This window comes from Durio zibethinus, chromosome 28 (assembly GCF_047325235.1).
Source record: "Durio zibethinus cultivar Kanyao isolate XHJ-2024 chromosome 28, ASM4732523v1, whole genome shotgun sequence".
NCBI lineage: Eukaryota > Viridiplantae > Streptophyta > Magnoliopsida > Malvales > Malvaceae > Durio > Durio zibethinus.
The window spans coordinates 14,624,250-14,685,197 of record NC_143189.1 but is presented as its reverse complement, the minus strand read 5'-3'; the positions used below and the strand labels follow the sequence as shown (position 1 = coordinate 14,685,197).

The following is a 60,948-nucleotide window of genomic DNA, read 5'->3' as shown; positions in this document are numbered from 1 at the left end:
GATGATTAGGTAAGTTTGACTTGTAAGAGAAGAATTCTAAAAGAAAATAGATTCTTAATAGGCAAGTTTGACTTACAAGAGAAGAATTCTAAGAGGAGAGGGATTCTTAATGGGCAAGTTTGTATGGTTATAAATAGGTGAAGTCTCTACAGGGTTAGGTATGAAAAAAAGATGTAAGAGAGTTGTAGGGTTTTTTGGGATAGACATCCCATAGGAGTATTGGGGCTCTACGTCTTATGAGTGTGTATGTTTATTTGTGAGTGGACTAGAGGAGACTGAGAGGGTCCACATAGGTATGATGTATGAGAGCATATGGGTATGTGTTTGGTTATGTTGAAAGAGTGCACAAGGGTTTGGGTTTGTGTTTGTTTTGGTTGAAAATACTTTATAGGACTAGAAGAAATTGAGAGTGTCTTATGAGTATTGATTGTTGAGTGAGGTTGATGATTTGATATATGTTTATAATTTTCTACAACTAGTGGATCTTGTTTCTCATCCGTGGATGTAGGTCAGTTGTATCGAACCACGTTAAATCGTTGTCTCTTGTGTGTTTGATTTATTGTTTGATTTTACTTCTACTGTGTGTGATTAGATTGAAGGCTTTTAGCCCAACATTTTCAAACTCTTCAGCTAGAGTAATCACATACACAAAATTTAATATTTTGCCATCGTACTTACCACCACTTGCCATCACCACTTGTCGCTCGTTGGCATTGATTTACTACCAAATACTACCAAATGTTCCTATCTTTTTCCTCTTTCTTTTTATTTGATTATATTTTCCAAAATCTCTCTAAAAGAACACTTGATTGGTAGTCTACCACCGTTTAAATTCAAGGCTTCCTACCACCATTCTCATCATATTTTGCCACCAATAGATTATCTTTCTTTTGTTAGTCCTTCATTGGCTTAAGAACTCCAAGAACAAACTTAAAGCTTCCAAATTTGAAAACCCTAAGATGATCTCAATGCCAATTTTTCCTTTTTGTTTTCTTTAAATTTTGCTATAAACTTTTATCTTTTTGTGTATTGCATTGAATCTTGCTAAATGATTGCTTTTGAATTTTTTTGTTGCTTATTGTTGATTGTGTATGATGTTGGTTGTGAAATTGTGGTTTTTTTTTATGATTATTGTTCTTTGATTTTCCATTATGGCTAAGATTGAGGTTGTTTTTATGGGCCTTAGTTCTTGTTGTTCTATAGACATCTCATTTTATTAGAGATATTTCGATTATTTTCATTTTTTGAGTCTTGAAAGTTCATTAGTAAATTTGAGTTTTAATTGGGTTTTGTACTAGCCCATTTAAACCTGAACTTGCTATTTTAGTTTTGGATTTGGTTTGGGTATTAAACAAGTTAAGTGTTTTATTCATTTTTTAAAAAATTAGGAAAAAAATCAAAAAAAAAAAAGTTTAGGTAGACTGAATTTGTTTAGGATTGGAGTTCTTTCCGATTAAAAAGTTTTTGGTTGAAATTAAAGTCAAAGTTTGAACTAAAATATATTTGAAACTTTTTTGATCAAGAATTTGTTTTGAGTTGGGATTGATTCTTTATAAAAAAAAAAAAACTAGAAACACAATAATCAAAGAGGAGAGAAAAATAATCCATTCAATTTGGCAGTCGTACAATACCAGGCAAAAAATCCCTACATGCCCAATTTCTAACAACAAGATTCCACGATTGCATAAACACCCAATTTCAACCATACATAGCCATTGTCCAAAAAACCACAACCAAGCCCGAACTCAGCAATACAGATAAACCATAATCAATAAACCTAGAAAAAAAAGTCAATCAAAAAGATATATTTCAAAAAAGGCTTTTTGGTAATAGTTTGAGGTTTTTTAAGTTTCCTTTTTGGAGATTCTTGGTCAAGTAGAAAAGGTGTATAACTTTGTTGGTGGTTCTAAAGTTTTAAGCAATGGCTAAAGATTTCTTTGAGAAATTGTTTTTAGTGGAGCAATTCTTGGGTTTAGTTTAAATCTAGGCTTGACAATATAATTTTAGAGAACTTAGATTCAAAAAGGGAATAAGAGGTGTCAAGAAATTTTTTTGAAGTTTTTGGGCAAAAATTGACACTAGAGACCATTGGCAAGTGGCTATGACGTGACAAAGCATCGCTAGGTTTTGAAAATTTCAAAAAACATAGTGGTTGGTGTTCTTAGTTCTTGAGTTTTTTAGGTTTTAGTAAGAAAATCTAAAAAAAGATAAAAGTAAAGTTTTAGTTAAAGTGAGAAAGAGATTGAAAAAAATGAAGAGAAGAGAAAATTTTGGCTTTTATAGGAAACAAAATACGCATATCATTGAAGCCAGGAAGACCTATGTATTTTACCTGTCCCGATCTAGTATCCATGTTATTAACCAAAAGCCAAGCAATTTGTTGAGTTGAATAGCTAAATCATCAAGCTGTATTATGATTTTTGAGTTTGGAGTTGAGTCGTCTTGTTGAGCCAAGTTGAGATATTTTTTTATTTTTTTGTATTTTATTTATTTATTTATTTAAATTAAGTATTTTTAATTAAAAATTTTAAAATTAAATTATTGAAATCCTACCAAATATTAGAGTATATGGGTTTAAATTTTTTTTTGAAATTATGAATCTTACCAAATTATTAGAGGATTTAAATCTTAAAATTAATTTTACCAAACTATTGAAGATTTTATTAATTTTAAAAATAATAAATTTTTGGAAATTTTAACTAATAAAAAAGATAGAGCCTCTTCAGAAAGTGACAGTAGTCTCCTTATTATTCTTGAAGTGAAGAAACATTCTTAAATTGCTACCAAAATATTGGAATAATTTTAAGAATAATTTTCAAAATTAAATTATTTGGTAAAAATTTTTAAGATGTTTTAAGCTTTTGGATAATATGAAAACTAGTTGAAATTGTATTTTTTATGGGTGTTGCAGGGTTACTATAACCTTTCCACACTAATCATCCTTTCAAACTTTGTTCCATTTCATGGATTAGAATTTATTCTTTTTAAAGAACTTGCATCAAGTTTAGGACCTTATTAAGAAGAATAGATTTAATTAGGTGGCTACATCTAAATAAAAAAGATTGGTGGTGACTCCTAAAGTTTTGTTTAATGATTAACTTCATAGACTTGAATGTTGTGATAGGTTACATTTAGATTTTGGTCTTAAAAGGGATTTAATCCCAAAAAGAATTATGATTTTGAAAGAATTTCAACCTTAAGGAATTTTGTTCTTTCCACCATTTTTATTTTTTATTTTTCTTTGATTTTTAAAGTAACAATAAAATAAATAAAGAGGTAAAATAAAAAAATGAAAAATAAAAATGGACCAAACATTTGGATTAGGTCCAAAATCAAGTCGTAGGTCTAATTAACCTAGAAAAACCCAAAACAAATTTTAAAAGCCCAAATTGAAAAATATAAAAGTAAACTTCTGAACTCGAAGATATTCTAAAATACTTCAGACAAAATAAAGTGCCTCTATGAGGTGTTTATTAAGAATGAGATATTAGTAAATAATCTTTGGTCGGAGGAACTGTTACGTAGTACCAACTCTTATTAAATGGATGAAACTTTATTGCAAAAAATTCTCTAAACAAGCCTATGGTCAAAATAAGGCTTAACTATTCACACACTATTATGAAACCTAGAATGTCAGGCATTAGGGGTGAGCTGAAAATATTCAAATTGTAAGAAAGAAGTAACTCTACAATGAAAAAAATAAAAGGGAAGCTTAGCCAAACTGGTACGGAATCTTAATAAACCTAAAGTTTATTTTCATCGTTTAGGTCTATTAGTCTATCATCAACACTAGGGTCGTATACTTTCAATGTATCAAAGATGTCATACCAGGTATGGATGGCGATTACATAAAAAGATGTACAGAGGATGGGATATCTTTTAAGGAGTTACCTTCCCTTTAAGAGTTTTCATAACCTCTTCAGGGGTAAAACCAAGCTTGCATCGAATATATAATTGGATGGGAGTATGTATAAAAACTGAAGGAACTACCTACTCGACTTTAGTTTTGGCATCAACTTGTTCAACTTTAGCCTATTTTATAGCACATTTTTCTTTAGCTTGCTCAATCTTAAAAAAAAAAGATTCAAAGTTAGAACTAATATTAGACTTAGTGTCTAAATAAGAATGATGGTGTAACAAGATGTACAAGGTTAAAAGAAACAGAGCTAGAATGTGAAGTAAGGCCAAAAGAGGGGATAAAGTTAGATGATGGAATAGAAAAGACAAAAAAAATCTATCTTAAAAAGGGAAGAGGCATTAAAGTTGGCATATAATTTAGCCAAAAGCTCATCTATACCATGGGTAGCCCTTTTCCTCCCGACCTTGTACATTCTCGATAACTTACTCTTGGCCTTTTTGAGATAGTGGGTTCAACCAAAATGTAGCTCGAAACTAATCTTTGCATGCAATCACGAAAGAAACTTTGTCATTCATGAATAGGTCTATCTTATTCAATGGATTGAACTTAGTGTTGCTCTTAAATTCTATCTTAAAGGGAGCCAAAAGTGAATACGAACTATTTGAAGTAGATAACTTAAAAATGGACAAGTATAACATATCAAAAAGGTTGAAGAAAGAAGTTAAGTAAGATCAACGAAGTAGCTCGAATGGACAATAAATGAAATTACTTGGATTAAGAACAAAAATGAAGGGAATATTTGAAGAATGGATGGAAAAGTGACTAAATGAAAACATGGTTTGAGGTATAACATATCAAAAAGGTTGAAGAAAGAAGTTAAGTAAGATCAACGAAGTAACTCGAATGGACAATAAATGAAATTACTTGGATCGAGAACAAAAATGAAGGGCATATTTGAAGAATGGATGGAAAAGTGACTAAATGAAAACATGGTTTGAGGTATTTATAGGCAAAGAATAGATCTAATAAATAGCCTAGATTGGTATTTCTATAATTTTAGTATAAGTGGATTATAGTAAATGTTATAAGAAGAGAAATATTTTTCTATAATTATGATATGAAAGTATAATAATAAATTTAGACATGTATTAAATTCTTAACAAATATGAAGAAAGGTATTATAGTAATTTACTTGGAGATTTTTTTCATATAATGTATAGATGTGAGATATAAAAATTTATATTTAAAGAAAAGAAAATGAAGTGCATATTTGTGTTTGACTAAGTGCTTATTGAAATAACTTATATGCATAAAAATTAAAATCAATTTTAACATTTAAATTATAATTAATTAATATAATTATATAGTTTATTTTTTATTTTCATAAAATAAAATATTTAATTGATATTTTATTTTATTTGATTAAATAGATATTTGTATCAACATTTCTATTTTAGTTTTTATCTCATAATAATAATTTATTTTGTTAATGTGGATTTTTAGTATTTTTTTTATTTGAGATTTTGTGAATTTTTAATTGTTTTTTTTAAATTCAAACAAGCCTTAAAGAAAATAACAAAAAATTCCATCTTTTGATTTTTTTTTAATTCAAAGAGGCCTTAAGGAAAATCACATAAAACTCAATATATTGTTATAGATTGTGTTTTTGATGGTTTACTTTAAAAAATAAAATTTTTTGTTCTGATGAGAAAATATAAATTAAAGTAAATAGCTTAATTTTTTTTTTCTGTTAAAGAGAATTATTTATTTATTTATTTTTAAATAATTCAACAATTGACTATAGATGAACTACGTGTTTCTCAAACTTGCCCAACATTCTGGCCCAATGACCCAACATTCTGGCCCAATGTAGTCGAACCACGTAAGTAAACATTTAATCATGTGGGTCCCATTCAGTGTGGTCCAATCTAAGCATGCCACACCATTTACGATAGACATGCAGGCATCTGATCATTCACACTCCAACAAAGATCCTGAGTGCGAGCCCACACTGATGAAAACAAATAAATAAACAAATAAATAATTTATTTATTTTGGTATTCATCATTCGTCATCATCAATCTCATCATTCACGCTTCTTCCTCTGTCTCTCTCTCTCGCATTCCTTCTCTCTGAGAGAGTTTCTTTGCATCATTGCATATTTTCTCGATTGAAACCCTAGGGTTTTGATCGATACTTTAATTTATTTTCCCTACTAAAATCGAATCGATATTACTTTATTGATCAGATCTTGACATTCCCAAGTTAAACCCTTTCACTCGATCAAATTTTGATTGGCTTTGTCTAATTTCATTGAAGAAAGAAGGAAAAATGCCGGCAGTTTACGGAGCCAGATTGACGACATTCGAGGATTCAGAGAAAGAGAGTGAATACGGTTATGTTCGTAAGGTGAATTCTCCTCATTTTATCCTTTCTTACCTTTCCTATCTCAATTTGATTTGTTTTTAACGTTGGATTGAGATTAACTGGATATATTTCGATAATTTTTATTGGATGATCTGCATTTTTAGAGTTCAACTTAGTGTAATTACTTTGATTTTTGACGTTTTAATAAGTTTTATGATTTCTTGATCTGTTTTCTTTTGAAGTAGAAGTTGAACTGATTGAGGTTTTTTTTTTTTGTTTATTCTTGATCTTCATTTTCTTTTGTTAATAGTAATTATAGTGATTTGAAATTTTTGATTAATTTTTCTAAGGATTTTATTTCTTTTTTTGAATGTAAGATGTCAATTTACTATGAGTGTTCCGATGCTTTATTTAGATGTTTCTATTTTTATTCAAATTGCTAGTCAGCCTAATAATTTTGTTGGGCTTCGCTTTCTTTTTTTCTTTCCCTTTATTTTTTGTCGTTATCTCATGCTTTGATTGCTTTGTAGTCTATGAGTGCTTAAAATACTTGATTTTCATTACTATTCATTTTGGTTTCCTGTGTAATTTGTTCTCTTTTTTTTTTTCTTCTTTTCTTATTGTTAGAGATTTGGTAATACCGAAAATTGGCTTATTTTTTCGGATTTCCAATGACTTTTTTTTGTCAAACTTTTGTTGATTCTGTTAAACCAGCGGTTTCAGTTGAATTTCTTTCATTGGTCAATGTGAGCTACAATGATTTACTTGATTTGCATGCTAAGGCTGGCTCAGAATCAACTTTTCTGTCACAATTTATCACTCAGAGTTTGTTTGAAGGAACTTGTTATTATGAATTCCTTGACTACACAAGATGAGAAGTGTCTTCTTTTTTCTTTTGTATTTATCATGTGGATATATAACTAATTGAGTAGTTGAAGAAATTGCTAGATATTCATCTTTGCTTTTGCCAGAACCAAAAAAAAAAGGAAAACAGATTATGATGCATAATTGTAATGTTTATATTTCTATTCACATCAACTTGATTTGCTTTGTCTGATTGACTACCAACCTACCAAATTAGCTAGGTTAATGCAGTCTATCTTACTTCTTTTTTCTTGTTTCTTTTTTCTTCACTTCAACTATCACATGGCAGGTGTCAGGACCAGTTGTTGTTGCAGATGGAATGGCTGGTGCTGCCATGTATGAATTAGTCCGTGTTGGACATGATAATCTTATCGGTGAAATTATTCGGTTGGAAGGAGACTCTGCTACAATCCAAGGTGTTTTATTAATGTTGACATTAATTTTTTCAGTTAAAGTTCCCTTTTATTTATGCACTTTGTTTTTTTGGAGAGAAAGTATGTAAAAAAAAAAGTACGTGTGGCTATGGTGTGGATCCTTAGCAGAAATAAGTTTCAAAATTGATAAGAATCTTCCTCTATGTTCTTATTTCAGTTTATGAAGAAACGGCTGGCTTGATGGTGAATGATCCAGTTCTGCGGACACACAAGGTGTATTATTATTATTTTTTTAAATTTAAAACTTGACTAAAACCAACACTTAAATTTCTTGACCGTTAGTTGATTGTATTTTCAAACTTATAATCATATGTTGATGTTGCAGCCTCTGTCAGTTGAGTTAGGACCAGGAATATTGGGAAATATTTTTGATGGCATTCAGGTTACCATACTTTACATGCAATTTAAATTCCTGTATTCTTATATCTCTTTCCACTGTTTATTTTATTATGAAAACTAGCTTACCACTTACCAGCTATGCCATTAATAATATTGTTGTGTACCTGTTGTTAATTGATATCCGCTCCTTTCTTTCAATGTTTTATCAATAAAGAGGCCTTTGAAAACTATTGCTAAAAGATCGGGTGATGTGTATATCCCTCGTGGAGTTTCTGTCCCCGCTCTTGACAAAGATATCCTTTGGGATTTTCAGCCTAAGAAAATAGGTACGCAGCTATTAAGATGCAACTTAAATATGTATTGGCTTGTGAGGTTGGTGTCAATACAATGTTTATTTCCTGCAGGTGAGGGGGACCTTCTAACTGGTGGAGACCTATATGCTGTAAGTTTAATGGCCTTGTGCTGTCTTTTATAGTAGTAGTTCCTTAAGTAAGCAGAAACAGAAGCAGAAGGCACTGTCAGGGTAATAGGCACCTGGATAACCTTAGGGGTGAGATACAAATGGTGCTCAGTTGAATAAGGTGCTAATCCCAGTTTTAGAGACTAGTAATGGGTTTCTAAATATGCAAAATAATCAGATTATGATTATGGTTAGAGATGAGATGAGAACATTTTAATCAGCTGTGGATTTTAAACACAAAGAAAATGAATAGGTTTTGGGTTTTGGTTTCAAAAGAAAATGAATGGAGAGGGGGAGGGGGAGGGGGAGGGAGAGGGTGGGTGATAGATTGGCTAATTGCAATTTGCTTTGATTTTGGTCTGCAAAGGTCAGCATATGGCCAATTTGTCATTCAATAAATTTGATAGAGACAAATGAAAAGGAGGCCATCATTTTATAGTTTTTATTTTTATTTTTTTGTTGAGGGCTAGGGAGCCTAAAACATGAATAATTAGAAATAATAAAAGATATATGATTTCAGTGCATTGCATCTTTTAAGGCGAAAATGCATAGACCATTTCCTTTAGAGAAGTAGGATGAAACGTAGATCACTTAATTTTATTGCTTTTAACTCTTCTGACGTCTTTAAATTGATACTTTGAAATTCAAATGTATAATTTTATTGCTTTTAACTCTTCTAAGGTCTTTAAATTGATACTTTGAAATTCAAATGCAGACTGTCTTTGAAAACAGTTTGATGCAACATCATGTTGCCCTTCCTCCTGATGCAATGGGAAAAATCACTTACATTGCCCCTCCTGGTCAATATTCATTAAAGGTTTGGCTCTTTGACTTTTATATCATGCCATTTTATATGCCTTAATGTGGTACAAAATTTTCTTTTTGCTATAATTGACCCTTTTATGTCATGACAGGATACGGTGCTGGAGCTTGAGTTTCAAGGTGTCAAAAAACAATTCACCATGCTTCAGGTTTCTTTTTTTTTTTTTTCAAGTCAATACTTTTTTCCATGATTATAGGTGACAATAGGTGGGTTGGGTTAGGGTTCAGTTTGTTGATTTTTTCTGAGTTAAATTTTTGGTTACATGTCTTGTCTGATCATCCCTTGTACCAAAAGTTGGTACTTGGCCAGGTTGAGTTGTGTTATTCAGCTTTGGATAGCTGCCTTTTTGGGCAGGTCACTTAAGTTGCGCCAATATTTTATCCAGCCATACTGTTTAATTGCTATTCACTCTTTTTAACAATTGCAATTTTTTAACTTGAAATGTGTTACACCTGTTTGCAGACATGGCCTGTACGTACACCAAGACCTGTCGCAACAAAGCTTGCTGCAGATACCCCTCTGCTTACCGGACAGGTAAGTCTTGTTGTGAGTTGTCTTCGTGGACTCTTCTTTCAAAGGATTTGATTTGCCAATGACTTTTCTATCAGCGTGTTCTTGACGCCCTATTCCCCTCAGTTCTTGGTGGAACTTGTGCTATTCCTGGTGCATTTGGCTGTGGTAAAACCGTGATTAGTCAAGCTCTTTCCAAGGTAAAGTTTGTATATATTTCTATCGAGCTTTAACTTCTTCCAATGATAGATGTTCATTGTGTTTATTTTTCTCATCATGTGCAGTACTCTAATTCTGATGCTGTTGTCTATGTCGGTTGTGGAGAGCGAGGAAACGAAATGGCTGAGGTGTTTTTTCATCTTTTATTTTGGATAGTTAATCCCTCTTGGAGGTTTTAAAGTCCTGATTGTGTATTTATTTATTTTAGGTTCTTATGGATTTCCCTCAATTGACAATGACATTGCCTGATGGTCGTGAAGAATCTGTCATGAAGCGCACAACACTTGTGGCTAACACTTCTAACATGCCCGTGGCTGCCCGTGAAGCCTCGATTTATACTGGTAAAACTATGATCTGCTAATTGTAGTAATTGCATATTGATCATTGCTTGAAGAGATTAACCTTTGGGACTGAGGTCCAATTGTTGTTTTTGGCTATTTTCTATTCCCATAATTATAATAATGAGTTTGGGGGATCTTGTTATTTTTGTTGCTTCTTTTTTAGTCTGAAAAAGATATGGGCTGCCAGTAACATTCTTTGGGTTTTCTTTTGTGGATTTGCAGGGATCACTATAGCCGAATACTTCAGAGATATGGGCTACAATGTTAGTATGATGGCAGATTCAACATCTCGTTGGGCAGAAGCATTGCGTGAAATTTCTGGACGGCTGGTAAAACTCTTCCCCAACACTAATGAAACAAACTGTCTTCTTTTCCTAATGCTTATAATTCAGGCATATTGACCAGGTCAATTGAGAATGCTTCAATTTAATCTTTTTTCCAATCTGATCATAGCTCATGGTTTAATAGTAAATTAATGATGATTCAGTGTAATTTGGGTATTTCTATATTTTTCCAGTTGTTATCTTGGTCCTCCAGCTTATAAATACTCTCAAATAAGATTTGGTGGGGAAGCGGTTTTGATTTTTTTTTTTTTTGGGATAATTTTTCATTGGCATTTTCATTCCACACTCATTTCATCATTGTTTTCAGAGCATATCTGATGATAATAGAAACCACAAGTTTTCTGCTTATCCTTTTTCCTTATTGACAGCCTTGTGATTTCCTCTTGACATTTCTTTGCTGATGGCTAATGATGTTCCTCTATATCTGAGTGCTTTTTTTGGTAAATTTATCTACTTGAAACTTTTGAAATTAGCACAAACTTTCATAAACTTTAGTACTTTGGTGCCATTATTTTTATAATTTAACATTTTATTCAATTATTTTTATTCACTTATTTTAGTAGGTAAATACTTTTTATGTTCTAATTTCACTTCATAAATGAATATTATGTGTTGTTTCAATGTCTGGTTTACTTTGGTATTCACTCTACTGGCTTCACAGCTTTCTTTCTATTAAGCTCATTTTGGCATCTGTTTTAATTTCTTGCAGGCAGAAATGCCTGCTGATAGTGGATATCCTGCTTATCTGGCAGCAAGATTAGCCTCTTTCTATGAACGTGCTGGTAAAGTTAAATGCCTTGGTGGGCCAGAACGTACTGGTAGTGTCACAATTGTTGGTGCTGTCTCTCCTCCTGGAGGAGATTTCTCCGACCCTGTGACATCTGCAACCCTCAGTATTGTCCAGGTATAAATCAAGGTCTTATACATTCCCTAGGTGCTCACCCTTTCCCAAATGCAACAGGGGAGAAGAGGGGAGAGAAAGGAAGTACCAAAAATGATAATGGAAGCAGTTCAATATTATACATTTCTTTGTAAAGATGCCAGCTGTCTTAGTTTTGCTGCTTTTTAGCTGTGTATGACTGTTAATACTTAACTATAGGAAAAAAAACTTAGTATCTTCTCATTCCTTGTTGGTTTGAATTTTAGGTTTTCTGGGGTCTTGACAAGAAACTTGCTCAGAGGAAGCATTTCCCTTCTGTCAACTGGCTTATTTCATACTCAAAATACTCAGGGGTATGTTCATAATCTGATCCCTTATAGTTTGTAATTATCCCAAAATACATTTTTCCTTTATTCTTTTCCCGAGCTGGCCTCTTCCCAAGTGATACCAGTCTTCCATATTAATTGGTAGTTTCTCTTGTGTTCCTAGGCATTGGAATCGTTCTATGAGAAGTTTGATCCAGATTTTATTAACATTAGGACAAAGGCCCGAGAGGTGCTTCAGAGGGAAGATGATCTGAATGAAATTGTTCAGGTTTGTTTCCTTATCTTGCTCAGGGTTTTTGATGAATTAGAATCTAGCTATTTTACTGTTTAAAGACAGAAGAGGGAGAACATGCGAGCTGTAAATTTTATAGGTAATTTTTTACCAAGCACTGAATCATTAGACACAGCATACTGTTGCTTTAGCTTACATGTTCCCTTTGTAATGTTATTGTTACTCTATGTAGCCTGCTGCTGCAAATTTTTTGCTTCATTTTTTTATCTCATCTCATCTCATTCAGTACTCACTGAAATTTGTATTGTTACAGCTTGTTGGGAAGGATGCTCTAGCTGAAACAGATAAGATCACTCTAGAAACCGCTAAACTTTTAAGGGAAGATTATCTTGCTCAGAATGCATTTACTCCGTAAGCTTCGGCTCTTACTATTTGATATCAGAAAATTTTCTTAGTAGCTATCTTAGTTTCATTGTCTTTGTCTTCATACGGTAATCCTTCTATGCACTTGCATTTGGGTATGTTGTGACAGATATGACAAGTTCTGCCCATTCTACAAGTCTGTTTGGATGATGCGCAACATTATTCATTTCAATAGTTTGGCCAACCAGGTAATGCGTCAGACACTCTCTGGCCCTATTTCAACTGCTGATCAATGCTACCTTATTTTCCTATAATTTCTATTATGGCCATTTTTAGCTATTTGGAAAAGCTAGGGGAAAGAGAATGGCAACTATTTTAAGTGGGTTATTACTATTCTATTTGGCTTAGAGAGAAATTATTGATGGAAATTACTTTTTTAAATTCTAAAAATCTATGTAGCTGTGGGGTAATGCTTGATTTTATGCAGAGAGGAAAACTACAATAGCAGGTTCTAGAGAAAGCGATCTACATATAGCCTTGCCTTGGCTTGCCTCTAGCTTTTTGCCCCTCTTTTGTCCTAGGCTAGGATTCTAGAAAATTAGGTCAAGCAAATGTTTTCATTGACTGATGTATGTCAAGCATGTGCCATCTTTCCTTTAGTTTTGTATATCTTAACTAGTTCGGTGTCTACACAACTTCAGTGCTGTACTTTGTTCTCCTTGTTTGTTTTTTGAGGTATGCTGTACTTTGTATCTGATTATTTTTATGTCTACCAATTGGAGAGATTGTGGATCTAATGAGTACTGCAATTTCTGTTTGCAGGCGGTAGAGAAAGCGGCTGGGATGGATGGTCAGAAGATAACATACAGTCTTATCAAGCATCGTCTGGGAGATCTCTTTTATCGATTAGTGTAAGTTAAAGCTTTCTGTTGGAAAAAGGTTCGCCGAAGAAAAAAAAAAGAATAATGCTCAAATATCTAAAAAAAACTTTCTTTTTAAGGATGCTGTGCTTTTGGCAAAAAACGAAAAAAAATAAGCTGTGCTTAATTGATCAATTTGTTGACATCACAGGTCACAAAAATTCGAAGATCCAGCAGAAGGAGAAGAAGCTCTCGTGGCAAAATTCAAAAAACTTAACGAGGACCTGGCGGCTGGTTTCCGTGCATTAGAGGATGAGACTAGGTGAACGGAAGTTTAAAAGATTGGACGCTTTCCCCGACCTAGTCCAGGTTTGAATTGTTGGGGATAAAATCACTAGGGCTTTCTCTCTGAGTGTACCAAAATTATATCTTGGTAGATGGATGTTGTGCCGGCGCTGTAGCTTTTGTTGGCCTGAATTCTAGACTGCTACATAGCTTTGAATTCATTATGTATTATTGTCTGCCCTTCCGTTTTTTATTTATGTATCATGCAATAAGATGTATATTTTTCCTTTCATTTTGGGTGGGAAAATAATACTAATATAATAAGCTCTGTATTCAGTATTAATGTATCATGCGCTTATTGCCTTTATTAATAAGAAGTTAATATGCCATTTTTCCTTCTCCGGTTCTTTAGGCTTTAGGTTTTCTTCGTGCCTTTGGAATAAACTTTTGGTCAAAATATAAAATTGAAAAATAACAGGAACGAAACTGTCAACATTGAAAACTCGGAGTCCTAAAAATATTAAAGATATATATATATATATATATTTATATATTACAAAGAAAGTAATAGTTTAAAGATGAAAAAAGATGTTGAGATTTAAAATTTTAATTTATTAAATCTTACGTTTTAAATAATTGTATAAATTAATTAAATTAATTTTTCGTTTCATAAATTATTTTGTAAATCTGCTTGTGTTCTTGAAACAACAATCGGAAAAATGTCTTCTACAAGGCAAGTAATTCAAAAAAATATGAATGCCAACTAATTTCAGTCAGCAAATCTAGACTGTTATCTCATTATGCTAGTTACTCTTTTCAATCAGGGGTAATAATCTCATGCTAAAAGTTTATAAAACCCCCTTCATTCATCTTGATTTTCAACTAACGATGAGTTCTTCATTCTTTTATTAGTTTTTTTGTTTGGGCAAGTCGTTCACTAATCTTTTCATGTAGGAATTTGAGTAAGCCTTGAAATGCAGCCTCTACATTGGAGCTCTTAATCAACTCCCCTGCAACTTCTGCAGGACTGACATTCACCTCCTCCAACAGCCTTCCAATCTGTTGGAAAGCACCATGATCCCTAATCCCCAAATAGTTAAAGGCAAGTTGCTTGAATACAGAAGAGTTGCAGTATGACATGTGAATATGCATGTCCATACGACCAGGTCTCAGCGCAGCTGGGTTTAATCGTTCTTTATGATTGGTTGTGAAGATTATGATGCGTTCTTCTCCACAACTTGACCAAAGGCCATCTATGAAATTCAGGAGCCCTTAAACTGTCACCTGTTGAAAATAAAACATGATCGATATTTACTGAACATGAAGAACATGGTTTGTTTCAGTCAACTGATCGCATCTTTTATATTTGTACTAACCTGATTGTCACCTTGATTTCTCCGATGTTCATTCTCCGATTCTCGATTTTCTAGCTTGATAAAGCAATCGATATCCTCAACGACTAGTATGATTGGCTAGGCATTGCGAGCAACAAAAATCGAAGATCTGAGCTGGTTTGGACATCAGTCAGATCCAAGTCATCGATGTCAAATTTTAGGTGATTAGCCATTACCGCTATCAAACTTGACTTGCCTGTCCCTGGAGGACCTGCAGTAAGTATCCACGTTTCCAAGCTTTTCCCACTCTTTGGTAGTATTCTTCTCCATTGATAAAGTTTTCAAGATCCTCCATCACTGCCTTTTTCAGCTCCAAATCCATAGCAGTGTCTTGAATGTCATTGGGTGTTTAAATTTGACCTCATTCACATCCCCCCGCCTTCTATAATAAACTGTGTGGAGATTTATTGCTTTATTCTCTTCTCTGATCGACTTTGCTCTTTGCAAAATGTATGGCAAGTATGAATTCAGCACTCTTTATCTTTATTTTTCTTGTGAAAACGTAGCTCATATCGTCTAACTTCGGACCTTAGAGATGCATTAAGATCACCCTGGCTTGGTTTCAGAAAATGCACGGATTGAACCTGTGTACAGACCAATTTCCACTTCATCTCCACATTTTCATAAACATCAACCAGTATTCCATCTCTATCTATGGATAGAGACAAATTATTTTCCTTCTCACTTTTGCCTACCTTGAGTCTTTGAATCGAGGGGGTTGTTTTGCTGCCCAAGTATAAATCAGCAGCTTCAAACACTTGGTTTAAGGCTAGCCCTTTGAATTCTTCTATAACAATTGTCAGTTGAGACGAGAAATGGTGGGATAGATTCTGTAAGCTGAAGGAGAAGTAGTTCCGGATTTCTGCTGGAATAAAATCATTGGCAATGGTTCGAATGACCATTGCTGTGACTGCTATAGAGGCTGCTGTGGATAGAAGGCTCGTAGCTTTGATCTGTTTCCTGTGAGACAACATATTTGAGAAATGTGAAGTTGAAAAATGTATAGTTTGTTAAAAGTCTTTGTGTTGGTAAAAGGTTTTCAGGATATGATTGTAATGATGCCTTCCATCTGAGAGGCCTCATGAGATTTATAGGTGTTTTACGGGACATTTCAGAGGAGGCCATAACATACTTAATTTGGACCTTGACATTTTCAATCCTTCTTTCCCAAGGTCCTGAAATTTGCAGACTTGTCTGTCAAATTTACTTTTGGAGAGACTATAGAAAAAGAAATTTCTTTGTCATACAGGTCTTAATAGAAGTTTCAAAGAGGTTTTTCTTTTTTTTTTTTTTTTTTTTTCATATTTTCATATTAATTGAAGATATTAAGAACATAAAAATCCATCCTAGTCAGGCAGTCGACTAGCAACGCATGCCCTATATATTTTCATATTTTCATATTCGTCAGTTAAATTTTCGGATGACACACAAAGATGATGTTTTGAAACCTTTGGAAACAACAATTTCTACAAATGGCTGATGTCTTGCTTTCAATTTTGTAAGAGTTAATTGCATCAGTTCATCCTAGATAACACTGTAACTGTCATATAGACTACAGAAACTGTGATAGCAACTACAAATTAAATGCATAATCTGCTACATACCTTCAGCAACCTCCATCAAAACAAAGCAGTTCTCTGTTGTTGAGTACATAACACATACAAGTTCCAACTGAATCTCCTTGATGTTGCGTGAATTAACCAGGGCCAACTTTAGGAATGTCATAATGCTCACTCATGTTTGCCAGATATTGGTCGAAGTCCTGAATTCTATCAAGGTGAGATTTATTAGCTTGGTTATTCAATCTATGGACATCAAGTTGCTCCCTCTGCTAAAATGTATCGTCTCCCTGCAGGATTGAGATGATCATCATAATGAGCATCCTTCCTCTCCCCACTTGATTTGTCAGTTTCATTATTATCTTCTTCATTGGGATCAATAGAAACTTCTGCACTTCCACCTACATCAAGTATTGGCTAAAATTATGAAGTCTAGAAACAATTATGATACACTAAAACTAATAATGGTGACACAGAAGCAGGTTTAACCAAATAAATTAACAGTAAATAACAAGATAGAAACAGGTTGATTCCAAACTGAACTCTGTCTTTTTTCTTTTATAATAAAAATGCTAGTCCAACCTAAATCCAATCAAGAGCAACAAAATACGGATGCAGCCATACGGATTTGGATGTCTAAGTTAATGTAATCCTGACACAAAGTCATTAAACTATCACCTACTTTCTAAACAGTCATTAAATTTTAATTTATTACTACTAAGTCACTAAAATTTATTAAGTGTACCAAATTTGATCATTTTAATAAATTTCATTCAAAATAAAAGTTAAATAAATTTTAAATATATAACAAAAAATCCTCTCATATCCAACAGAAAATAAAAAAAGTAAACCCACATCACCTTTAATACATATTTATTTTTTTTGAAGTATTATTGTTTTTATTTAAATTAAAGAGCATAAATATTTAAATAAATATTAATGCTTTGAATTTACCTTTTTTTTTTAAATTTTTTGTGGGATATGAGAGGATTTTTCATTTTTAGTTACATAGAAAATTTGCATATTGTTTGGTTGAGTTCAATATTTAGCTTTTATCTAACTTTTATTTTGGATGAAATTTATTAGAATGAAAAAATTTGATACGCTTAAAAAATTTTAATAACTTTGTAATAACAAATTAAAATTCAATGACCTATATAAAAATTAGATAAAAGTTTAATGACTTTTAATGTAATTATATGGATTTAATTAGCCAATATAGCTGATTATATGACAGCTATATTATTTTTTCTTAAAATTTAAATAGAATCTATTAGGCTGATCAGTTTTGATATATTTAATAAACTTTAGTGATTTGGATTGAAAAAAATTAAAATTCAGTTACTCAAACGAGATTTAAGTACAAGTTGAGTGACTTATTATGAAATTTACCCTCATTCACTTTAATTTCACTTGCAATATTAAAAAATTTCATCCTTCCAATATAAAATAATAAATCAAAGGGGGACAAAAAGTATCCAAATACAATTAAACTTCATTTTCGATTGAAGATTGGCCATTTGAGCAGCACAACAATAATAAAAGATAAAATCATTCTCATCTCTCATCCACTTAAACCTTAAAATCATATAAATATTTACCTTAACAATGAGATTTAAAAGGTTTATATGTGCATCAAACATGGAACATGTTAGTTCATTCCTTCTTTCCCAAGACTTATGAGGTATCATAGGATTCATTGTAGCACCATTTACCATGCTGAAGCAAACAGCATCTTCCCTAGCTTATGGCTGACAGGAGAAAGCTGGACAGCATAAACATGAAGCAACCAAAGCGTCTAATCCTGCATTTTGCAAAACTTACAAGAAACCCCAAGCTGTCTAGAAAGTGCTGGCATTTGTAAGATAATGTTTACATTGCATTTTCAAGTTCAACCAAATGGTATACAAATGCCGAGTAAATTCAGAGTGAGTTGCAGCTTCATTTGCGAAACACCTCTTAGTGAATTCCAGGAATGATCTTGTAGGGAACCTTGCTGCAGTATAGTTTCCAGTATTTACCATATCTGAAAAGTAGGATCTTGTCAGAACCTTATTCAACTTCACTTTTCAGACAATAGATTACGATCGTCTTTTTTTTTTTTTTCTTGACCTCTTACTTTCCTACATGAGTGTGTACATGCTCGTGCATGTGTTTTTCCAACAAATATGGACATGCATGAATGACCTATTACTTCCAAAACCCCCTGAAATCACACCCATTTTACAAGATCCAAAACCAATTAGCTAAATTTGATATGTTCGAATGGTTCCCAAGCTACATTATCCCTTAGTTTGGTTTCACGCATTATCCCTGACTGGGATAACAATTTCAGAAGATAAAAGTGAATGTTTCTCGTTAAAATGGGTCATGCCCTGTATGAAGCATCCAAAATCTAAAACCAATTGCTCCACATCTCACTCCAGATTTGAAGTATGTGGGATACAGTCACTTGACAATCTAGACAAGAGACAAGGTATTGTATTGGGAAAAAAGAAGTAATAAAAACATCGAAAAGATATTTGCTCAAACTGATAACAGTCTAGGTAAAACACAGTTAATATTACTTACTTGGATCGACACCTGTCATCATCCCTTTTGGCTCGGTCAAATAAGAGGATGGTAAGAAACACCACATAGAAGTATGGTAGAAGCTGAAGAATACCAAATGCAATAAAAATTTCAGATCCAGTTACAAGTAGCTCCATGTAGTATACTTAAAAGAATTAGGAACAAACTTACATGGTTGAACAGAGCAGGAACAGTCCAGAAAAATGCAGCTAATATTTCTGGCACATAATGGAAATGACGAGACAAACTCCACCTGCAAAAACCATGATATAAAGTAATGTTACTGTTGTTATGACGCCAGATTCCCAGCACAAAATCATTTCCTATGAAAGGCCACTCAGCTCCAGTTAAGCTTGTACATGCTTCTTTAGCCAGTAAATATCTTCACAAGATTTTTTATATTTGTCAATTTTGAACCTCATAATGATATATTAAAGTTTATTAAAATGACATCTATCAGCTGAGTGCAATCTTACTGCCTTGTACACCATAAAAACAAGTCCTAGCAGAGAAAGCAAGTGATTCTATTCTATATGCTGGTCTACACAAATTTCATATTCACAGTAGGAAAACTCACCATCCTGATGTTAAAAGAAGGCTAGTTTTGGTTTCCCCAGATGTTGTTGTGTAGGTGGCCTCAATCTGTAGAAAAGACCAGACAGGGTCAGACCTGCTTTTGAACACCTATGTCCAATTTTTTGAAAAAGAAAATAGAGATAAAAAGCCATAAGACAAGCACCTTCGATGGAGCTTTCCCCCAGACTATGCATTTGCCATTTGTTCTGCGAAATTCTTGTCTTTGCCTATCACAATCATAGTTGATATATATGCAAAGAATGCCTGCGACAAGGATATAAAGTGCAAGCTGGCAAAATAAAGCAGATTATTAGAAATAAGAAAAATGGAAATCGCACTAACCAAAGCTTTTCTTTGACCAGTGTTATGCTCATCAAACTAGGTTAATTTTCAGTGTAAAAACAGGTTTGATTTGCAAATACATTTTTGATGTCCATCTTTTTTCCCTTTGGACTATGATTAGCTCTATGGAATTATCAAACTCTTCTAGATCTTGGACAACTGGAACTTACTCCCGAAAATTCTTATTAGACTTAATTTGATTAATTCACCAATTTAATTGATCGAACATTCAAAACAAACTGCTTGTTGCATTTTGAAAATGAATTATTCAACAGAATACCTTTTCCATTGAAAAGTTTATGTTTGAATCAATGAAAATACGTTTAGTGAATTACTTCTACAACCCATACTATTAACTACCGTAAAAGCTAAAATCGAGCTTTTAGGAGCTGGGAAGCTGAAGCTCCAAATCAGAGTTACTGTAAAATGCAGATAGACAGTTTTAATAAATTTTTAAATAGACAAAATATTCTAAATTATTTCAATATTGTTTTGAGATATTTCAAACAATTGCAATTTAACAGCACATTTTGAAAGCTCTACTTCAACAGCTGTTTTTTCTCACAGCTCCAGCCTGGGCCAAATAGGCTGTCTGAGAAAGATGCAGCTTACAATCAGTTTGAATCTTGACAACTTTACAAACTTTCAATGCTTTTATATTTCAAAAAAAGAAAAACTTTCAATGTTTTACATAAATTAGGGTTTAGGGTTTCATATGCCGATGATATTGTTGACCACAAACATAAAAATGAAAAAAGGATGGTTAACAGTATATAATTCATAATTTTTTATGAGATGCAATAACATACCTGTGTTCCAAGGTTCACAGGATGGTTGACAAGGTACATCCCAGGTGATGTGTAGACAGATGGAACCCAAACCAAGCATCCCCAACAAATATAGAACCCAGCTGCCAAAACCAAGATATATGAATCAAGACATGGTAGGTCTTAAAAAAATATTTCAGTTATCAAAAATTAAAAATCTGAAGAACCCTGGAAACTTTAATGGCTCAGAATTTATAGTTCAGTTTCAGGATTGGCTCAGAATTTATAGTTCAGTTTTAGGTTTGGCTCAAAATAAACCAGTAAAACTACACCAGGCCGATATCTATTACTGCTTACGGATGATGCTTAATTGGGTGGAACATCAAAACCACATGCTACAACCTTTCATGGTGTGGCACAGATACATAAATTCATATGCATACACATATGAGCTTTGAATACATGCTTTTATAGTCACATAAAGGTACATGTTTTATCTTAAAAATTCTAAAAATTCTAAGCAGAGAATTTTTAATCTCATAAACTTCCTGGGTCATCTCACTTCTTTCCCTCTCTCCACTGCCCCCTCCCTTCCAAGTGAGCAATTTTATTAAATCCGAATGATACAATAAAACAATGAATAAGCCCCTGAATTTTTACACTTTTCTTGAATAAGCCATTATTCTTTTGTTGTACCCAAATAAGCCTTTGTCAATGATTGATACCTAGATAGGCCCTTGTGTTTATGGAAAGATGTCATATATATCATGTGACCTTAATGACAACTAGGATCATGACAAGCTGGCATCTTTAGCACACATGGAAGCTGATTTGCATTTTAGACGTAGCTAAATTGATTGAGTGTAAAAAATTACTGCCCCAGACATGATCATTCCAATCAACCAATTTTTCCATGTTAAAAAAGCCATGTAATCCGCCACGAGTTGAAAGGATGCCAGCCACCATGTGTGTCACGTGGCATCTTTCTGTCAATAGAAGGGCTTATCTGAGTAAAAATCATAAAACAGGAGCTTATTGGATACAGTAAAAATAGGAGCTTTGTGGAAATTTAGGATAGTTCAGGAGCTTATTTAATATTTTAGCCAACAAATGAACAATAAACAAGACTTGGAGAAAGAATAGGAGTGTAAACCTCGATCATGTGCAATGTCCATTGTGTTCCAATAACCAGCCTCCCACCAAAAGAACTTTGTAACATACACCAGCATCAATGTTGTATTCACAAGCATGGAATCAGAAACTTTTCCATTGACTTCATACTGATACAAATTAAAAAAGGGCTGATATTAAAGATAGCATCTAAAATATTATTTTCTTAAATATAGAAGACTTCAATTTAGTTTATTATAATTCAAAGCAAAATGAAACCAATTGCTGCTATGAAGAAAACACCATTTTAACCTACATCCCACAAGCTAGACAATCTAGTTAAAAATTAGTATAATTCAAAAGCTAAACAGCTAAATCAAGGTACCTGAGACATGTATGTAACTAGGTAACCACCAGCTAAGGCATTAAATCTAAAATTTGACACCTGATTTTGTAACAAGTACAAGCAACTAGGTCAGGTATAAGTGCCCTCTCTAGCAAGTAATCGCCTATTTTGACAGAAAGTTAAAACCTACCCAAATCTGTTAATGCTCTGCCATAATAGCTTTGAAAACTAACGAAAATGATGTACCTGACATTTTGTACATTAGAAGATGAGAAGGCAGAGAGGGTTAACAAAGTTATATGCTTTTATTTCCCTGTGCACAACCTCTTCAAGTTGTCTAACCTAACTGGCATCTGGTTCCAACGCTTAACCTTTGTGTAGGTAAAACCAACCTAAACTATTGAAATAGACCTAAACTTCAGAGGACATCATTTTTTGTTTTGAAAAAAGTTAAAGAGGCCTAGCAGTATGGGACCTTAGAGAACATTTGTTTACCATATCCCCACTTGCAATAATTAACCACCAACAGCTACCTGCTTTATGCAATAGGTGACAGCGAGAACTGCCCAAGACATCATCCCAAATCTGCAATTTGTAAAGACTTTAATGTCAAAGTTTTTGCCAATTCGTGGATACAGTTCCATACCCTGCAACAAGAAGACCATAAAAAATGAGGACCAACTCAACACTTTATGCTCGCCACATGCATCATAGGAATGCATTCTCAAAGTTACATTGCATAATTCTCCCTATGTGCTTGATTTTCAAGAATCTGCAGCTAATTGTAGATTACTTTCTTAGTCTCTCTTTCTTCATTTTAGGAAAAGCTGATAGAGGATTTTACTGTTTGGGTTTGTTTTTGAGGTCTCATTTTTTCACAATATTCTACTATTCTAACAAATACACACACACACACACACACACATACATAATAATCGATATATTTTGCATGTCAACATATGTAGGTTTATAGCACGTAATGCAAGATTTTCAGCTTCTTATCTTAAATATGAGATGACACTAATTATTTGAAGCTCATATATAGCACCAGAAGTCCTAGCCCCGATAATAGTTTGTAGATTTCTAAAACAAATAGGTCAGAAGGTTTGAATTTCAGCTAGATGTCAATTACATGCCTTCAAACTTCTGAACCCCAGCCTTCAAAGCACACCAACACACTTTCATTGTATAATCAACTAAAAACATCAACCTGTATCTTCCGAGGCAATGTTTCCATGTTTTCGGTTCTACTTCACCCATACCTTTCAAAGCTCAGAAAGGAACTTTAAAAAATTTATTACACAAGCCAATGTAAATATCAAAGTTCACAGATGCTTACCCAATAGAAATCAATTATTAAGTTCCCAGATGACCCAGAATCGGTAGAAGAAGGTGCCACATGACCCTGTAAGCATAAAACTTAGTGCCAGAGTTATGAATTGGAGTGTTAACTTGTGAAAAACTTACATCAACCTAACTTATTTCCTCACTTTAATGTATAAGAAAATACAAAAGACCAAGCTTCCAAAGATGAGTGCTGAAAATATTTCTCCCAAATGATCATAAACAACCGTGGGGTTGAATATCCCAAACCTGGGGAATGAAAATTGGAAGAGGGATTAATGTTGCTTGAAAGTTAAGTCAATCAAAAACCAGAAACAGAAAACGAATGTATTCTGAAAAATAAGATCCAAGGAATGCTAAAATTATCAATTAAATTTCCATTTGATAAATTTCCGATGAACAAATAGGAACTTCACACCAGAATACTGCAAGTGTTAATAGCAGTTAAATACAACAAAAATCATAAGTGTACTTCAGACTAAGATTAGAAGCTGGAACATGGCATCAGAACAGTTGGCTCAATGGCAGAGGCATGCATCCCCCTGCTCAAAGAGCTGGGTTCCAAATCCCCCCACCCCTCCCCCCTCTTCCCCAAATCAATAAAAGAAGTTGGAATATGGAATAAAAAACAAGACGTTGTTTCCCAAATGATAGCAGGGCCTCTAATTGCATTTCTAGTTTTCCTTTTCCTACTTCCTATGGCCAATGAATAGAGAGTTCAGTATACTTCTTCAAGCAAAGAAAAGAAATTCAACAACTGCATCTCATTTGCTAAAGGTAAAGAGTGAAGTCTCACCACCAAAGACTAATATAGGTAACCAATGTTACAAAATATGCTGCCATACCATTTGCCTGCAAAATTGATAAAATGAAGCCTATAATTTATGCAATAAAATAGTTATACACATTATGGTTTAAGCGTTCATAATTCCACTTTGGCGATATAAAATGGTAAAAAAAGATTACCAAAACGATCACCAAGCATATAGGAGGGGATGCAAAAGAATTGATAAGCATTTCCCTAAAACAACACCAAGTAACTCAAACCTTGTAAGCAGGTTGGTTCCCCGTGGGAGATATTGGGCCCTCAATCCTCTTGCCAGGGACAAATAGTTGAAGTGCTGCCTCAAACACTCCATAAACGAAAATTATTTTCCAAGCAGTGGCGGTGGGTCTTGGCCATATTTCTATAAAACCTTGCAGTCCATGCTGCTTGAGAAAATTCCAAGTTTGGGAAACAGACCCATCAGCATGTACCATTGTATACCATCTGTACGTAGTAAAAAAACACTTTCAATATGCACTGCAGAAGAAAACTGCAATAATTTTTGCAAAAACAAGGAAGAACTCAATTATGCAGCCACAGAAGAACTTTACATGCCTAAAACTATGGTAAAAGCTGAATGTTCCATTGTGCTTGTAGAAATCAGAGCATTCGTTTTCCGATAGCACTAAAATGGTCCAGTGGATTTTCATTAGACTTGCTCAAGTAGAACATAATAATAAATTCCAAATTTTAACCTGAAACCTACTCCATACTGTTACTTATGTTTGCATATATTCTTGATAAAGTAAAGCTTGTTCTATGTTGGTTGTATGGTGGAGTAAAACTATTATTGAGGGAGCAAATACTCCAGTGAGAGGAAAATTTGATGTCCGGTGGGAAGGCAAATGTAGTGCCCACCTATATGGACATGCAACGTCTGCATTCACATATATAAGAGTTTATTTCCTCTTTCTGAGCCCCCCTCCCCCCAACCAAAAAAAAGTATACATGCAAATGTCTGCATTCACATATATAAGAGTTTATTTCCTCTTCCAAACCCCCCTTCCCCCCACCCAAAAAAGTATGTTTCCTCTCATCTCATGATTTACATGCCAAATACCTTAGTGTGCCAATAAGAATTTAAGTATAAACAAATTATAACTTTTCACATTCAACCCAGATGAGTTATAAACAATTTTTAAATTTTCACATTCAACCCAGTTGAGTGGATGAAAAATATTCCCCAATTATCAACTATTAAATAAAATTGTAACCATTTTTTAAAAATTTTTCTTCAGCCTTTTTTTTTTACATTTCTCAGAAACCAAACAAAGTTTCAAACTTTGAGCACCCTTTTTCTTCTTAACGTTTTCAGGACCCAAACGGGAACAAAAAGAAGAGGCTTCATTTAAGAACAATCATTCAAAACTTCAACAAATATACGAATTACTATAACTATCAATAAAACATACAAAACCAAGCATCAATAATCACAATATAAAGATATATTAAATCTATAAATTTCACATTTCACAGAATTTTTCCAAGTAAAAGAAACCCTTCATAGGAAAGTTTCTGTTCCCTTCAAACAAACAGGAAAAACAATGATTGACTTCAACAAAAGAGAAATCAAAGTGAATGAAGCATATGACTTACACATAAATAAACCAAGGAGAGCAGAGAGAAAAGCTTGAAACACTATGTCACCAGTGCTGAATGAATGAACTGGCTTTGTTTCCATCAACCCCACAAAGAATTCAATAATGAACTAAAAAAAAGATAACTTTCTTGATCTTAATGCTTCTTAATTTCTTGATCTTAATGCTTCTTAAATACTACTAACAACGATCAGCAACAATCTGTGGGAGTTTCAATAAGATCTAAAAACTTATTATATTTTGACTTAATATTTTTAAGATTTGGTTTTGATTACCATTTCTCTTCATCTAAATTGAGTTACATGAATGAATAAGTCATTAAAATTGAAAATCTGAAATGGGTTTTTACATCATAACAGGACTTTTGATTCCTGGAATTAGATTCTCAGAAAAAACTCAAAAACAAAAAGAAAAGAAATAAAAAGATTTGAGAGTGTTGGGGTTTTGCTTACAGTAAGATAACAAAAGGAGGGCAAAGGGAGAGAAGTGATAGCATTGAAACATATGTAACCACTGCTGAATGAACTGTCTTTGCTTCTGTTGCTGCTGCCATTTTTCTTTTCCTCCCACTCTCTCCTATCTTTTGGTCTATTTAGTACTGATAAATGTCTCAGGTCTGTGTCTGTGAATGAAGTCACTGAACTGCTCTTTTGCATCTGAAACTGAGACCCATGTGGCTGTTCCCTGGTCCTTACTAGGAAAATTGGTTTTTATTTTAGATTTTTTTTTACTTTTGTCAAATGAAATCCTAAATTTTTATTTTTACATTGAGAAATGAAAATATTCAAATTTAACTTTTTGATTTATCATGATTGTGACAAGTGTTCAAACTTCCTTTTTTTTTATTTTAAAATTTTTAATTTTACTATATAAGTTACCCATTGCTTTTAATATAATGTACATTTGAGATTAATATCAAGGTGGCATTATTAACAACATTTGAAAACTCAAATTACTTATGATTAAGACCAAAATTATTGATAACATGTAAAGCTTTACTTGAACATATAATTAAATAATTAACATATGAATTTTCCATTAAAATAATTATTTTTTACAATAAAAGAATTAGAATCGAATAAAAAGTGAACCAAAATTACTATTGATCTATATTCTCATAAAAAATATTTTTTTGTGCCTTATTTTTTCATTTTTTTAAGCATTCCAAAATTATATGTTTCTTTAACATTTAAAATAATATTTTATTTTATTTATAATTTTAAAAATTATAAAATATCAATTTTATGAAAAATATTAATAGTTTAACATAAATATATTATTTTTTCTTAAATTTCGTAAAATTAAACATAAACATCCATAACAAAGAAAAAAATATAGTATTGTATAATTAGATAAAGAAATAAAATTAGTTGTGGCTAAGAATGACGGTCTTATTAGTACTTGATGGTTTCAAATTCGATCCAATCTCTTAAATTTGTTTTTTTTTTCAATTACATTTCAAGTTCGGATAACAATAAAAAAAATTTGATTTTGAGTCAAGATCATATTTTAGATAAACTTGTCCTGATATATATATATATATATATATAATTATTTTTTATTAATTATTTAATTTTATATTATATATTAATTTAATTTTATATTTATATTTAAAAAATAATATTTTATTAATTTTGAATTAGATTAAATCAAATATGATTTTATATAATATTAGATCAAATTTATATTTAAATATTAAAAAATAAAAAAATATCTAATTTAATTAAATTTAATTATTTAAAATATAAAATCGAATCAAATTCAAAATGAGTAAAATTCGCTCTAACACGACCCATTGTCATTTTTAGTTGCGGTAATCCCTGAATAAACCCTCAGCCTAACTGCAGTAATATTAAGTTTGGCAAAATTGCCTTTCTCGCAAAGTATCAATTGTTTAATTGAACTAGTTTTAATCCCGTCGTAAACAGGAATAATAAATCTATAAGAATACTTTTAATTAATTGGTTAAAAATTAATAAGCATTTATTAATTGCCTTATCATCACTAAAAAAAAAAAGTATATGTCGTAGTGGCATGTTCATGAATTTAATAGTTATATATAAAAATAAAAGAATTATCATTGTCATAATAATTTTGAAATTGTTAAACGAATTTTTAAAAAAAATTTCATTAATCTTTTTTTATTATATGTAATTAATTATTTATTAAAAAATTAATTAAATTTTTTTTAAAAAATAATTTTTGAGTTTATAAAAATAGTTTAGATTTGAGAGTACAATAACATGTGAGAAAGAATTGGTACTCTCACAATAATCATTTTTAAAATGGTATTAATTAATTTTGTATTATCTTTTAATCTTGATAAAAAGTTTTAATTTTGATATTTAAAAATAATTTCTTTAATTCCCTTTATTTATCACAATTTTAATTTTTTAATTTTTTTTGTTTCTTCACAAAATTTTTCTTTTTTATTTTTTAAAAAATTATTATTTCATATTCATTTGAAAAAGTAAATTGAAATTTTATTATTGAAAAATCCTTAAAATATTCCAATATGTTAGTAACATTAAAAAAAATTTACTTAGAGATCTCTTAAGAACCACTATTTGAAATCCTTTAAAATCTCATCTTAAAAGGCTTGTGTGTTTTTTTTTTTTTTATTAATGCAGATAATATCTATGCATCATTATATGTAACTTTGTTCCTAAAAAAAACTCTTTTCATTTATTTGTCTTCCTTTTTTTTAATTAAAATAATAATAATAATAATAATAATAATAATAATAATAATAATAAGCAAATGAAAATTAATTTGTATTGAATATTTTTCTAAATACTTTTATACTTTGGTAGCATTTTGAAAAATATCATCACTTAAAGATTTTTAAGAAATCACTATTCGAATTTTCTTAATATCTCATCTTCAGAAATATTTTTATTTTTTATTAGTTTTTTAAACACTTGTTTCATATATATTTATTTTAAAAGTTTAAAATGTAAATATGCATAAATAAACAAATAAATAATTTAGCAAAAATATAAATAATAAATTAATTAATTAATTAAAAAGATTGGTCAAGCCAATCAATGGTTCGATGGTGTTTCAAATGATTCAAGTGCAATTCAAGCAATTTAGGTGCAATTCATGCGATTTAGCAGGTGGTTCAAGAATGGTTCAGTCGAATCAGTTTAGGGTTGTTAGCAGATTTTAACCGCAACTAGAGCATGCAAACCCTGGGTTTGGTCTGGATCCACGTACATGTTGGTTGGATTTATTTTTTTACTATAAAATCTTGTTCGAAAGATTTAGAAACTATGTCGGAGGTCTTGTAAATCTCAACATTCAAACAGATTCAATTCAAAAGACTTACAAATCTTGTCCGAAAGAATTAGAGACTATATCTGAATGTTTTACAAATCTTGACACTAAAATATATTCAACTCAAAAGACTTATGAATCTTATTTGAGGACTTAAAAATTATACCTGAAGGTCTTACAAACTTTGATATCTATAAATGTTCCTCTAAATAGAGGCTCCACAACTTTAAAATCTTATCTAAAAAAAGCTTCTTTAATCAAATGTATTGAAACTTTAAAAATCTCATCTAAAAAAAGCTCCTCTAATAAGAGGCGTTGAAACAGTTGAAATCTTATCTAAACCAACAACTTAAAAATTCTCATATAAAGAGACAAAAATTCATTCAAAGATTCACATATAAAAGATAAAAAATCACGATTAAAAGTTTTCAAGATTACATTGAAAATTTCAAAGATTCATATAAAAATTTTCAAGATTCACACCAAAATGCTAGAAATTCACATCGAAAGGTTCTCGAGATTTCTATTGAGAATTGTATCATAAGTTTTCAAGATTCACATTGAAGGTTCACCAAGGTTCATAAATGATTTCGAGTGAATTCAAAGGTTCGCAAAAGAAAACCAAAATCTAAAAAATGATTGGACTTGGATTGAATCAAAGTTTGAAAGTGAAATGATCTGGACTGAGCCATTATTGACAATGAAATGATTGTGATTGAACTACAAGTCGAAAATGAATTGACTTAGACTGAACTGGAGTCAAAAACTAAGGTTTTGAAGTCCTATGTACCTCATACTCTTCATTTGAAATATGTCCCTTTAAATATAGAAAACCAATTTTGAAAAGTAAAATTTTTCTTGAAATTTTTTTCTCAATCAAAACTTAGAATCTTATTTCTAAAAATTTTTCCTCAACTAAAGATAGAAATCTCATTTCCAAAATTTTCGTCATCTAGAGGTCAAAATTTTATTCTTAAAATTCCAATCAAAATCTCATCTTTGAAACTTAAGTTTATTATTTTGCCCAAAAAAAAAAAAAAGCCAAAAATGGCATAGTGAAAAAAAATTGCCAAAAAATAAAATGATGCCTCAAGGTTTCAAAAAAAAAATTCAATCTTTAGTCCAAAAATTTTCAAGAGAGTAAACAAAGGATTATTTAACCTAAATTTCCTTTTTCTTACCTCAAACTAAGCCTTACATTACAAGTCTTAAATACTTTTTGATCTTGAGTCAAGTACGTAAATCTAACATTAGAGGAGAGAGAAAGAGAAAATAGATATATGAAATTTATTTTATCTTTGAATTGATATGTGATTATATGTTTAGCATTCTTTTTGCTTAGATTATAAGTTTGGATTAGAAATGGAGTAATTTCATATGCTTGGAAATTATAAGATATTGGAAGCTTCCTTTTTGGATGTATCTTTTGTGAAGATATGCTTGTAGTTAACTTTGCATTATGCAATATTGCATAAATGAAAGTTGTGAAACTTTGACTTTGTAAGTATATATATTGAAGTTTAATGATGTTGATTTGAGAATTTTGCTTGATGACAAGTAAAGACTTAAGTGTAGGGGTATGATAACACTTAAATATATAATAATTTACAAGTTCAATTTAGTGGAAAATTTTGAAATTTGATTGAATTTGATGCATTTAATATTTATTTTCTTGATCTTTAGATTTTTCTACTTGAAATAGGATTTCTATCATTTTCATGCAAGAAATTATGTAAGATCAAGACAAGCATTATCTTTGTAAATTTAAGACAATCATGTAATGGTGGAATAGAATTAGACTCAAAGTAAAACCACTAAATTTGACCTGAAGTAGGAGTTATGATGCCATGAAGACACCTACATGTATTCAGCTACATCATTTAGAAGAGGATTTTATGCATACATGTGATAATTCAAGAGTTCTATACAAGTAAGAACTTTAGGAGACATAAGTTGTGTTCAAGAATGACTCTTTTGATCATCTATTCAAAAAGTTATGATTCAAGAAGGATAGTGCATGATAATTATCTAGAGATTGGATGAGAAACAAATACATAATCTTAGATTGCAAGCCTTAGTTGAACCTACCAAGAAGCAAGATCAAGATGAAACACTCCATGATCCAATGTCCAAGATAAGTTCCCAATGTAGCATGATTGGCCAAGATGATTTAAGAAGCAAGATACCATATTCTGCCACCTTCTTTAGAGATAAAGATAACTTCAATTTTTGGAGTTTTGATAGGATTAAAACTTTGAGCTTGTATTTGCCCTTTTAGTCGAACCCATCTCTACAAAAATGGAGGCTAGTTCTTGTTTCCATTATTCCACACTTCACATTCTATTCTTTTCTAACACATGATTAATAAATGGCTTGACTATTTAATTTTCGCAACAAAATTGCCAGATTGTCATAACGTTCAAGTCAATGAACCTGACCATTATACACAAAAATAAAGTTATCACCAATCTTTTTTACTAGAGTGATTTGTCTACCTAAGTGAATCTATCCTTTTTAAAATTGTCCTAAGGTTGACAAAAGGACCTTAAAAAGAATATATTCTAGTCTACATATTCAGAACTAAGTTAGGAGTGGATTAAATGTATGGAAGGTTTTAGCACTACCATAGCTCCTAAAATTGATAACAAGTTATCTTACCTAAACTTTAATTAAAATGATTTTTATTTTTTTAATTAATTTTGATATTTAAATATTGTAAAAAAATTTTTAGGCTTTCACCAAAATTTTTTTTTCTCACCTTAAGAATATTCAGGATAAGCTCATTGTTTACTTGAAATGTTCATTTTGGGATTTATTAAATATCTTATGACAAAAAAATCAATTTATCCATTTTATTTATCAACAAAATAATTTCTTACAAAAATACTATAAAAAATATCATAGAAAAGAAAAAATCATAAAAATATCATCAAAAAAATCATCAAAAATATCATGCAAAAATATAAAAATTCAATAAAAGTATTTTTTCCTTTTTATTATTTTTCAATTAAATCACAGTTGAAATTAAAAATGAAATAATAAATAAATAAATAAATATATACCAAAGTATAATAAAATAAAAAACACAGAGTTAGAAAATATATAGAAACAATTATTCAAAAAATAGAATTAAAAGAAAATAAAAAACAAAACAGATAATAATATAAAAAAAAAAGGAAAGGAAAAACCTATGACCGGACCAAATCGGGAACAGGGTTAGCATGTGATTTGTTTAAGTTAACGTTTAGTCAAGGACCTTGTAATACGATGTTGTTTTACCTTCGTTTAAATAGCCTAAAACAATTTTTTTTTTTAGAATTTCTTTTGTTTCTTTCTCTCTAACAAAAAATCCTCTGCCTTTACTTTAAACTAAAAAGTTTCGACATTAGAAAAAAAAAATTTTTTCAAATCCTAAAGAGAATCCTAGAAATTGATCACTAAAAAAACCAATCTTGTTTGAAACTTTAAACCAAAATCAAAAAGCACTATCAAACCCAGATTTCGACCATCATACCTAGTCGAAAAATTCAAACCCAACACAAAAATTTGCAAAAAAAAAAAAAAAAAACTCAAAATTTTTTTTATAAAACTAAAAATCCAAATTGTTCTTCTAAAATCGTAATTCAAAAACTCAAATTTCTCAAACCAATATCAACTTTAAACATAAAACTAAAATATTCAAATTAAAAACCCAAGAACCGAAACAAATCAAAACCTAAAAATTTCTTTTTTTTTTTGTGTTTGCTTTTTGTTTACCAATGCTTTTTGCTTATTGCCTCATGTGATTGCTATGTGTTTGCTTCCTTGCTGTCGAGCTTATAATTAAGGTTTTTGTAAATATTCAATCCCACTTCCCTTTGGAAAAACTTTCGATTAGACCAAGTCTAACAAGATTCGAAATTCTTTTTGTAATTTTTTCCTTTCAATGCATTAATGCCTAAGTAATTCCAAAAGTGAATTTAGTCTTTAAATTTCAAATCCCCTTTCTCATTATTTTACTTTTTTTCCTTTTTTTTTACTAAATAAAAAACAAAAATAAATAATAAAAAATAAAGATAAAATAATAAAATGATTAAAAGTACTTTTAGGCCTTTAATTTTGGGCTAATAATTTAATTTTTTAATCAAAGCCTAATTGATCCCAATATCAAAATAAAATCCAAAACTCATTTAATATAAAAAAAATCTATAGACAAAATGAAGTGTCTATGAACAAGTGCAAGAATAAATAGTTGTTGGAGGTAGTTCATGCCATTTTGATAAAAGCTCATGTGGTTGTAATATTAAAGAGAAGGTTTCTTCTAGTTTTATTGAGTTTAGAAAACCATTTCAAGCTCTTACTAAAGCAGTCATTACCCATCCATCCAAATTTACCTCATCATGTAATTGATTGTGTAGCATTTATACACCTTCATAATTATTAACCCAACAAATTGGCTCATCAAATATTATTGTGTCTTTTTAGGGTATGCTACTCATCAAAAAGGTTATCGTTGTTACCACCTTCCAACCCAATGAATGCTTGTCACAACAGATATTGTTTTTCATGAAGATTCAATGTATTTTTTCTCTAAGCCAAAACTTCAGAGAAGTACTAAGAGAAAATTCAATCTTTAACTTATGATCCTAAGGAACACAAACTCTATGTATCTGAGAATCAAGGCGTAGGCAACTTGGATTTAAGTAATATACCTGCCTAATGACTTTATTTGGACCTATTTTGCCCAAGAAAAATGTTTCCAAGTACGAGGACGTCCAAACTCATAGCAAAAATTAATAGTTCTTTCAAAGTGATTGCCAATGTAAATGACAATGCCTACAAGATTGATATGCTTGATGAGTATAATGTTTTTGTTACTTTCAATATGAAGTACTTATCACCTTATTTGGAAGATAGTGAATATTTTGATTTGAGGACAAAACACATTCAGTCGAAGAAAGATGAGGGGATCCATCATGGTGATCTAATAAAAGTGGATTTAGCTTATGATGATGAAGGCGTGAAACAACACTCAATTGCTCATATTATTGGTCTTATAACTCATTCTAGGGTTAAAAAGTACCATTCGACACTTAATCCTCTAATTGGATATATTTCGACTCATGTGGAGATATTGCATGGTGAAGATTTTGGCACTTAATCTTCTAAATGTTTAAGCACATTCAGACTCTTTCATGCTAATTGGGTTTAATGCGTGTATTAGGCCTAATTAATTAGGTCATGTGTGTATTAGGCCTTATTATGGCTTGGCATATGGATTCAACATGATTTTAACATGTGTGGTTATTTTAGTATATTTAGATAGATTATATTTGATTTTATTTGGTTATGTAATCTTTTTAATTTTTGGATAGATTTTGTAATCTTTTAGCTTACCAAAGTTAGAAGAATATCTTAGGAGTGTCTTAGAGATTTTCTCTTTCTTCTTTATGTTAGTATCTCTTAGAATCTAGAGTTTATTATTGAGTTTTACTATATAAAGGCTAACAACTTGTACTAGTTGAATTATCTCATGAATTCTTGATTTGAGATTTTAGAAATTGCATTCTTTCTTATTCTTATCAAAACAAACTCTTGTTTTGTGATGAATAACCCTCGATTCTTATTACTCTTCTTTCATTTTCTCTAAGAGTGTGGTGAATCACCCTTATTTAGTTGGCTGTGATATGTTAACTTATCAGCCAATTAAACTTGGTTTTTCTTTCTTTTTTTTTTGTTTTTCCTTATTATTTTTGTTAAAAATAGAAACCTTACAAATTTTTTATACTTTTGCTATTGGGTTGTATCGGTATGGTTGGTTTATGTATAATGTTGGAAACTAGTTTTTTGCTTATATGTGGTCTAATATGTATTTGCTGTTGAATTCAGTTCTGATGTTTATTGATCATGGCTCTCTAAATGGGAAATTAATCCTAATTAGCAAAGGATTTTAGATCACAAGGACTTCTATTTTCAAAAAAATTTGTGTTATGCCAATATTCAAAAACAATTCTATTCGAATCACTTTCATTTTTTTCTTACAACTTTTCTTTTATTTTTGATTTTTTGTTTTGATTTTTTTTCTTTGATTTTTTTTAATGATTTTTACAACAATAACAACAAGAAAAAGAAACCAAACCTTATATTCCAAAACTTTAAAGTGAACTGTACGAAAGCCAAAAAGATAATCATGTTAGGTTTAGTTTGAATCTTCTTACAACACTTATTTTGATTTTTATGATTTTTAACTTTTTCAATTTTCAATTTTTTGTTTAAATATTAAAAGACAAAAAAATGAATAAAATAAAAATGGAAATGGACAATTAACATTATTGGACTCTATACCCAAAATATTAACAAATACTATAACCAAAAAATTTTAAAAGCCCATAATTTGATTAATGAATAGAAAATCCAAAAGTAAATCTCGACGCTCATAAATACTTGAAAAGATTCTAAACAAAATATGGTGTCCACAAATGTATTTCATAGAAAACTCCTATTTAGATTTATTTGGATGAGTTAGATAACAATTTCGTTCACTTTCTAGATATATTTTAGAAATTCAACCAATTGGGCTTTATTCATTCATTTTCTAGATTTAAAAGGCATAATTACAATGAAACAAGAGTTCATAATCATAATTTCATACAATAAAAGATAAAGGGCTTGTTTCCAATTTTTAGTTAAGTTCGAGGGTTTATTTGGGATTTTTCCAAAAAATGAATAGATAGTAAAACAAGGACAAAAAAGATAAGGAATAAACTTTGTTTTTTTTTATATCTTCCTTTTTCTAATTTGTGACATTGGAATGGATAAAATGATAACAATTTTGGACAATTATTTCTTTTGACTTTTTCTATCAAGAGGTTTGTTTCAATTTTTGTTATCTTTTAATGTGGAAAATCATTGTAAAAAAATTGAAAATTAACAAGGTAGAATCGATTATAGACACCACATTTTATTTGTGTCTTTTAATATTTTTTGAATCATTTGAATTAACTTGATTTGAATTCAAATTTTGCCTTAGTTCAAATTTTAAACTAGACTAGACTTTCATATTCAAGTTTAAATTATCATTAAGTCAACGTTAAGATTTAGTATTTATTTTAGGGCCACTTAATGGTAAATTAGCTCTTGAAATTTTGATTTAAGGTTTTGAATTACTATCAGGGTTTAAGATTAATTAGAATTCATGAATATTTTTTGAATTTTGAAACTTATATTTGGACTACTTAATTGGCTTTAATTTTGTTCTTCAATTCTTAAGTGGACTTTGAGCATAAGTAAAAAATATGCTCAAAATTTTAATTACCTTGTCTTTATTTTTATTATTTATTTATATAATCTGAAAAGTACAAAAATAAGAAAAAAAGAAAATTAACAAATTAAAAATTAAAAATTAAGAAAAAAAAACATAATTGAAATCTAAAATGAAAGGAAAAAAGACAAAAAAGAAAGAAAGTAAGGATCAGATCTGCTAGCAAACCTAAAACTGTTAGCAAAATTTGATAATATAAAATTCTTCCATCAGCAAGAATATAAAAGGAAAACACAATCTTTTACAACAAGTAATCATACAAAGAATTCCCTCTGCAAAAGCAATTTTAGAAATTTTAACAAAACAAAATAGCAAACCCTCAAACATCAGCATTGAAGCAAAAACGCGAAGCTAATCAACATAAAACACAACAATCACCAACATAAAAACACACAAAGATTCAGTAGAGAAGTAGACAAAAGGTAGAAAATAAAATAAAGACTATTGACGTTTCGATGTTTGTTGGTGATTTCGGGTTGTTGGCGATGAAAAATAAAGGGAAAAGATGAGGGCAGTTAGGATTATTTTAAGTTTCATGGTTTTGTTGTGATTTTGTTTTGAAAATTGGAGCAAAAGCATAGCAGAGAAAAAGGAAGAAACTAGTAGAAGATGGAAGCGTTTAGATTGACAATGAGTTTAGGCTTAGATTTGCGTTTTTAGAAATTACTTTTTGAAAATTCATTAGGATAGATGTACAAAGGAGAAAAAAAAAGCATTTGGGCAAAATTTGAAAGCAAATTGATGTTAGCAAGTGACAGTTGATGATGAACAATAGTGGTGGCAACAATAATAACTTATCAAAAATTAGGTTTATTGAAGGCCGAGAGTTTCAATTCTAGAGAGAGGCTAGAGGGAAATGGGGAGGGGAAATAGTAAAAGAAAAAAATGAAGAAAATTTTGATTTTGGCTATTTAAAGAAAAGCCAAAATTATGTTGTTTTGGAAGTTAAATTTTGATTTTGGAGATTTAATTTTGTTTTATTTTATAAAAAGGACCTTAAACTAAAATTTAAATAACTATTTAGACCTAAATCATTTTATTGCAATTAACTAAGGCCTCTAACATTTATTTTCATTTAATTAAATTCTCAAACATTTATTTTAAACCAATTGAACCTTTAAACATTTATTTCATTCAATTGAACTTTTGATTTAATGAAAATTATAAGGGACATGAATGATTATTAATTTTAGTTTAAGTGCTTTATTTATACTTAAGCCTATGTTTTACTTTTTTTACCCACATTTAAAATTTTCAATTAGGCATATTTAAAAAAAAATTATTCAAAGTAAAAAACTAAAATAGGTATTAGAAATAAATTTATAATTTTGTGAGGGAAAAGTTGAAATATTAATTTTTCCTAAAATTTCATAGTAAATTTGATAAATAAATCTTGCCAAAATATTGGAAAATTTTTAAAATCTTTTTTTTTTCAACAAAAAGATTTTTCAAAATATTTAAGAAAATGTTGAAAAACTAATTTTTCTTAAATTTTATCAGTAAATTTGATTAATATACACAAACCAAAATATTAAAAAAGTTTACAAATCATTTTTACTATAAAAAGATTTTTTAGAAAAATAATTATGAAATATTTTTTAGAAAAAAAGTTGAAAAATCGATTTTTCCTAAATTTTCTTGGAAATTTTGATTAATAAAATCTTACCAAAATATTGAAAGAGTTAAAAAAATCATTCTTATAAAAATCTTTTAGAAATAAATATGAAATTATAGCTTTGGAAAAGATGAAATAAATTAGAAAATATATTTAAGTTAAATGATGTGCATCATATATACTTTTTGTTTACATTCATAAAATTAAAATTTCAATCTTCCGATACTAGAACTCTTAGCAAATTGTAAATAGCAATTTCGAAGAAAATTTTTAGATGAAGATTTCCTTTTTAAATTTAGCCAAAATATTGGCAAATTTTAAAAAGTTTTCAATAATAAACATTCTTACTAAAATTTAAATTATTAAAAAAAATAAATTTTAATATGAATAAATTTATGTTAAAAAATAATTTATTAATCCAAAGACCGAACTTTTTAAGAGAAACAATAGTTTTCTTGAATACGTGAGAGATGAGAAGATATACTTAAATTGTTGTTAAAATATTTAAATAATTTAATAAAGTTTCCAATATATAAAATTAGTTATAAAATTCTCTATTTAAAAAATTCTAATTAAGGCTATGAAAATAACGCAATATTAACTAATATTGAATTTTGGACAGAAGTTATAAGGTGCTAATACCTTCCCTTAAAATTTTTTTATTTATGATATTGCAATAAATAGAATGGTAATGTGTGGACGATTGCTTTGATCTTTTGTTTGTGGGGGTTGTTCTAGTTGTTGTATCTTTTAATGTTAGAAAATTTTGTAAAATAGAAGTGAAAATTAACATGGTAAGGTTGACTTTTTTTATTCCAAGTTTTCAATACGTTGATATGATAAACAAAGAAATAATTATGGAAAATGAAAATTTACAAAGACTCAAATGTTAATCCTCATTGCACTCAATCTTAGAGAAAAAAAGCTATAGTGAAGCGAAAAGGTAATATTTTCTTTACACTATGTTTGATATGAAAGAAAAAAATGGAGGGAAGAGAAATAGGTCAGGAATGTAAAAGGATATAAAAGAAAGAATGTTATTTATTTCATTATTGTGTTTGGATTGAAGGAAAAAAAAAAGGGAAAAAGAAGATTAGGGGTAAAGTTTAAGTAAAATTATTAATTTGAGTTGAATGAGTATTTTAGCCTCACATTTGGAAGGACTAGATTTGGAAGAAAGGAAAAGATACAAATCCACTAATTTTCCTTTCTTTTTATTTCCCTCCAACCAAAAAAAGTAAAAAATGGAAAGAAAGTAGTTTTTCCTTCTACCCTCTTTTCTTCTTTTATTTTCTCTCTTACCAAACACAATGGTAGGGCTAGACATGAAAATATTGGGACAAATAAGCTTATCTCTCATTCTATTCTCAAAATTGGATTCTCAACAATCATGGAAGCTGTAAATTCGGTTTTGGGCTTAAACTAGTTAGTTCATTTGCAGTTAAACTTAGTAGTAATGTGCTAATGTATACAACAGAATTAACTTATGGGACTTTGTTTTGGTGCATTAATTTGTTATTGGTTTCTATAAGTGCACAAGCCGTATCAAATAATAAAGTGAATGATTAAGCATCATTTTCATGAGAATTGAGTTAATCCTAATACTAACTACCAAAATTAAACATCTGAAGCATGTTTGGTTCCATCGAATCAAAATTAAACCTATCAACAATTACAAGAAAATCAAAGCTAAAGTCTTTCACTACCTAAGCTAATCAAAGAAAATCATAACCAAACAATTAACCTAAAGGAAGATCAATATAACATGAACATGAAATGAGGAACGCAAGAAAATAGAAAAAATCACAACAACCGAATGGAAATTACTAAAACAGAATTTACTAAAACCAAAATAGATTTAAATCCCAATGTACAAACATGTAAATGAATAATGAAAATTTAGAGCAACAATGACAAAAATCAAAGCTAAAAATAGCTTGCAAAGTAAGACCAAAATTCAGAACAGGAATTTAAACAAACATGTAATAAACGCAAAAGTAAATGAAATGTAAATGGAGTTGAACTTGGTTCAATCTAGAAATTACCTTATAGGCACTGTCACTACCTAAATGCAAAACTAACCCTCCTCAAGTAGCTCCAGACAACATTTGAATCATAAAGGAAATTGAAGGACAGAATATGAAAAATGGAATCTGGATAAGCAGCAGCACCTTGTGCTTTTCTCTCAAATTTGCAGGTGTTTGGCTCCAAAATTAAGAGGTAGATAACTAGTGTATGAATATGTATTTAAATGCAAGAATTTAAAGAGAAAATGAAAGAAAACAGAAATTGAATAAACTGAAAGTGCAAGCTCAAGTCAAAGAAATTCATCAATGCCATTGAATTTAAATTCACTTAACAACTAAGTAAATGTAATGAACGGCTGAATAGAACTTTAAATGCAGAAAATTAAAGAGGAAATTCAAGAGTAAAGACCGTTTGGCAAGAAAGAAAGCGCAGGAAAATAAATCTACTCTACACTACTCTTACTCCTACTCCTAATCTAAATTCTGCTCTCTAACTAGCTCTCTTTTAAACCTCCCTCCAAATGGCAGCTGGAGGTGGTAATTATAGGCATCAATTGATGTGTCCAGACCAATGGGAATGCTTCATTTGTCCAGCTTTGCTAGCATCTTGCTGTTATAATTTCTTTCTTCAACTCAAATCTAATAAACCTGTTGCTATGACAAGTGAAGAGAGATTAAAATATTCTTTAAAACGAATGAGAAATACGAGAAATTAAAGGTTGAAGAACTATGAAGTTGACTACTGAATCTACGAGCCGAGAATTGCAACCGATTTGATCACGTTAGTAAGTTTGTGTTTGATTATATTTCTCATTCCTAAAAAGTTTATCAACCCCACAATCATTCACACACAATCTCAAGCATAATAGACAATATAAACACAATAGGACCCCGCGTGTTGATCTGAGGCAGACACTGACCCGCGCGGAATAGGCCCAATCTCATTTTGGTCTCACAAGTCCAAATAAACTTGCCTTGGATTTTGCCTTGTCCTTGCCATCTCATTTGAGTTTGAATGAGATGCGAGAGAGGGAGGGAATTTTCGCCAAATTTGAAAAGATCCTCAATCCTTTTTTATCTCTTTCACTTATGTTTGAATTCCTTTCAAAATTCAAAAGTCTTTCATCAAGACCAAACTTGTTCCTTCCTTTCTTTGTGCATGGGCCGTCGTTTTAGGTAGAGAAGAGCTTCTAGAAAAGGTTTGACTTGGGCTTGAGACCTTTGCCGCATGCTTCACTAACTTTGCATGGTTTTGCCATTTCATTTTTATGCAAGTGCGTTGCAAATTCGGTCCAAATTGCGTCTAAACTTCCCATTTTTATTCCTTCTCCGTATTTTCCTACAAGATAGAGATTTAAATTTATTAAGAACAAGAAGCAAAATTTAGCAAAAATTAAAAAAAAAATCACAAGTTTAAAACTTAAAATTGCCAATTGAAAATTTTTTTTTTCTAGAGTCATCACACTCACACTTAAATTTTTGTTTGTCTTCAAGCAAAACAATCTCAAATCAATAATGCTAGCGATCAAAATACATGTTTTTCAATTAGATTTTCATAAGTTCTCAAAATGTGCACAATAATATAATTAAAAAAAAAAATTACAAACATGGAGTAAATACAAAATTCATTTAAAAATAAGATCTCTTTCTTTTGCAACTTTTGTATCCATGTGTGATTAATCTATTTCTACTCCATGTATGCGATCGAGTAAAGGGTATGTAAACTCGTTATTACATATTAATCCAAAAACAAGAGCAGACTTCATTGGTTTGCTTTCCTCTTGTTTTTTTTAATAATGTAGATTTATATACTTATCTAAAAATTAATAAATTTTTATTGATTTGTAATATAAAACTTGAGTTAAAGGTACGATGAAGGATATTTAGGCTTAAAAGCCCTTGCTTGTGTATTACTTATGATTGTTTCCTGAATTGGGCCTCGAGAACTTTTTCAAGATCGATACATCTTTTTACCTTGGGTTTTTTCTTTCTCTCCCTCTGATTTTTTTAAATATCCATTTTTGGCTCCAAATGACGCCGAACTTCGTGAATTACTTTGATGTTTTTGTTTACTTTCTTCTTAAATTCTACTCATCTATATAACAACAATGATAAATATCGTTCGTAGAATTAATTTTTTCTTTCCTTTGGTACGCTTTCCGGATTCAACTGCAAGTTACAGCTGGTAGTTCATGAAATACAGGCTGGAATGATTGATGCAAAAATGCCATAGTTGCTGCTCCTGATCTATCAATCCATGTACACTTATACAAATTCCAAGTCAACTCCACAAGGTTAGCCATGCAAATACTATGGAACTAACCCATCCACAATTTTTTTTTTCATCTTTATTCTTCGACTTTCTTGTAACAAGTACTGCTGTCCCATTGGCCATTCCTTTGACAGAATTTTCACAAACGCATGAACAAAACATTTGTAAACACGATTCTTCAAACATTCAGTTTTTCCCCTATTGCAATTCTTTTAAGATTCATAACTACCTCTGCCCCTAGATTCGTGTGGGATGTCTTATATCAAGACCGAATCATACTAACTATTATTTGTTTAAATGCATAAATCACACTTACAAACTTAAAATTTAACTCAATTGATTCACGTAACCATTTTTAAAAAGTAACATCTTGCGAGTCTAAAATTTGAATCTCCCTTATTCCAAGTTATGACCTCTTGTAAATAAAAAAAGGAAAATCACACTTGATTTGTCAGAAAACAGTGTACAAAGCTATAAAGCAGTTGCAAGATGGATACACATTCATTAAGAGTAAGCAGCAGTATGAAAAAAAAGCACACCTTACTCCCCAAGTAAATGGAGAACCCCAGGTGTATAACCTACTTCCCCCAACTAAAAAGAAATTGAAAGCAAAATTAAATTAACTTAAAAAAAAATGCAACCGGCATGATAATTATAAGAACCAGCCATCCTGAAGGAAAACAAGAACTCACATCACAACGACAGACCACAAACAACAGTTTTCAGACAAGGAACCGAATACATGGTTTCACTGGGGAAAAAGATAACAAGTTGGACGGGCTAAATCTAATTTCTAAGCCAAAGAAATATAGAAGATACACAATTTTCCTATATAGCTTAACACGGCATATTATCCACGAAACTATCTTGACATCTACAGGTGATATCACTGCTGTCTTTGCTGTGCAAAGTTGGGATGACTTTGTGGGTTATTTTGAAGAGCTACCATATTAGATTGTAAATTCTGGGTAGTGGGCATATTACCAAATGCACCTTGTGAACCAAGCTGTTGTTGTTGCTGTTGCTGCTGCGGTTGCATGGGCATAATACCACCAGGGTTGGATCCCATATTAAACACTGAAACCAAAAGGCCCAAACAGAAATTTTAAAGTCTCAATTCACATAAAATTCAAAGCTGTCCACAGTTGCATTGCACAATATGTTTTTTAGATACTCTTAAATTTTGGTTTTGCTGGGTAGAGGCAGAAATAGGCAGAGGAAAGTGCAAAGAAGCAACCAAGCACCGCTATATATAGAAAAGAATGAACGAATGTCAAAGACCATTATTCATACTTTGATCACTTAAGACTTGAGCTTGATGACTCCGCTGCAGATTGCTACCAGGTAATCCAAACTGCATAATGGATTGAAAAGAATGAATGAGGTATGTAATACTTAACAAGGAACAGAAAAAATTAATGCGATATATAAATAAGGACAAGTATACAAATGCAGAATACAATCACCAATTACATATACAGCTTTTGGGACACCAATGAAATATCTGTGTAGGATCTGCCAGATTTGCTATACAAAATGTATTTGGGCAATCTAAGCTACATAATTCCTTGAGCCTATATAAATCCCCAAAACCAACAACCAATTTTGATTGAAACAAAGCTACACATAAAACCAATGACTCAGTTCATGCACAAGTGAAAAAGTTAAAAAGCTTTTTATATCTGCACCAAATATGCCCAGATAATTAAGGAAAATGTAACCACATCTACCAGCCCAACTAAATCCCTAAGACCAAGGAATTATGAAATTTCTATAAAAATTTTTTAAAAAGAAAAACAAACAAACAAACAAAATTTTGAATACATCACCATTCAGCCTATACAGAACCGAAAATTTCTAAGCTTTTAATATTTACACAAAGTGAGCCTTGACAATAAAGTTAAATGGCTCCATGATTTATGAAGACTTCAAAAGCTTAAAGAGTCAATTTTTTAAATGACATTTATTATAGCCAAGATACATTTCACAATATGCATGATTTGTACAAAGAAGGAAAGCTGACTAAGAAACAGATACTAAGCAAAAATATTAGCAACTAACCTGCATCCTTGGTAGAATTGACTGTGATGGCATAGTTGCAGACATGTTCGGGATCTAAACCAATACATTGAAAACATAAATTTAAACCATGAAAGAGATAACTTCAATATAAAGAAAAGGGGGCACATCAACATTAAGAAACAATACCAAAATAAAAACATAAAAGTAAACCAAATTATGGTTGAAAAAGTAACATAAATGGACCTCACAAGTTAATAAAATATATAAGTGGAAAACATTGCAGATGACAAACAATAGATTCAGTGGCCAATTTAGAAATGAAACAGTGGAAAGAAGAACAGTCAATGCATGTTTCATGCACTTGTACAAGAAACAAAAGTAGTGGGCTTGAAGATTATAGCTTAACAACTATTATTATATATTAAGCATTCAAAAGATGGAACACAAACCAGAACAAGACATGCATAGGACCAACCAAGATGAAAAACTTACACTTTTTGCTAGAGAAAATTTGTCGAAGCTAAACCATTTTTTTATTAATTATATGTGCAGAAGAAGATTGAAAAGGCACAAGCATAAAATTCCCAATATGTTATACCACCCCTTCTGAAACAAGCTCAAATAGAAGGGCTTATAAATTTAAGGATGATAACTGCTGAAGCTGACATGCAAAACTGTGAAGGTACTGACTAATAAAAATTTACACATACATGCATCTAAAACAAGTAAATTCATCCACAATTCATGACCTTTTAAAAATGTTTCATTTCACTCTCATGTTTATCATCCACAACATTTTTGCATTCTTCAAAATCCATCCTTCCACCAGTCAACATTAGAATCTTGACTGAATTAGACATATCAATTCCATATGTATGTCCACATGGCTAAATCCACCAACATAATGACTAATTTGTATATCCACAAAGCATAATTTTTTGTAATTTACGTTACTCTTTAGCAACATATGATTTCTTGTTTGATAATTTAGAATAATAAATATGAAACTTTTTCTCCATGTTGTCACAAAGCATTAAATAGTATATTGGATAACATAAGAAACTCCAATTTTAAGTTGTACCACAGGAAAATCAAAATAGCTGGCATCCTATTTTAGGTTACCTAAATTTAATTCGGCTAAAAACCTTTTGAAAGCCAAATGAACATTAACCAACTCACAATGCCACAGCCAAACCCCTTCATCACCATTCTCTTTTGAGCAAAAAAAAAAAAATCCTCAAATAAAAAAACGCCCTTTGTTTTGCCTGAGACAATAGTCTCTAATTTGTTCCCTCCCTCATAATTGAGAACCTACCTTCAATCAATACTCTAAAAGGCTTTTTTCAATCCTAGCAACTATAAGTTCAATGACAAGGGAAGAAACTAGGAACTGTTAAAGCACAATCTTAAAGAACTTCAACAACATATTCAAAGATGAATAAATATATAAATTAGATGGACAAATTAATATTAATAAATAAGAGCACAATAATATAATGCAAAAATTAACAGAGCAATATTTGAATTTCAACCGAAACCCCCAATCATGAAAAGGACAGATTTCCTAAGTTGAGAAGCGTGAAGCAAGAGGACCTTCAATCTGGCATTTTTTTCATCAGGAATACATAAACCTAATTCATATGAATGACTCTACATGATAAGCTTCGTTTTATGGAAAAAAAAAAAAAAAAACACATTATAGACAATGTTTTAGAGTTATAAATAGAACACAGGTAATAAAACAAATTGAACTGTTATATATCTAACCATCTGAGTACTTGGTGTCCCCTGAGCAGCATTGAACAGTGCAGTATTTGCTGGACTGGAGAATTGGCTTAAATGACGACTCAACTGAGTTCCTTGATTAAGTTGACTTTGACCTATTCCATGCTGAACATGTCCAGGAGGAAGCTGCCTACCCTGAAATTGCTGGTGGGCCAAGGGCTGAGAAAATTGCATCTGACCATGTAACTGGTGGAAAGAGATTTTGGTTTCAGTTAAACCAATAGAATGAAGAAAAGGTACATTTTAGAAGGCTAGAATACATGTGCTTCCTCAGGAATAAAGTGTCCTAAGTTAGATCCAAAAAAAAGAAGAGACAGAACCACTCACTTTAAACCCTATCTGTAAAAGAATTGGGCTCACTTCCCATGGCTGCATCAGCACACACACCCCCCCCAAGCAACACTCAACCTCTCCCCTTACAGATAAAATCAAGTGAAAAGTACTATGTGTCTAGGACAAAGTTCAATGATTCATAGAATTTCAATAAACAAAAGGAGGGAAAAACAAAATCTTCAATCGCTTTCACAATAACAAGGTCAGTGATGCTTTCACTTTCATATATAAATATTCATCTGTAAAGTGTAGCAGAGATTTACAAAATAACTTCACTGTAATTCACTATTCTAGTTATTTCAGGAGGCAGTTGCAAATCTCATACAAATTCCTTCATCCCCTAAAGTGATTAATAGCTAACAATTATTACACAGGTATGCAAGTTGGAATGAGAAGTCTAAAATATAAACATCCACCCACTATCATTTTAAATTTGCAGTCATTTCAAGAGGCACTTTTTTAAATTTTGTTGTCAGCTCCACTGTATAAAACTCAAACCACAACCAAACCCCACACATTCTGACTATAAACTTCCTGTTTATAAAAGCTACCCAAGTGCAGGCAAGAGGCTCCAAAGACTCAACTTAACAGAACAATCCCATTTCCTAAACTTTAAATACTTAAAATTCACTAGGTTCCGGACAATATTGATATTCCAAAGCACAGAAAAGTATGTATGGGTATTCTCTCATTTCAAAGACCAAATGCTGGAATGTGATTTTTTATGCACTAATGTATATTACTCATACATTTGTAATTCATAAGAGATTTCAGATAAAACAAGAAGTTAAGGAATAGAAGTAGTCAGTAGAAAGTTACTGACTGAAACTTCTGCTAGGTCTGACCCTGCAGATCATGAACTGGCAGCTGATTCTGTACCAAGGATATGATTTTCATAAATATAACTAAACTAAGTGGCTGAGAAGAATGCAGAGCAGTTCTATGTCTCAGCAATATAAACATAAAAAAATCGCTCAAATTTATTTAGAATCATAAGATTCAGCTTTTAACAGTCCCTTAACTCATGAAAGTTTTGAAAATTCCTACCAAGTCAACCAAGAGTCCTAATTACTATGAAAAGTCATAGCATGCACTCACATGCATATACACATGGATGTTGATATGTTATGAGTTACTCCTTATGGCTTCACAAAAACATTAAAAGAACCAAAAATCATTAAAAGTTATACCTGTCCCATTCCTTGCATTGTAGATTGCCTGAACTGTTGCTGGGCAAGGAGTTGTTGATGCTGAGGCACTTGCATCATTTTTTGCCTCTGTTGCTGCTGCTGCTGCTGTTGTTGCTGCTGCTGCTGTTGCTGGGTTTGTTGCTGAGGAGATGGCATGTTCATAATATTTGTTCCAGACCTAGGTGAGTTGGCATATGGAAGTGGAGAATTTGTGGTGTTATCGAAGGAGGTAGCACTAGTAGCAGCAGAAGGAGATGCAGCTGATCTACCAATAAGTTGTGCTCCAGTAGCCTGACATAAGAAGAATAAAGCTATAGCACTACTATGAACTTTGAACTTCAGAAAACAAGACATATAACCGGAAATGATACACAATAGTTGTCACAAGATGAATATGGAAAATCAAGTGAGAAAAACAGGATATTTACAAAACTGGTCTAATCAAAGGCAAGCCATGTGATTTGGCCTACCTCCAAGTGAATTAATGGTCAATAAGATGCTAGCTTTTAGTGCCTATCAAGTGAAACAACTGGAAAATCACTGTTAAAGCAAGCATTTGGACAAAGTAGGAGTTTCTTATATGAAAATTTAGTTAGATGACTCCAATTAGAAAACCTGGACCCTACACATAGCAGGAACTTCACACACCGGGCTGCCCTTTTTTTAGATGCCTCCAATTAGAAAACCCTTTACTTAGACATGCATATGGAAATATCAGTTCAATTATAATGATAAAGATAGAATAAATCTGTCAGTTTGTCCCATGAGATGACACATAAATGGAGAAGAAGCATTTATTAAGTACAAGAATTCATACATAAGAATTTGAGACAGGCATTGCAGACGGCAAGTCCTAATGTGGCCTTCTTACAATAGGCCAACATCCATGATGTTGTTGCTATAATGGTTAAATTTTATACATAAATGAGATATTTATTAACTCATCCTAGCACTACTAGAGTTCAGAAGCACCATTTAACAAGAATGATTAGGAGAAAATATGTTGCCCACAATCAGCCAAAGTGACAAAGAACAGTCCAGAATGTGTTCAAAGAGAGTCCAAAATTGAGTTCACACAGACTTAGCATGGGTGTTGCTCTTTGAAAATCAGATATTGGAATGAGATGACAATAATCAAAGAAAGAACTCAAATAGCTTGTTCACCTTATAGTTTGACGAAAACATACAGGCTTACATGCATGTAGATTTAGGAAAAGACAGATTAAAGGTAAGTCAATAATCTAACCTGTAACAAAGACCCCTGACTGCCAGTGTTGTTCGACGTAAGAGGAGTGTTCTTCATGTACATGCCTGTGAGAGATAGTTTGAATATGCTATCCAACAGAATTAGAAACATTCTACTACTGAATTAGAAAAAATGCCCATAATTGTAGGAAAATTACCAGATGAGTCAGCAAAAGAATGTATCCCATCAGTTGCAGGCATAATGTCAGCCAGATGCAGTGGAAGTGAATGTGTAATCTGTTTTTGATCAGCAGGTAAACGTAGACCTGCATACATATAACAATCAATAATTGGTTGATAAGCATGCTAAAGCCAAAGTACTAGGTCATGAAAACAGGTCATGAAAACATAAATAGTCCAGCCACATCATACAAACCAATGCTAAAGGCATTCATCTAAAATTTGATTGAACTTCAATTAACCATAGAAATCCATGCCAACAACATTCATCTAAAATCCATTAAATTTCAATTACTTCAACTACTGTCTAAATCAACCTCATCTTGTTATATATGACCAAAGGTCATTCCAATAAAATGCTAAAAGGAAAATTATAATAGATTGTATAAAATTTAAACCTGTTTTCAATGAAAGAATAAATTAAACCCAGCAACCACTGCAAAGGGGAAAACTTAGCTTAGATTGACATTCCCATGATTGTGATCAGCTCAATCAGATTTTTGCCCCAGGAAAACAATAAAGGGCATAGATTGGCCCATCAAACTATAAGTTGGAAACCATTAATATCTTGGTACATTTCATGGCTTTAAATATAGTTATTAGATCAACAGCTCAAGATTATCACCTTCACCGAGATTCACAGCAGCACGGAGTAAGTTCTCTTGTTCTTGAACTTTTGCAGCCTGACCCTTGTCGAGAGTGGGAAGAATCGGTGGCCCTTGACGAGAGCCAAAACAATATGCTTTACGGGTATCAGCCAATACTTTCTCAGCACTTTCACAGGCAGCTCCAATCATATCGATTCTAGTCTGCAAAACCAGAAAATCACATGCCTGAAAATCACTGGATTCAAAGGGATAAAATACAACTAGACGGTCTGTATTACACTAGATCACCTTTAACTTTTCAATTTGTGAAGGTATTGGCAGATTTTGCATTCCTAGAAGCAACTGCTCTCGCTTCAAATTATCCTCCACTTCCATCTCTGGCAGTAGCTTGGAGGATAACATAACCGGTAATACTGCAGCCAAAGAACTGGGTTTACTAAGTACTTACAATCAATTAGATAAGACACTATTGCCAATTCAACTAACTCAACCAACAGTTAAAAGAAAAAAAATGGTAACAAAGATGAAGTGTAAAGGAAATAAATAAGCGTACTGAGCGCATTGTCGGCATTAACATTTTTGGGATGAACAACGAAAGCCTTAGAAACCTTTTTGATTTCATCCACAATGTTGAAAAGCTCAAGATTTACCATTGAATATTGCCCCAAAATGTCCTGCCTGATTTACGAACAAACAAAAAGAAAAACCCTAAAATATATGTATATATATATCAAAATCTGAAGATTTAAGGTTGGAAATGAATGGAATAAGAAGAAAGAAGACCATTTGGGGGTTGTGTTGGTGCGAGAATAGGCGTCGAAGTCTTCGAGGATGCGAGTGATGGCTTTGAAAAGGGAGATGGCTCTGGTCTTTAGAGATTCCAAATTGAGCTGTTGCTGCACCGCCTGGTTCAGCTTCTCCGCCCCCACCATTACCTGATTCTGTTGTTGTGGCTGCTGCTGCTGCTGCTGCGATGGGTCCTGAATCATTCCCTCCATTTTCGTCGCTGCTATTTGGCCTTCTTCAAGATTACGAACGCCAGGACAACAAACGCTTTACATTTTCCTTTAGCAGTGGGTAAAATGTTTAGTTGGGTAATCCGCAACCCTACCCGGCCCCGCTCAATGCTCCACCGTATACAAAAATAAATATATTTTATTATATATACATATATATATATATATATGTTTTACAAAAACAAAAACAAAATTATTGATTCATACAGAGCTCATTAATTTTTTTATAAGTCTTATCATCAATGTTGTTAATATTATATCGAATAATATTTTAATTTTTTTTAAAATATGATAAATATTAGTATCAGTTGTTTCGATATATTATTTCAAATTTTTTGATTTAATACAAATATATTTATAAACATATATGAACTAGTATACTATAATATTATTAATAATTTACAAAATAAATATATAATATATTCAAAAATCAAATAAATAAATTTAAAAATATAAAAAAAAATTTTATGATATTTTTAAACACTTAATCTGATCATATGATATTTAAATAAGTATTTATATATAAATATTAAAATAAAAACAAAGAGATAAAAAAAACTAATCAAGATTTTATAATTGTTAAACTTTATAAAAAGAATATAATTATTTTCTTGAAAAAAAATTGAAATACTTATAAACTTAGATTTGAAAAAATAAAGTATAAAAAAATTAAAATAAAAAATAAAGAAACTCAATGACTTATTTTGTCAATTAAATAACAAAAGACAAGTTAAAAATTATAAAATATATTTTACATTTACATATAAACTAAAACATGTTATTTCATCGAAATTCACTGAAACATGCCAAAATTAACGAAAACATTTGGTATTGCTCGATATCAAATCCAGTAAAAAAAATCATCCTTACATGTACCATATTTTGATATAATTAGAGGGTTGCCTAAAAAGAAAAAAACTAAAGCCCAAGCTGTGAATTTTGATAGGTAACAATTCAAAAGCTGTGCTCCATATCCACCGTATGTTCATCCTGTTTACTATTTCGCAATTAATGGTATTGCATAGGCCTTTACCAACCATATTCGTAACCAACTTACCCACCAACCTACCAATAGCCTTTCAAGTACCTATATATGGGTCTAGCCATATCATTACATCAACTTCAAAACCTAACAACCAAGCGAGTGGTTTAAAAATATCTCGAAAGAACCAAGAAAAGACTCGCATTGATCCTATCTCCGTGACTTACACTTAGTTATTTTCAAAATTGGTTAAGAATAACTTGGTATCTCTAGTTATCCTAAAACCATTGAAGCCACCCTATTCAAAATAGTATAATACTAATGCCACATGTGATTATCATAATGAGAATGTGGGTCATTCTATTAAAATTTGCCCTACTTTCAAACATAAGGTGCAAAGTTTCATTCGGAAAGGCTTAGTGAGCGTTGACAAATCATGAGGATAAGATGTTAACAAAAATCCTTCACCTGATCACACATAGGCATAATTTTGAGAAGAAAAATGATGTTAAGGTTGGTTGGATATTACTTGTCATTTTGATATTTCCTTTAGAGTAATGTTAAGAATTTTTTTTATGTAATAAGATTTCATTTTTTTATCATTTAAATAACATGCAAGTATGATGCATTTCATTATATTTTCTCTTTCATCCCAACCACTATTCCATGCTTTATTTTTTTCCCATGTCTTTTTATTCTCATTCTCATATTCCAAATGATGAATGTTTAGACAATGATAACAATAATTCTGGGATTTAATTTTAAAAACTCATTCACATTGATTTGTAAAAACTGTTTGAGTAAAAAAAGTAAGCTACTAGCATATATGAAATAGATATGTCTTAAAGATATGTAGTCTTTTATAAAAGAACCATGAGTTTGTTTTTGTTCAATAGATGATCTTTAAAGAAAGCATTTACGTTTAAGATAAAAAATGATCATATTTCTTTTACCATTCATAAAACCATCCATTGTTACCCATTTTGAGCCTATTATGATTTTTTTTCCCTAAAGAATCCTAACTAAAGATCATCCTTAATACTAGGAAGTAAATTTTGAGAAAAACATACTTGAAAAAGGAAAAGGACAAAAGATCGCAAAAAGCCTTAAAGATAGAAAGTTTAAAAAAAAGAGAGAAAGAAAAACCTCTTACAAAAAAAAAAATGAATGCCACAAATGATTTGGGGTAAAGTAATGAGAATCTTTTTGTGAGAAATAAGATAGACAAAAAAAAGAAAGAAAAGTAATGAAATGATATGGAATGAGGCAAAGTGCTAAATTGCATCACATGATGGGAAATAATCTTTAATTTGAACCTTTTAAATATATGTTTTGAGCCTATTTTATCCATTTTTTTATGACCCCTCACCGTAGCCTACATTACAACCCTTAAAAGTCTATTTTGATTAAATGTGAATGCTTGAATTGAATGCTTATATGTTGGGCTAAGGCATGCTTGTGATGGAGCAATAGAATCATGCTATGTTCTTATGTTTTAGAGATTGATGTGTGGATATATCAATAATGGATGAAGAAAAAAATGAAAAATGTGAAAAATAAGAAATGTGAAAAAAAAAAAAAGAGAAAAGAAATACTCAAATTGAAAACCCAAAAGGGCGATTTGGGTAGAAAAACTTCTAAGCTAAAAATTGGAGGGGCAATTAAATATATGGAAAATTAATATTATTCAAAGATTCTCCAAAACTAGGGCAAAGTTTGATGAGCTCAAAATGATTTTGAAAGACAATTGAATGAGTTACTAAAAAAAATTTTGGATTAATGGTAAGAATTATCTGAATATTCATTGTTTAGACATTATTATACCATTCAATACCATCATGAATTTGTTCATTTTCTTATTTATTTTTTTACTAGTCTCGTTCTTATTCACCTTACACTTTTCTTATTTTTGCATCTTCAAAATAAATAAGAAAATATATAATTGCATTATATTTGTCAAGAATTGAAATGATAATGAATGAATGATAATATTTAGAAAAGATTCATGCATTTCTTTGAAAAGAAATCTAGAAGGCAAAAAAAAAAAAAAAAAGATGGAAGAAGCCTAAGAAGATGATTTGAAAAGACACATAAGATGATCAAATGATGAATATGGTAATATATTGATTGACATAACCTGTGAATTGTGATCAAATGATATAAATAATGTGAACTAGTAGACAAAATTTATTCTGAAATTGCTAGTATTGTGAAGCTTGTGAGTTATGATCAAGTGATGGAAATAATGTGGAGTAGTTAACGAAATTTGTTCTAAAATTGTTAATGCCAAGATGCTAAAAAGGAAAAAGATGAGATAGTGGAGTCTTGAGAACCATATTACCATAATTAATTAGAATTTCATGACATTAATGACATTTGCATTACATGTATTGCATTTGCATTATTGTTTGAACAATACATGTATATAATTTGGTGAAAATTTAACTATTGGCTGGCCATGCATTTGCCTCATGTAGTGAACATTTGAATTATGGTTTAGAATATGACGTCTACAATATTATGAGAATCTAGATTGTTGCATTTGCATTAAGAAAGCATTTGTATCATTGATCATGACATTCATTACATACAAAATTTTGACTTTGATAAAAGTTTGAAAGTCATTTGAAAAAAAAATTTTGAATCTTTTGATGAAGTCTTTTAAGAAAAAATTATGAATCTTCAAATAAGAATCATTGAGTTTTAAATGAGAATCTTTAAGAAGTTTTAAATGAAAATTTTTTAGATTTAAATGAGAATCTTTAAGAAGTTTTGAATGAGAATTTTTAAAATTTTAGAGGTAAAACTCTAAAATTTTTTTAATGTGAATCTTTAAACTCGAATAAGAAACTTTGAACTTTTAGATGTGAACCAAAAATTTCTTGAATAAGAGCCTTTGAATTTAGATGTGAAACTTTAAAATATATCAAATGTGAATCTTTGAACTTAAATGAGAAGTTTTGAACTTTTGGACGTGAACCCTAAATTTCTTGAATGAGAACCTTTGAATTTAGATTCGAAACTCTAAAGTTTATTAAATGTGAATATTTGAATTCGATTGAGAAGCTTTAAACTTTTGGATGTGAACATTTAAATTTTTTGAATGAGAACCTTTGAATTTAGATGTGAAACTCTAAAATTTATCAAATGTGAATCTTTAAACTCGAATGAAAAACTTTGAAATTTTGGATGAAATCTCGAAGTTCTTAAATGAGAAATATTTGAATCAAAATCTTTGAAATCTTGGAAGTAAATCCCTAAAGTTAAAAAAAATCTTTATCTTTTGAGTGTGAATCTACAGAATTTTTGAATGTGAGTATGAGCTTTACAATTTTCATGCAAATCCCTGAATTAAAATTTTGGATGTGAATATCACAAATGTGAATCTTAAAATTTTATGAATTTGAATTCTTATGAACCTGAAAATTTTACGAATCAGAATTCTTACAAAGCTGAAAAATCTTGTGAATATAAAATTTTGTGAATCAAATTCTTACAAATCTTTAATCTTTGTGAAACTAAAATTTTGATAATTAAATTTTTACAAATCTTTATTCTTGCAAATATGAAAATTCTTGTAAATCTTTGAATTATGAACCTTTAAATTTTGAAATTGTGATTCTTTGAACTCAAATTGTGAATATTTGAGTTTCAATTATAAATGTTAGATTATAAAGTTTTTGAATACTTCAGATTGTGAATCTTTGAAGTTTTGAGATTTTGTAGTTGTTGTTAAGTCACACCCAGATATAATGAAGTATCTATGTCTTTGTACAATTTCAATTGCACAAAAAATGCGTAAAGAGGAGCAGTTGTAAACACCCTATTTAGTCCGAGATCTGCAAGTCCAATTATTTTTTTTTATACAAATTGCCATAACATATAGATCTATGGGCCTACCACTAGACATGGATAAGAGGAATTGCCACAAATTTTTTTTGTTTAAGTGTGATTGGTCACCTGAAACATAATCTAATCCATGAAACTAGATGTTAGATTTGGGAGTACAATTACACATGGGAAATGTTATAGCACCCCCACAGCGGTCATTCGGAGGATGGTATTAGTTTGATTTCAAATTATTCAAGCCTTGATCATTTTATAATTTACCAAATAATTTAATATTAAAATTAGTCTTAAAATTGTCCCAATAGTTTGGTAGCAATTGAAGGTAATTTTCTCACCTCAAGAGTATTCATAAAAACTAGTTTCCCATTCTAAAGAGGCTATGTTGTTAGATTTATTAATGTATCTTTATTCAAAAAAATTAGTAAAATCTCCTAATAATTTAGTATGAGTTATTATGAGAAATAATCCTCCAATAATTTAGAGGATAAGAATTATTTATTTTTTATATTTTTTGAAAATTGATTTATGAAATTTCTCAATAGTTTGGTGGATTTCATAAATTTATTTGAAACAGTTTTTTCTTTAATTTTTACTTATTATTATTTTTTCATTGTTATTATTACTATTTATTTTTTTAGAAATAGCCATAAAATTTTATAAAGTGCTTAGTAAAAATAGACAAGTAAAAAAAATCAATAAAAACAAAATAAAAAGGTTAAAAATAAAATAAAATGAAATCAATTAAAAATATAAAATAAATAAAAATAAAAAAATAGAAAATAGAAAAGGAACACTTGTGAAACGAATAAGGTCTACGTGTGGATTTTTACGCGGGTTACAGGTCGATGCGTGGATCTGGGGTGTTCAAAATAACATCATTCTGGGTCTGTATATAAGCCAAGTTTAGCATTTTAGCCTCAAAAGCACATTCCCCTTTCTCTCTAGCTTTAGGATTCTCTATCTTTTCTCTAAAACTCAACCGAAAACCCCACTGGAAACTAGAATTGGTCACCAATTTTTGGAAATTTTGCTGGAATTTTGCTGGAAATTTCAACCTTTATCGAAAAAATCACCAAAAAATTCAAACATTCATCGAAAAATTCATCCTAACCTAGAAAAACACCAAATCTTTCCAAAAAACTTCAAAAATTTCCCAAAACCTCATTCTAAACTCCAGAAATCAAAATACTAATCTAGAAACTTTAAATCAAACCCAAAAATCCTAAATCAAAATTCTAGAATACTCTCACTACCTAAAATGTTTTTAGACCTTTTTCCCTAAAATCTTCATATGTTGTTCCTCTGATTATCAACTCAATTTATAGGCAGTCTTAGAAGAATTTTTAAGAAACAGACAGAATCAATCCAAGCTTGAATCCTGGGATTGGTTTTGTCTGAGCGTGATCTTAGGTCTTAATTTGATTTTAGCAATTACTACAATTTGATTTCGCATTAAAGATTGTTGATCATGTTGATGAAATTCTGGTCTGACTAATTTCATATTTGGATTTCCTTATGAAATGAACAGATTCGACTGAAAAGGAAAGAAGAAAAACATAAATGTAAATAATAATAATAACAATAATAATAACTATAGTATAAGATTAATAATAACACTATAACATATAATAAATAAAAGTATGATATAATAATAATAATAATATAGTATATATATAGTAAAATGTACTATGCTGAATACTAATGCACTATAATATATAATAACAATATAAAAATAATAATATCCGAGGTAATCGATCTCAATTTGTCTTGGACATGGATGGGTATTTACAGCTATCCTTTTTTGCACATCATTGTTAGAAAAAAGATGGTGCAAAGACCTAGACACCCACTCTGTTCGAGTCAAATCAACAAGGGAAATTGACTAGAACTAAATTGCTAATCGAGAAGATGATCTAGGTTGAACCGAGACCAAATAATTGAGGTGGTGTTGCGAGTCTAAAAATGATCTAACCTGAATCAAGATCGAATAATTGGGATGATACTGTGAGTTTGAAGGTGACCAAGATTGAGTTGAGGTCGTAAATTAATGATTGGGATAATGCTACGAGTTCAAAAATAATTTGACCTGAGTTAAGATCGGATGATTAGGTTGATGCCATAAGTCTAAAAGCAACCAGGACCGAGTCAATGTTGTATTTTAATGACCGAAATGATGCCATGAGTCTAAAAAATGATCTGGCCTAAGCCAAGATCAAAACCTATAATGAATGATCAAGTAATGATATGAACATATGCTCTATCTAAGATGCAAATGGAACATCCATTATGGTACTAAGGTTTACACAGCTTTCATCTGTATTCTTCATTTTTATACCCTTCTGGCAAGGAAGCTGTCTTTTGTTACCCTGAATAACTATTTATCTTCATCATAAGGGAAGCTTTTGAAATAAATGATTTTCTCTTATTGGGAGAAATTCACCATTGGTCATTGTTTCTTTCAATTTTCTCAAAGTAATACATAATTTCTATTATTAATCATTATCTCAATTTCAAAATATGAAATACAAGTTATGCACTTCTTTTATTTACAACAAGGTATAAAAAGAAAAGAAATATATTAAAAGTGGAAAATAAGACAAAAATAGCAATGCCCCAAAATAAATGATAAGATAATCATGACAATAAATCTTGGATTTCTTCAAAAATTCAATCAAGACATGATGGCCTAACACCTCAGAGCCCTTTGAAATTCACTGTCTCCGAAATGCCTTTCAAGTGATGCCATATTCTACTCATCCAAGTTGCTCTCATTCGATTAAAATTGCTTTTCTGGGTTTTCAACTCAAATTTTCCTTTTTTTTTTGGTTCAGGCCACCATTTCAGGTTTTTAACTTGAACTTTTTTTTTAAGCAAAGTACTTTTTTATGGCATTAGAATTAATAGGGTTAGGAAGCTGATCACTATCCATTTCTGACAAGATTAAAGCTCCTCTTAAAAAAGCTTTTTTTTACAACATATGGTCCTTCCCAATTTGGAGTCCATTTCCCCCTATTATCATATTGGCTTCGGAGAATTCTTTTCAATATCAACTCTCCTTCTCTAAATTGATGAGGTCGAACCTTTTTGTAATGAGCTCTCATCATTTTTTTTGGTACAGTTGGCCGTGGCAAAGTGCCATCAATCTCTTTTCCTTAAAAAAGTTTAATTGCTCATAGCACTCTCGAATACATTCAGCTTCTTCTAATCCCATTTTTCTTAGGACTCTTAAAGACGAGATTTTTACTTCTACTAGCAATATGGCTTTCATTCCGTAAACTAGAGAAAACGGAGTTGCCCTAATGGAAGTACGTACAGATTTTTAGTAAGCATGCAGAGCAAAAGGCAATTGTTCATGCCAGTCCTTATATCTTTTGGTCATCTTTTTCAGGATCCTTTTGATATTCTTATTTGTAGCTTTCATTGCCCTATTCATTTTTGAGGGATATAGAGCTAAATTATAATGTTTGATCTTGAATTGAGCACATACTTCTTGTATCATTTTTGTTGTTCAGGTTTTTTATGTTATCTGAAATGATCCTCTCCAAGAGCTTATATCTATAGATTATCTCTCTTTTAATAAACTTATAGACCATTGATTTAGTAATAGTTGTAAAAGAAGTAGCTTCAACCCATTTAGTGAAGTAATCGATCATCACAAAAATGAATCTATTTCCATTTGAGAACTTTGGGGTAATGGGACCAATAACATATATTTTTCATATAGAAAATGGCCAAGGTGGTGCCATAACATGTAGAACAGTAGGTGGGGCATGAATTTTATCAGCATAAATTTAGCACTTGTGGCAGTTTCGAGCATAATCAATGCAATTTTTGTCCATTATCAACCAATAATACCCGACTCGCATAATCTGCTAACCGTTATGTGTCCATTTGTATGTGTTCCATATACTCCATCATGGACTTCCTCAATGATCTTTTTAGCCTCAAAGGCATTTACACCATACAGTAATACTTGATCTCTACTCTTTTTATACAAAACTTCTCCATCTAAAAAGAATCCCATAGCCAATCTTATCAGGATTCTCTTATCATTTTTCTTTGCTTAATTTAGGTACTATTGATTTTTAAAATATCGCATAATGTCTTAATACTAGGGATTTCCATCTTTTTCCTTCTCTAAGTTGGCACAATGCACTGGTGTATTTCTTACATATAATTTGATGGGTTGAATTTTAGTACTATCACAAATTTGCACCATCGCAACTAGAGTTACCAAAGCATTTGCTATCTGATTATCTTCATGAGGTAAATATTCAAACTAAATGATTTCGAATTGCTTACACAACTCTAAAATGTATTTATGGTAAGGGATGAATTTTAAATCCCTTGTCTCTTTTCGCCCTTTAGATGATGGATAACCAAGGCTGAATCTCTAAACACCTTTAATGTCTCTATTTTTCTATCCAAAGTAACATGTAACCCTATAGCACAAGCTTTGCATTTAGCTACATTATTGGTGTAATTGAAGTTTAATCTTGTTGTTCGAGATAGTAATATCTTATTGAAGATATTAATACTGCTTTAATCCCATATCCCAAGGCATTGACAGTCCCATTGAAATACATTCCCCATATCTCATCCTCACCATTATCTTATTTTAACCCTGAAATAGCCATTAATTCTTCATCTAAAAAATTAAGTTTCATAGGTTCATAATCATCAAAGGCCTTATCTGTCAGAAATTTAGCAATGACATTTCCTTTGATTGCCTTTTGGCTCACTACACCATGTACTTATATTCTATAAAATTCTTACTCAGGTAGTAAATAGACTTCTTTCTCTTACCAGATTCATCTTGCTGCCACAACATGCATCACATTGATTTTCGTATACCAATATGTATATAATTAATGGTTTTTTTTGAAACAAGTAGTACTAATATTTGAGGATTTGATAGGTATTACTTGACCTGATCAAAAGCTTTTTCGTATTCTTCATTCCATTCACCGAGATTATTCTTCCAAAGAAATTTGAAAATGGGATCACATTTAAAGGTGAGTTGAGAAATGAATCGAAAGATATAGTTCAATCTACCTAAGAAACCTCGAACCTCTTTTACATGCCTAGCAGGCATAAATTCTGGATGGCCTAAATTTTATTTGGATCAACTTCTATCCCTCTTTCATTGACTATAAATTCCAACAGTTTCCCTGACTTGACTCTGAATATATATTTAGCTAGATTCAGCTTGAGCTAAAATTTTCTTAACCTTTCAAACAATTTTCTAAGATTAGCTACATAATCTTTCTCTTTTCGAGATTTTGTAATCATGTTATCCATGTACA

General features: G+C 30.9%; 3 protein-coding genes and 1 pseudogene across 6 annotated transcripts; 1 reads left to right on the top strand and 3 right to left on the bottom strand.

Annotated features, from left to right (window-relative positions):
* Positions 1–5,915: 5,915 nt before the first annotated feature.
* LOC111280475 (V-type proton ATPase catalytic subunit A) lies at positions 5,916–13,905 on the top strand. Its single transcript, XM_022867911.2, has 20 exons — positions 5,916–6,268; positions 7,380–7,506; positions 7,682–7,737; positions 7,850–7,906; positions 8,078–8,189; positions 8,268–8,305; positions 9,039–9,140; positions 9,238–9,294; positions 9,609–9,680; positions 9,755–9,856; positions 9,941–10,003; positions 10,084–10,216; positions 10,439–10,545; positions 11,270–11,464; positions 11,707–11,793; positions 11,930–12,034; positions 12,312–12,409; positions 12,531–12,609; positions 13,184–13,272; positions 13,433–13,905. Exons 1-20 carry the CDS (start codon positions 6,191–6,193, stop codon positions 13,545–13,547), a joined length of 1,872 nt encoding a protein of 623 aa, XP_022723646.1. The 5' UTR covers positions 5,916–6,190; the 3' UTR covers positions 13,548–13,905.
* A 370-nt stretch (positions 13,906–14,275) lies between these two features.
* Positions 14,276–15,971, bottom strand: LOC111280656 (protein HYPER-SENSITIVITY-RELATED 4-like; annotated as a pseudogene). The gene is made up of 2 exons (XR_016334994.1): positions 14,883–15,971; positions 14,276–14,790 (listed from the first exon to the last, which is right to left on the bottom strand). The product of XR_016334994.1 is annotated as a protein HYPER-SENSITIVITY-RELATED 4-like (transcript).
* A 2,055-nt stretch (positions 15,972–18,026) lies between these two features.
* On the bottom strand, positions 18,027–40,444 carry LOC111280710 (7-dehydrocholesterol reductase). 2 transcript variants are annotated; one of them, XM_022868124.2, is made up of 13 exons: positions 40,305–40,444; positions 24,563–24,785; positions 24,312–24,367; positions 23,662–23,764; positions 23,511–23,576; positions 22,705–22,818; positions 21,869–21,995; positions 20,758–20,858; positions 19,770–19,895; positions 19,608–19,672; positions 19,202–19,283; positions 19,031–19,113; positions 18,027–18,485 (listed from the first exon to the last, which is right to left on the bottom strand). In XM_022868124.2, exons 2-13 carry the CDS (start codon positions 24,773–24,775, stop codon positions 18,419–18,421), a joined length of 1,203 nt encoding a protein of 400 aa, XP_022723859.1. In that variant the 5' UTR covers positions 24,776–24,785; positions 40,305–40,444; the 3' UTR covers positions 18,027–18,418. The 2 variants fall into 2 exon arrangements, with proteins under 2 accessions (XP_022723859.1, XP_022723858.1); XM_022868123.2 differs by lacking the exon at positions 40,305–40,444 and adding an exon at positions 26,392–26,625.
* Positions 40,445–43,051: 2,607 nt separating this feature from the next.
* MED8 (mediator subunit 8) lies at positions 43,052–50,835 on the bottom strand. Of its 2 annotated transcripts, XM_022867938.2 has the most exons (11): positions 50,579–50,835; positions 50,349–50,473; positions 50,084–50,208; positions 49,813–49,996; positions 49,166–49,273; positions 49,009–49,073; positions 47,763–48,053; positions 46,222–46,425; positions 44,494–44,547; positions 43,726–43,786; positions 43,052–43,509 (listed from the first exon to the last, which is right to left on the bottom strand). In XM_022867938.2, exons 1-11 carry the CDS (start codon positions 50,791–50,793, stop codon positions 43,319–43,321), a joined length of 1,623 nt encoding a protein of 540 aa, XP_022723673.2. In that variant the 5' UTR covers positions 50,794–50,835; the 3' UTR covers positions 43,052–43,318. The 2 variants fall into 2 exon arrangements, with proteins under 2 accessions (XP_022723673.2, XP_022723674.2); XM_022867939.2 differs by lacking the exon at positions 46,222–46,425.
* Between the last annotated feature and the right edge of the window lie 10,113 nt (positions 50,836–60,948).

Coding starts and splice junctions, on each gene's coding strand:
- LOC111280710 (XM_022868123.2), bottom strand. CDS start 26,492: ATGGCAGCAGCAACAGAAGCAAAGACAGTTCATTCAGCAGTGGTTACA. Junction 24,786..26,391: donor CCTCCTTTTGTTATCTTACT/GTAAGCAAAACC, acceptor TACTACGTACAG/ATGGTATACAATGGTACATG. Junction 19,673..19,769: donor GGGGGAAAGCTCCATCGAAG/GTGCTTGTCTTA, acceptor TCTTTTCTACAG/ATTGAGGCCACCTACACAAC.
- MED8 (XM_022867938.2), bottom strand. CDS start 50,793: ATGGAGGGAATGATTCAGGACCCATCGCAGCAGCAGCAGCAGCAGCCA. Junction 50,209..50,348: donor TAATGCCGACAATGCGCTCA/GTACGCTTATTT, acceptor CTTTGGCTGCAG/TATTACCGGTTATGTTATCC. Junction 49,274..49,812: donor TGCTGTGAATCTCGGTGAAG/GTGATAATCTTG, acceptor ATATGTATGCAG/GTCTACGTTTACCTGCTGAT.
- LOC111280475 (XM_022867911.2), top strand. CDS start 6,191: ATGCCGGCAGTTTACGGAGCCAGATTGACGACATTCGAGGATTCAGAG. Junction 8,306..9,038: donor CTGGTGGAGACCTATATGCT/GTAAGTTTAATG, acceptor ATTCAAATGCAG/ACTGTCTTTGAAAACAGTTT. Junction 11,465..11,706: donor CAACCCTCAGTATTGTCCAG/GTATAAATCAAG, acceptor TTTGAATTTTAG/GTTTTCTGGGGTCTTGACAA.